At 41.6% G+C, this 72089-nt stretch overlaps 1 protein-coding gene and 1 long non-coding RNA gene across 3 annotated transcripts in view; one reads left to right on the plus strand and one right to left on the minus strand.

The window, feature by feature from the left end:
• The first annotated feature begins 9841 nt into the window (after window positions 1–9841).
• On the plus strand, window positions 9842–34696 carry LOC133386747 (uncharacterized). Its single transcript, XR_009763264.1, has 3 exons — window positions 9842–10019; window positions 12227–12331; window positions 34559–34696. It is a non-coding gene; the product is annotated as an uncharacterized LOC133386747 (long non-coding RNA).
• Window positions 34697–68177: 33481 nt separating this feature from the next.
• Window positions 68178–72089, minus strand: part of PTGER3 (prostaglandin E receptor 3) — a 26732-nt gene continuing 22820 nt past the window's right edge. The window contains exon 2 of one of the 2 annotated variants that reach the window (XM_061633420.1): window positions 68178–69997. In XM_061633420.1, coding sequence (XP_061489404.1) covers window positions 69710–69997 — 288 coding nt within the window. In that variant the 3' untranslated portion in view covers window positions 68178–69709. The remainder of the gene's footprint in view (window positions 69998–72089) is intronic. The other variant, XR_009763576.1, reaches the window with a different exon arrangement.

Here is a 72089-nt window from a genome sequence, read left to right on the forward strand (position 1 = left end):
CCTGCTAACAGCACACACCTTGTTTCTGTTATTTGGGCTGATTACAGGTGTTGCCACCACTCAGAGGCACATGTTACCAAATTCTTCCAAGTTACGCAGAAAGTGGATTGGACTGTGAAAGACCAACCTAAAAGGGTGGGTGGGAAGTGGGAAAGCCCCTTTCCTTTGCAAAAGGAAAACATTGTTGGCAGTATCATTATTTTGGGGGGTTTCTCCCACCTTTTTATTCTACAGCAGACATGTCCAGTCTCACACCCAAAATTAAACCAAAGCTGTACCTGGCCACATCCACACCATACCTTCATTCCACTTTAAACAGTCATTGCTTCCCTCAAAGAATACTGGGAAATGTAGTTTGTGAAGGGTGCTGAGAGTTGTTAGGAGATACCCTATATCCCTCACAGAGCTATAATCCCCAGAAGAGGGGCTGACTGTTAAACCACTCTGGCCACTGGAGTTCTGTCAGGAATGTAGGAGTCTCCTAACAACTCTCAGCACCCTTCACAAACTACACTTCCCAGGATTCTATGAGGGAAGCAATGACTGTTTGAAGTGGAATAAATGTCTGGTGTGGGTGTGGCCCCCTGATTAGCCAAGCAGCTGTTAGTCTGGCTTTTAGAACACCGATAGTTGGTTCTTATTGAGCATGTTTGCGCTATCATAGACTTCAATGTTACATTACTTAAATTAATTAAAAATCAGCTATGCTTTTTTTTTTACTTTTAAACTGCAGAAGATGAAGGTCCAAGTATGGGGCAAGGTTAGTAACAGGATTACAGGTACTCTGTGAACATGGCTGACTTTTAATTAATTTCAACAAACTATAAGACCACTGAGAAAAAAGTCCAACAGGGGTCTGGATTTGTTTTCTCTTGTTTTACACTTTGAACTCTCGATTCTCTGACTGTTTTTTGTATCACCATGAAAATTTAGAGGGTTGTTAATCAAGCGTTCCTGAGTACAGGACTATAAGTTTTGCAAGATTTTGTTTTGAAATGAGCTTATGTATACTATTCTGGCTATAGTATACAGCCACTGTTGTGACTGTAGAATTAAACCACCATAAGCCAGAAAACGTGGTTTATCATTACATGCAAACACAGCCAGTTTGAAATGGATGTTGTTGTGACTATGCCTCTTACTATTATCTCTGATAAATGGATTTTGCAGGTATTATTTGTAGTACTTCCAAAAACTGCAAACTTGTATGGCTAGGGGTGAGAACGGGACAAAAGATGTGCGTACATTGCATGCAAGTATGCTTTTGTCATGTCCACTTTAATAAGATGTTGTTTTCTTTTTCTAGCCATTCATTGCAATCCTATGCATGGTTGTTCAAGGTAAGCCATGCCCTGTTCAGTGGGACCATTCCCAGGTAAGTATGCATAGGATTATAGCCTAACATATCTGTGTTAGATTAATTTTGAAGAAACTAGTTTATTTTATTTTATTTAAAGGGCACAGGAGAAGGATAAAAGATACCCTAAGCGTTGGGATAGAAACAATGGACAGTGGTATGGGTTACCCGATTTTGTTTCAAATATTCTTATTAATATACTACTTTTCCCTTAGACTGGAGTATAAGTGAAGGAGGACAGACACACTCACTGTTCTGCTGGTTCCAGTGTGTCTCCACCTCTCTTTCCTGAAAACGGGGCACACAATGCTAGTCAAACCTTGCCCCTTTTTACTGTAAACTGGGATCAGCTTGAGTGTATTTTTAAAAAATTAGCTTCAAAAATATTTTGAAGCAGATCAACTCATTCCTCCTCCAGGCGTGGCCAGTGGAAATGCTTTGCTGTAGGCGACTAGTGTGCTCACAATCTAAAGTTGACATAACACCATTGCTGTACATTTTGTAATATGAGAGTTGTTGCCACACTAATAAGACATTGCTCAATCCGTGGATAGCTAGGTGGTTTCTTCAGTACAGTTTTTAGCAAATGCATTAAAGTCAACCCATCTGTGGAATATAGCTCCCTAGTGAGGTCCGCATGGCGCCTTCATTGACATAGTTATGGTGCCAGGTAAAGACTTACCTTTTCTCCCAAGTATTTGCTCGACTGATATGATGTTTTGCTTTAATATGCTGCCAAACCTTCCTGTGGCTGCTTCGTGGTGTTATTACTATTGTTTTGTTGTTGTTTGTTGTTTTGTTTTTATAGTGCTTCCATTTGTTTTTGTTTTAACATTGTGTAAGTTGCTTACTACGTACTTTTTTGCCTTCTCATTAACTAGGGCAAGTAATGGTTGCAAGTGGTAGTATGGTGGAGTTTTTTGAAAATTTTGATGTCAAGCTTATCTGCACAGATTTTTTTTTTCTAATTCTCATCTTGATCCTAAATCTCAACAAGAACCAACCCTCCCCAAATTCCATTTAAAATATCATATTATGTGCATCATTATATAAATAATATATTCATATACACACCAGGTTTCTTAAAGAAACCAGCACTTAAACAAATGCATACAACAATGCATGTTATTGAATAAAAATATGTATGTATTAATTTAAAATAATGCTGCAGAAATACAGTACTGCATGGGCTTGACTCTTTCATATATGTATAAAAATATAGGGTTTTTTTTTAAAAAAAAAACACCTGACAATGTATGAGCAGTTTGAACAGAAGTGGCTGCTCACTCCAAGAGGTGGTCTGATGTCACCAAAGCTCAGTTGAGTTGGAATTGCCAAATTCCATGTATAAATCCATTTCTGTCCTCCGTTCCTAGTTGTGACATATAGTGTACTTATACTGAGAGGTTAACAGCAGAAGTTTCTTGGAGTACTAATGACTTTTGAAATGTCCAGTCCGCAAAACACCAAAATTTTGACAGCAGTCTTTTAGTCAGTTAGTACATCTATACAGACTTTTTGTATGAAGCAGAATGGTTCTGAATAATTCAGAAACTATGACAAAATAAATATCATTATCAGAACTCTGGAAATGAAGATATTTCTGAGTAATTCTTGCCTGCAGAGAGCACTGGGGCTCTTCTGCTGTAATTCAAGGTCCAAGAGTGATCATTTGACTGAATATCTAATTATGATCTAATGACATATAAAAAATTGTGCAAAAACTATAAAACCAGTAGAATCTGGCATCAGCATTTGCTCATTTTCTATCCAGATGCAAATTACATTTAAGATAAATAAATCACATTGATAAATACAATTTCTCATCAAGCAGGTTGTTTTATGACTTTATGATTTTGATGATTGCATGGAAGTGATAAAGTGATCCTTTCTGCTAATATGAACTGGTAAGTGCAAATGTCCTTCTTTAATGTCATTTTGGTACAAATGGCCCCCTGGCAACTCCAAGGCTGCTTAGAGTAAATTAGTCTACTATGATGTGCCCAGACTGATATTATTAAATTACATTCAATCTTTGATAAGTTACCATCTCCACTGTGTCTTGAAATGTTAGTCTGATCATATAAACAGAACTTTGTGCCATGAAAAGCCATTAGCAATCTCTTTTGCCAGCATATTAGTCATGCACAAATTAGTTCTCTACATCTGCAAACATTTACCAGTTGTGGTTGCACATAGTGAAGTGACTATGGCAGGTAGTTCTCTGGAGCCTCTGGCAGTTCGATGTGTGAAGTGGTTAGAGTGTTGGACTAGGGTTCATATCCCTACTCAGCCATGAAGCTGATTGGGTGACCTGGGGCCAGCCTCCAACTCTCAGTCTAACTTACCTCACAGGATTGTTGTGAGGAGAATATGGAGAGGGGGGTAGCCATGTCCTTGGAAGAAATGTAGGATATAAATGCAATTTCTAGTTAGGGCCACTCTGGCTTCACAGCCTGGTGACGTGACAAGCTTGAGGGAGCGCCAAAAAAGAGAAGCGAAAGAATAAATGGGGGAGGGATTGATGTCCAAACTGGTTAGCAACACTTTTTAAAGCAGGGATAGGGATCAGATGTTTTTGGACTCCAACTCCCATCAGCCCCAGTCACCATGTCTGATGGTAAGGGATGACAGGAGTTGGAGTCCAACAACATTTGGAGGGCCTTAGGTTCCTCATCTGTTTTAAAATGTTGGTGCTAGCAGGGCAAGATGCCATTTGGACTCTGTTCAGATAGCAAAATATATCGGGCCAGCACTATTCCTACTGGTTTCACAATATCAAAAATACATAGAGGAGAAAGGATGGAATGTTTCCAGAATGACTGTCGTTAACCCAAAAGCTTTTAAGTGGCAACATACCATGGCATTTTGTGTTGCTTTTTACTCTAAACATCCTAGAAAGACAGATTCAGCTATAGTTAAAGAAGCTGTGGAATACTTCTGCACCTCACCCACTATGCCAGGATACTATGGTCCCGATCCAAAGTCACTTGTGCTGGGGCTTTTTATTTTCTTAATTCTTAAATTTAAACTATTTTAATGACACCATTAAGAACATAAGAACATAAGAAGAGCCTGCTGGATCAGGCCAGTGGCCCATCTAGTCCAGCATCCTGTTCTCACAGTGGCCAACCAGGTGCCTGGGGAAAGCCCGCAAGCAGGACCCGAGTGCAAGAACACTCTCCCCTCCTGAGGCTTTCAGAAGCATGCTGCCTCTGACTAGGGTGGCAGAGCACAGCCATCACGGCTAGTAGCCATTGATAGCCCTGTCCTCCATGAATTTGTCTAATCTTCTTTTAAAGCCGTCCAAGCTGGTGGCCATTACTGCATCTTGTGGGAGCAAATTCCATAGTTTAACTATGCGCTGAGTAAAGAAGTACTTCCTTTTGTCTGTCCTGAATCTTCCAACATTCAGCTTCTTTGAATGTCCACGAGTTCTAGTATTATGAGAGAGGGAGAAGAACTTTTCTCTATCCACTTTCTCAATGCCATGCATAATTTTATACACTTCTATCATGTCTCCTCTGACCCGCCTTTTCTCTAAACTAAAAAGCCCCAAATGCTGCAACCTTTCCTCGTAAGGGAATCGCTCCATCCCCTTGATCATTCTGGTTGCCCTCTTCTGAACCTTTTCCAACTCTATAATATCCTTTTTGAGATGAGGCGACCAGAACTGTACACAGTATTCCAAATGCGGCCGCACCATAGATTTATACAACGGCATTATGATATCGGCTGTTTTATTTTCAATACCTTTCCTAATTATCGCTAGCATGAAATTTGCCTTTTTCACAGCTGCCGCACACTGGGTCGGCATTTTCATCGTGCTGTCCACTACAACCCCAAGGTCTCTCTCCTGGTCGGTCACTGCCAGTTCAGACCCCATGAGCGTATATGTGAAATGAAGATTTTTTGCTCCAATATGCATAATTTTACACTTGTTTATATTGAATTGCATTTGCCATTTTTCTGCCCATTCACTCAGTTTGGAGAGGTCTTTTTGGAGCTCTTCGCAATCCCTTTTTGTTTTAACAACCCTGAACAATTTAGTGTCATCAGCAAACTTGGCCACTTCACTGCTCACTCCTAATTCTAGGTCATTAATGAACAAGTTGAAAAGTACAGGTCCCAATACCGATCCTTGAGGGACTCCACTTTCTACAGCCCTCCATTGGGAGAACTGCCCGTTTATTCCTACTCTCTGCTTTCTGCTTCTTAACCAATTTCTTATCCACAAGAGGACCTCTCCTCTTATTCCATGACTGCTAAGCTTCCTCAGAAGCCTTTGGTGAGGTACCTTGTCAAACGCTTTTTGAAAGTCTAAGTACACTATGTCCACTGGATCACCTCTATCTATATGCTTGTTGACACTCTCAAAGAATTCTAATAGGTTACTGAGACAGGACTTTCCCTTGCAGAAGCCATGCTGGCTCTGCTTCAGCAAGGCTTGTTCTTCTATGTGCTTAGTTAATCTAGCTTTAATAATACTTTCTACCAGTTTTCCAGGGACAGAAGTTAAGCTAACTGGCCTGTAATTTCCAGGATCCCCCCTGGATCCCTTTTTGAAGATTGGCGTTACATTTGCCACTTTCCAGTCCTCAGGCACGGAGGAGGACCCAAGGGACAAGTTACATATTTTAGTTAGCAGATCAGCAATTTCACATTTGAGTTCTTTGAGAACTCTCGGGTGGATGCCATCCGGGCCCGGTGATTTGTCAGTTTTTATATTGTCCATTAAGCTTAGAACTTCCTCTCTCGTTACCACTATTTGTCTCAGTTCCTCAGAATCCCTTCCTGCAAATGTTAGTTCAGGTTCAGGGATCTTCCACTGGGAAGACAGATGCAAAGAATTCATTTAGCTTCTCTGCAATCTCCTTATTGTTCTTTAGTACACCTTTGACTCCCTTATCATCCAAGGGTCCAATTGTCTCCCTAGATGGTCTCCTGCTTTGAATGTATTTATAGAATTTTTTGTTGTTGGTTTTTATGTTCTTAGCAATGTGCTCCTCAAATTCTTTTTTAGCATCCCTTATTGTCTTCTTGCATTTCTTTTGCCAGTTTGTGTTCTTTTTTATTTTCTTCATTTGGACAAGACTTCCATTTTTTGAAGGAAGACTTTTTGCCTCTAAGAGCTTCCTTGACTTTGCTCGTTAACCATGCTGGCATCTTCTTGGCCCTGGCGGTACCTTTTCTGATCTGCGGTATGCACTCTAGTTGAGCTTCTAATATAGTGTTTTTAAACAACTTCCAAGCATTTTCGAGTGATGTGACCCTCTGGACTTTGTTTTTCAGCTTTCTTTTTACCAATCCCCTCATTTTTGTGAAGTTTCCTCTTTTGAAGTCAAATGTGACCGTGTTGGATTTTCTTGGCAATTGGCCATTTACATGTATGTTTAATTTAATAGCACTGTGGTCACTGCTCCCAATCGGTTCAACAACACTTACATCTCGCACCAGGTCCCGGTCCCCACTGAGGATTAAGTCCAGGGTTGCCGTCCCTCTGGTCGGTTCCATGACCAACTGGTCTAGGGAATAGTCATTTAGAATATCTAGAAACTTTGCTTCTTTGTCATGACTGGAACACATATGCAGCCAGTCTATGTCCGGGTAGTTGAAGTCACCCATTACTACCACATTTCCTAGTTTGGATGCTTCCTCAATTTCATATCTCATCTCCAGGTCTCCCTGAGCATTTTGATCAGGGGGACGATAGATCGTTCCCAGTATTAAGTCCCTCCTGGGGCACGGTATCACCACCCACAACGATTCTGTGGAGGAGTCTGCCTCTTTTGGGGTTTCGAGCTTGCTGGATTCAATGCCTTCTTTCACGTATAGAGCGACTCCGCCACCAATACGTCCTTCCCTGTCCTTCCGATATAGTTTATATCCAGGGATAACCGTATCCCACTGGTTTTCTCCATTCCACCAGGTCTCCGTTATGCTCACTATATCAATGCTCTCCTCTAAGACCAAGCACTCCAGTTCTCCCATCTTGGTTCGCAGGCTCCTAGCATTAGCGTACAGGCACTTGTAAGCAGTGTCTCTCTTCAAGTGTCTTTGGCACTTGTGGTTAGGCCTGTGGTAATTTTGCTCTTCTGAATTTATATCCTGTGCCCCTGCTCTCACAATGCCTACTTCTAGGCTTACCCCTTTTAAAATTTCATCATTTCTTTGGTTTTTATCCCAGGGGGGAGGTTTATTCCAAACCGGACCTTTCTCAGCTCCTGTCGGGTTTCCCCCCTCAGTCAGTTTAAAAGCTGCTCTGCCACCATTAACGGATAAACTCCTCCCAAGGTGTTGTACAGTCAAAATTAAATGCTGTACAACTATAACAAGAAAATAATTAAAAAGCAAGTAAAAATAAGCCACAAAGTCTCTTCTGTGAGAAGGGGAACTTTGGGTTGGCATTAGGGAATGACCCTACAAATACAGGTTTCTTTACAGATAAAATAGGAAACCCAGCACATTTGGGGCTGCTCCCTCTTTCTCTTGTCTCTTCCTCATCACAGAAGTACTGTATCCATTATAAAAATTCACTGCACAAGAGCAGGATTTCCTAGGTCAAAATGACTGTGTGCTTAATTGTGGGCTAAATCTAGTACACAGAAGGAATTGTGTGGGGCTGGGCTGTAGCTTTGCATGCAGAAGGCCCAGGTTTGATCCCAGGTAGGTCTGGGAATATTCTGTATCTGAAACCCTGGAGAGCCACTGCCAGTCAGCGTAGGCAATACTGAGCTAGATAGTCTGACTCGGTATAAGGCAGGTTCCTAATCATTGAGAGTACCCTGACTGCAGAGAATCCAGAGGCAAAGTGAAAGGCCTTGGAGGTTTGTCAGAGGAGAGAAGCAGGATTTTTATGAGTTGGGAACAAGTCAAAGTGGAGAGCGCTAAAGTGCTTTGTGGCACCTCAGCAATTCAGGCAGTACAAAAATACTGCAGACCAGTGTTTGCTGAAAATAGTAATGTCTCTAAGAGAGAGGGTGCGGAGAAAGAACTCCTTCGGGACTGACAGGTCTAGTTTGTAATCAGAGGATGTGATCTTAATGAGTGCTGTCCAATCCCAGTGCATTGGGTAAGGGAAAAAGTTAACTTTGTAAAAGTTAAAATGTATGTCTTCAAGCTTAAGGAAAATGTCAGAATGGAGAGGAGAGAGGGAGAACTCCTTTGTCATTGAACAGGTCTAGCTTGTAAGTGGAGGGAATGATTTCCTGGAAAAGAAAATCCCTTTTATAACACCCCAAGATCAACTTTAAGGGTCCTAGCACAAAAGCTCCTGGACCTACTTATCTTCAGTTCAGCAGTTTTCTTATTTAGGGGCACCTTTCTCATGGCTGTAATTTTTAAATCAGTTGCCCACTAGGGAAGGTTAAGTTTTCCCCCTTTTGTCCACCCTCACTCTGGACTGTATTTAAGCAAGGCTGCTGAGGTAATAAGATCTGCACAAGCAGGTGGAACTTTATTGGCTGTTAGCTTTCTTGTTGGTTTGTACTTATGTATTTAAGTTTAGATTATTTCTTTTGCAATATTGAGTTTATTCTGTTTGTTAAATTGTTGGTTTTTGTCTTATTTGAATGTATCAGTATTATTTCATAAACTGCTTTCTTCCCCAACCTCTACCCCACAATATTTTGCATTTTGATAAAAAATGGGTGTTTGTTGTAAGCTGCTTTGGGCACAGCTCACTGTGGAAAGGCAGAGTATAAACTAAATCAATCCCAAAACTGACATGGATGTCCTTGCAGGAAAACCGCTGCAGTTATCCTTCTGACATTTAGCAGGATTTATGGCCCCGGAAGCAATGACCTTGCCTGCAATTTTCATCCAATTATTGCCCAAAATAAAAAAAAGGTAGCAATTGTTCCATTTTGGGGGGGAAATAACATTTTAGGGGTATCTAACGCAAACAACTCTGGACTGATTTTGTCTGTCATTTGGCAAGCTGTATCCACTCTGAAAGGGCTACCATGCTTACAAATTTCATCCACTTCTGTCAAAAGTGAAAGGTTACAGCTGCTTTTTTATTTCCCAATAGCGCATGCAAGTAGTGGGAATAAAGAGGGCTTGGATTCCCAAGCCAAATGCCTCCAAATTGTTCCAAGATGAATTGGGTTGTTCTGCGAAGTGCTGAACTGGAGTCTGAACTGAATCTTGTGGTCAGTTTACACCCTTAGTTTTGATATAGATGTTGGACTGAATGTCCACAGACCTTTGCATGATTTCACAATTCTATGCTTCCATTATTATTTCTGCATACATCATACAAATAAGTATGTTTTTGTTACGTTGTGATGCTCTATCATTGTTAGAAAACAAATGATGTCCTTTTGAAATTATTTTCCAACAATCTCATTTTTACAGACATGTGGATGGATTGGTATCCTAATGACAAATATTCTTCTTTCAGCAATAGTACATGATTGTAATCTAGCCTGATATGTCAGACTCCATGAACGATGGCTTCCGTCCAAGGACTGACCCTAACTTACAGGCTCTAAAATCTTCTTTCTATTGCCTCAAGGGATCAGGTCTGTGCTAAAATACCTTTCTAGGATGAGTTATTATGAAATGAAGTGTGGTTTATTTCTTCAACTTGCTTATTCTTCATCCTGTGAAACCTGCACCTGTGAGACTGAACATCTTTATGTTTCTGCTGAAATGCAAGGTAAACAAAATCTTATCCAAATGTTTTGAGTATCAATAATAATATTATAACAAATAACATAATGATGAATAATGAATTCAGTGCTCTTGAAAGATGGTGGTTCTTAGCTCTAAAGAAAAGGTGACTAACTTGTGGTCCTTTCAGAGGTTGCTGAATTATCGGCCCCAACCAGCATGGCCAATAAATGGATGAAGGGAGTTATAATTCAGCAACATCTGGAGAGTGGCAATTAGTCATCCCTTCTCTAAGAAGTGCATTCAGTATAAACGTACTAAATCTTAAATATCCAATCGAGCCAAGGTATCCAAAAGACCAACTTATACTACTGACTGCAACAGTGTGGCATAGTGGTTAGACTGTTGGGCTAGGACCTGGTAGACCAGGGTTCAAATCCTCACTCATCCATGAAGCTTACTAGGGAACCTTGATCCAGTCACTGTCTCTCAATGATCTTGTGAGAATGAAATGGAGAGGGGAAGAACAATGTACACCACATTTTGCTCCTAGTGAGGAAGATGGGATATAATAACAATAATAATAAAGCTGTTCCTATTACTAGCAAGAAGGCTAAGCTGCCTGACTCTACACCTTACTAGAGAAACACCTATCTTGAAGCACTTGTTATCAGGAAAGCCAAGCACAGCATTTCCCTTTGATTCTAACAGTTGAAAGTGTTCCAATGGGATGCCTTCTCCATGTTGCATATCCATCCTATTGCATATCAGACAGGTGGCTTCTCTATTGTCTTTTCAGTGCATGCTAAAGATGTTTCTCTTTCAACAAGCCTTCTAAAACCTTGTATCTGTCTTTGAATTGATTTTATCTGTGCTGTTGTTTTAAACATACATAATTGTTTTCAATTGGTTTTATATATGCAATTGTTTTAACCATTTTAATATATGAAACTGTTTTAGATATGTTGTTATATTATAAATTGCCTCATGGGAAGCAATTCATAAATTATTGTTGTTGTTGTTGTTATATGCTACTTTCATTGCTGCTAATGTAGGGCAGGGAAGATGCTAAAGGGGAGTGGTATCAGCCAGTGGAACAGCATTTAAAAACACCAAGACTGAGGTGTCAACTCTTGCCAGGATGCAGTCTAGGGTTGAGGCAGGAAATGAATAGGGCTAGGAACATCAGACCAAGGAGGCAGACAAACAGATAAGACTGACTGCACTGTACATTTAAAGCAGTATCATACCACTTTAAACAGTCATTTTGGAAAACTTCTTGTCATCTTTTATATCTTGGGATGCAGTAAAAACTATAGTTGTGGAAACTGCAAGATTATGATTGATAACTCCCTTTTCTTCATCTTACAAAAAGCTTAAAGATAACTTGTTTGTAATGGGTAACATTTGTTTTGAGGGATATTGATTATGATGGTTTTGTCACCAAGAGACCCTGCTCTTGGCTGAACAGAAACACATCAGACATATCTTGTGGCAAGGATAGATGTTAGATTGTCACAGAAGATTGGCATAACCATTTGCACTGTGAGCTGAAGGATTGTTGCAACACTTTATTTCTATGGAGGCATTTGAAGTGAAAAGAGCAGGTAGGGTGTACATTCAAGCCCTGCACACAATGCCTCTGTATGTCAGGGGTGGGGAACCTTTGGCTCTCCAGATGTTGCTGAACTGCAATTCCCATCATCTCTGGCCATTGACCATGCTTGTTGGGGCTGATAGGAGTTATAATTTGGCAACTTCTGGAGAGCCAAAAGTTCCCTATCCCTGCTGTATGTACTGGTTCCACTCCAAACCTTCCTGCATTTGTTTGTGGTGGCCATCCTGTCATTATCACAATGACTGATTACATTTTTAAAATAGGTAAAACTGGGACTCCATACACTCAGCCCTCAATTCTGATTAAACATATCATTGCATTGTTCCTATCTTCATTAAATAGTTTCCCACCACCATCTCAAATGTTGACGTGGCCAGAAATTTTTCTTCTTGACTCATCTCAATAATATGTTTCAGATCCATGCATACACACACACCTTGCAAAGAGCAAAATAAGTAGTAGTGGGGATGATTAGAAATACCAAAATCAAAAAAAAAAAAACCAGTACAAATACTCTAAACTGTGGCTTGTCAATAAGTAGCAGGCTGTTCAAAAGGCAATGGGAGGAGGTGAGAGAGAAGTTCAGTGGGCTTAGAACTATATAGGAGGCATGCCCTCATTGTTTGAATCTACAGGGCCAGGTGGAATACACAGCAGGGAAGGACCAACAACCTTAAGAATTACAAATCCAGACACTGGCTGCATTATCAAACAATGACACAGTGGCAATTCGCAAAATGGTAAGTGTATCAACCCTCATATTGCTGAAGAGGCTAGCATAAAATTATAACAAATTACTATACATATATCAGACAGTTGGATAATTAAAACATAGCAGGTCCCTATCCTTGCCCTTTGGGTGTCAAAGAAACCAAATGATGACAGGGAAAAGATTAGAGAGGTAAAAGGAGGCAGATGGTGCTCTTCACTTTAAAGGCCATGGACAACTGAAATGTATTCCAATTTTATAAGTTATTAAAAGTCTGTGGGCAAGACAAGGGGTTTAAAAACTTAGACATATTTGATTACCAATCTGCTAGCTAGAACATGGCACTATTTATTTATTTATTTATTTATTTTATTCGATTTTTATACCGCCCAAAGCCAGAGGCTCTCTGGGCAGTGCACAGCATAGAGTAAATACAATACAATAAATACAATAAAATAACAATAGGACACTAAAAACATACATTTTAAGCATTTAACAGCCTGGTATATATTAACAGCAATAAAATATATTAAAATGCCTGGGAAAATAAAAAGGTTTTAACCTGGCGCCGAAAGGATAGAAGTGTAGGCGCCAGGCGCACCTCGTCGGGAAGACTATTCCATATAACCTTAGATAGCTTTAAAAGGGAATTAGACAAGTTTATGGAGGACAAATAATTACCAGTCATAATGGCTATATATTACCTCCAAGATCCTTCAGAATGCCAGTTGCTGGGGAGCATGAGCCAAAGAATGCTCTTGTGCTAATGTCCTGCTTGTGGGCTTCCCATACACATTTAGGTTGGTCACTGTGGGAATAAGGATTTTGGACTAGAAGGACTTTGTAGTAGTGCCAAAAAAGAGGAAACGTATCACCAAAAAATAAGATAAAAGAGGTCATCCTCTTAGCAAGACTCCTCTGTAGACACGTTTCACATTCTTCAAGTCTTGTGAATTAGGATCTTTAGACATTGGCAATAGTGCGTCTTGGCAGATTTACCCAGTAACTTACACTCACACAGGTCTTAAATATGGGGATATTTATTGAGCATAGACACAAAGAAACAAAATATACACATTTAACACTTCAGTGGGGAATAACTCAGTAACAACACATATCCACTGACATCAATGGGGATAGCTCAGTAACAATATGCATGAGGGAATGAGCTAAATAAACCTAATCATAACCAAATTCACAGAGAGAGAGAGAGAGAGAGAGAGAGAGAGAGAGAGAGAGAGAGAGGAGCAAAAAGGCATAAGAGGAGAAGGGGGTTTGAGTTCAGCACAACTGAGGAAGGCACGCTAGCCTGCCCTTTCTGTATCTGGGCTCACTTTGCAGACTAGGCCTCAGCAGATGTGTTTTGGAGGAGGGATCCAACGGGACCGTTACTTTTTCCGCAGCCGGCCTCCTCCAATCCGCCATCCACTGTCTCACACACACACACCAGGGCGAAGGAGGAGGCAGGAGGGGAGGGGGCTCCCCAGCCAAACCATACAGCAGAGTCTTCTGCAAATTTATTTATTTATTAAATTTATTAGTCACCCATCTGACTGGTTCTCCAGCCACTCTGGGCGACGCACAACATAAAACATACAATTCACATTAAAACCTTAAAATTCCAACAGTAACACTAAAACCTAACCCACCCCAAAGGCCTGCCTGAAGAGCCACGTTTTCAAGGTCTGGCAGAAACTCATTATGGAGGGGGCATGGCGGATGTCATTTGGGAGGGAATTCCAGAGAGTGGGTGCCATGATTGAAAAAGCCCTCTCCCTAGTTCTCACCAGTCTAGCTGATTTAACTGGTGGGACAGAGAGGAGGTCTTTTGAGGCTGATCTTGTTGGGTGGCAACATTGATGATGCTGGAGGTGCTCCTTCAGATAGACTGGGCCGAAACCGTGCAGGGATTTAAAGGTCAAAACCAACACCTTGAATTGGGCCTGGAAAGCAACTGGTAACCAGTGCAACTCCTTCAGCACTGGAGTAATGTGGTCTCGGCGGCGGCTACCCTTAATCAGGCGAGCCGCCGCATTCTGTACCAGTTGCAGCTTCTGGACCGTTTTCACGGGTAACCCCACATAGAGCGCATTTACAGTAGTCTAGGCGAGAGGAGAGCAGGGCATGTACCACCACTAGGAGCAGATGGTTTGGAAGGTAGGGGCGCAGCCTTCGTAACGAATGGAGTTGATACAGCACCACCCGGCTCACAGCCAAGACCTGAGCCTCCATGGACAGCTGGGAGTCAAGACCCTCAGGCTGCGGACTTGGTCTTTCAGGGGCAATTGTACCCCATTAAGCACCAAGTTAACATCCTCCAACCTTCTTCAGGAGCAGTCGGAGGAGGAAAAGAAAGAGAAGGTGCAACACTGTGGATCAAGAGACAGGCTGCTGGCAGAAGCCAGTGAAAAATCTGCTTAATTCTGGTGGAGGGGGTTATGAAATTAAGCAGATACTTGCCCACCCCAGCCTACAGCCTGTCTCTTGACCCACAGTGTGGCTCTTAATCTTCCTTCTCCCTGGGCTAGCACTCCTGGGGAGGATATTGCTGTGGCCTCTGCTGTATGGATGTGCCCGGGTGGGGCTCCTGCCTCCTCTTCCATGGTAGCGGGGTGGTGGTGGTGGCACATCTGTAGTGGCTCAGTGTGAGTGTGCATGTGTATGGGAGGGAGGTGGCGTGAAGGGACTCTGCACTTGAGAAAAGTTTACATGGGAGAATGGTGGTGAGGATGAGGGAGGGTGAGAGAAGGAGTTTACAATGGGGAGGGTGGAAGACAGTTGCGACCCCAGGAATGACTATTTTGACTTCACATCACCCAGCCTAGGAAGGAATTGGATGTTGTGCTTGCTTCTTGGGTTTTTTACCTCCTCCCAGAGGTGATGGATCAGTTCAGGTTTCAAAAGAGTAGGAGGGGCACATTAGTTGCAAAGCATTTGAAAGGGATGAAGAATTGTGCCCTTTCTCTTAAAAAAAAAGAGGTTTTAGAAGTTTGTGAGATCTTCCCTTCCCCCCATGCATCTGCAAGTATTCCTGATGCAAAACATTATAATTTGCAAACGCAGAAGGAAAATGGGTGCTTCTTGCCTCAGTTTGTTGTATGAGCAACAGATTATTCAAAGCAATGTCTTCCCTTCTCTGTCAAAGTCTGCCCAGACAAAATTCTCTCACACTTACCTGGGAGTAAGTTCCATTGAACCCAATGGAGATTACTTCTGAGTAGACAGGTATTGGATTGCAGCCTTAATCTGCTCCCTGTGGGGAATGGATGCCGCTGCTGTAGGAGGAGCTAGCGAGGAAGCCATTTTCTTAGCCAGGAAAGGCAGCAACACCAACATGTTAAAGCTAACTTGGTTTACTTGGGAATAAGCTCCATTGATCACAGTGGGGCTTGCTTATGAGTAAACATGCAAATGATTGGGTTGCATGATACTATGGCAAATTTATCTTGATCAAATAGGTTGTTTCTTTGGCTGGGTTGTATGACAAGATTCGATATAAGAAGAATGATAGTTAAATAATTCATGTGAGTTAAGGTCATTTCAGTATTCTAGGTACATAACCTTGGGGTGGAGAAGGCATGGAAGGGTCTTTCAACAAATGAGCTTATAAAACCACAATATGCTTTTTAAAAAACTCCTTGATGAAAATAGGCTTTAAATGGGAAGGGCCATAGGTCAGTGGCAGAGCATCTGCTTTCCATTCAGAAGATCCTAGGTTGAATTCCTGGCATCTCAAGGTAGGCCTGGAAGAAACTCTTGCCGGAAACCCTGGAGTGTTGCTGCAAGTCAGTGTGACAATACTGAGCAAGATGAACTCAGTATAAGACAGTTTCCTGTCTTCCTATCTATCTTCCTAGACTTGCTTAACGTCTTTCTTTAATATACTGAGAAAGAGTTGTCTCCATAAAAAGAAGTAGTTACCTGTAGTAACATCTCATCTGACAAAAGCAGGCAGGCCTATGAAGTCTGTGACCAAAAAAACTTATCAGCCATGCAGGGTGGTTTGTCAGAGACTTGACAAAACTCCTATTTGCTATCTATACGAAATTACAAAAATGCAGGTTTTGAAGGACTTGCAGGCCACAGTACTTGGCTGGTGAGTGATGTTTCGGGGTGGGGGGGATGATTATCAGTCATGTGCAGCTAGGCAGGGAGGACCAGAGCATGGTTTCTGAAACAGTCACACAAGGAGTCAAAGATGGACAAGAGGGAGCAGGTGTGGAGGCTACAATTTGTAGGGAAAGGATATGAAATGAGGATAGATGAGATATGAAATTGAGGAAGCATCCAAACTAGGAAATGTGGTAGTAATGGGTGACTTCAACTACCCGGACATAGAATGGCCGCATATGTGTTCCAGTCATGACAAAGAAGCAAAGTTTCTAGATATTCTAAATGACTATTCCCTAGACCAGTTGGTCATGGAACCGACCAGAGGGACGGCAACCCTGGACTTAATCCTCAGTGGGGACTGGGACCTGGTGCAAGATGTAAGTGTTGTTGAATCGATTGGGAGCAGTGACCACAGTGCTATTAAATTAAACATACATGTAAATGGCCAATTGCCAAGAAAATCCAACACGGTCACATTTGACTTCAAAAGAGGAAACTTCACAAAAATGAGGGGATTGGTAAAAAGAAAGCTGAAAAACAAAGTCCAGAGGGTCACATCACTCGAAAATGCTTGGAAGTTGTTTAAAAACACTATATTAGAAGCTCAACTGGAGTGCATACCGCAGATCAGAAAAGGTACCGCCAGGGCCAAGAAGATGCCAGCATGGTTAACGAGCAAAGTCAAGGAAGCTCTTAGAGGCAAAAAGTCTTCCTTCAGAAAATGGAAGTCTTGTCCGAATGAAGAAAATAAAAAAGAACACAAACTCTGGCAAAAGAAATGCAAGAAGACAATAAGGGATGCTAAAAAAGAATTTGAGGAGCACATTGCTAAGAACATAAAAAGCTCGTAACCAGCCTGCCAACAATCCTTATGCATAACATTTTATATGCTAATTTATACATGTAAATGCAGATTTAGAAGCAATTAATTTCAATATAAATGCATCTCATCATAGAGGGAAAGATTGTGACCAGGTAACTAGCAGTGACCAGTGGAACAGCAAGGATGGGGCTCTGTTGCTGTCCTGGCTTCCCAACACAGCAGGTCCACCAGCCGCTACTGCCGATAACTGGAGTGCCAGCTCACTACTGTTTAGTGCTGTTGATGGGCACCATCAAGGCTCCTGCTCTCCTTTCTTTAAGGCCTTGTCCTTCCTTCTTCAGACAGAGGACCCCTTCAAATAGTGAACCGTCCTTTGTAAAGTACGACACATGATCACTCTATTTTGTAGTGCCAGCTTCAGGTTTTGGTGGGACCTTGGGCAAATACCTTCAGTGGCCCTCTACTCACCGATGTCACTGCTATCCATTGGTTTGCTCTGTTTTTCTTTTTGTGGGCCCAGTCTATACCATCACACAGAGAGAAAGGTCAAGACAAGTGCAATGAGCTGCTCCTTTTCCCTGCTCCTGCCTGCTGCTCCTTCATTCAGGTGGGTGAACAGGCAAAGGAGGAGCAGCAAGACCAGAAATTCTGGATGTTGGCAGTGGGTCCCTTGCCTGGGGTGTGGGCCTTGGCAGGTGCCCAACAAAACATATCCGTGATGCTTGCCCTCGGCTTTTGGTCTGATCCACAATGGCTCTTCTTATGTTCTTAGCAGTATGTTTTTAGTTGAGCACTAACACACAACTATTGCTTAGTGCTGACAAAAGAACAATTGGCCTGTATAGATGGAGGCACCATAGAAAACTTTAGAAGAGCGTGGAAGAAGGGGCTGCCTAGTGCTGCATTGTATGAGAAGGTGAAAAGCACATAATGATATGAGCCCATAATGGGCACTGTTTCTGTTACCACTACTCTGTGGCTCCTGCCTATACCATTTCCAGTGGCATCCACCATGAAGCAGATGGCCCCTGGTGCTGCTTATCAGGCTTAGCAATGCAGTCTGCCCCCGGCATCCACCACTGCTACTAATAAATGAAGAAGTCTGTCTAACAGCTTATCTGATCCCAAGGATTGTGCATGTGGTATAAAAGCAGTGGTCATTTCCTCATGTGTAAAATGTTGTAGAAGTCAGATGTCATATTTTCCTTGTTTCCCTAAGGGAAATTCTTAGCATTTGCTCCATCTCTGCTTGTATAAAATCATAAGGCTCCCATTCCTTCCACATAGGGAAGTGTGTGCACTGCACACACAGGGCAGGCAATTACAACCTAACAACTTGGGGCTATGGCAGTAAATCAATGTTGTGTGCTGTACAGGGCTGTGGAGTTGGAGTCATGGAGTCGGAGTCGGTAGCAATTTTGGGTGGAGTCGGAGTCGGTAGAAATGTACCGACTCCGACTCCTTCATAAACGGCAAATGTATATTGCGGTCGATGGGTGAAATAATACGCAGACAACAGCAGCTATGGTTGAATAAAGGGCCACTTTATTAAATTCAAACAAAACTTTAAAGCGACCTGCAGAGGTGAAACCTAAGTACGGGAACTAACAATAGGCAATCAGCTTGCCCTACAGCTCTTGGGCAACCAGCCCCTGCTGGAGCCAAGGGCAAGCCCCTTTTGCTTACCCCTGCTCCGGCCACACCTTATAGGTGAGTAGGGAGACCTTCCTACGTCACCCAGCCCCGGGGCCGTAGAACCCTCGGGTGGATGAGGTAAGTTGGCCCCAAAAGCAGCCCATATCCTATGTTCGGGCCGTAAAACCCTAAGACAGGCATCCGGAACCACCCTTCACCTCCAAATGTGCCTAAGGGGGCCACCTAGCTGTTGTTACTAATTTCCCCTCCCGCACTTTACCGAACCCGTGTGCCAAACATGTCCCCATTAATATTTTGATTTGAACCAAATTAGCCAAATTAGCCAAAATAAACCTATTAAGCACGACACCCCCTAACCCATGTTCCTCCATCCCCAAAAGTGTGGAGTAGGCAAAAAAACCTGCCTGCCAACGAGGGTGGTCAGGATAAAAATTCCTACTCGGCCCCGAAGCGACCATGGGCACACTGTAAAAGAGGGAGGGCAGGGTGGGCGTCGCGAGCCAAGAGGAAGTCGGAGGGTGCGGTGTGGGCTTAAATAGGCCCATTGGCTTCCTCCCCCTCCATGCAGCATGTTGCGCGTCATCTCAGCACGATGCGTGACGTTGCCCTTACCTCCCATGGCTTCTGCGGCTTCACCCTGGGCCGCAATTGCGCTGCCGCCTCCCATTGATTTCACAGGTAAGCGGAGCTACATTTAACTAGTAATAACAAATTTACTGTAGTAAAATGGTAGCACAAGGCATTTCATCACCACCACGTGAATCCAGAGCTTGGAAAAGTTACTTTTTTGAACTACAACTCCCACGAGCCCAATCCCTGGAGTTGATGGGAGTTGTAGTTTAAAAAAGTAACTTTTCCAAGCTCTGGATTCACCTGTTTACTAGTTAATATACATTTGCCATTTATGAAGGAGTCAGAGTCGGAGTCAGACAGTAGAAAAATAGAGGAGTCGGAGTCGAAGGTCTGGCGTACCCACTTCACAGCCCTGGTGCTGTAGGTTTTTACCTGTTTTTTTTTTAAATCCATGATACAGTTATCGCCACTCTCACAGGACTGACAAAACAAGAGAAGTAGATCAATAACACAAGTAACTTGCTGTAAATAGGAAGGAACTTCTCAAAAAGTTATTTCTTTGGCAAAGCTTTCTCTGAACAACACTAGCTGATACTTCTGACCAAATTCACCAGTATGGATGAATAACAGTAATTCTGTCAACTCAGAATATTTATCAGAAAATTCTAGCAGACTCATCAGAAATTGAAATGCCTTTACTGATTCCACTGTCCTGCATATCCATAAAATGGTGAGTTTTCCTCATTCAACAGTAATAAACAATTCTGTATCAATTATTTTTTTAAAAAACTTCCATGCCACATGATCTCCTGTGATCTCATAAAATTTCATGCTCTAATCAAATACACCCAAGTTGTTGTTGCATTTATTTGCAAGTTGAAAAATATGATGCAACCCAACAGGGAAAATATACATACCTGCTATGGATAAACACATCCCACAGGACTAGGGAGGAGAAGTGGCCTAGCCAGTTTTGAATAATCTGTGGCATTTTATGTACTGTGTTTTTGCTGACACTGCTTTGATTATTTATAATTTAATGATTCAGTGCAGTTGATTGTCCGTTGCACTGTAATTTGCTGACAGTTGATGTTATCTCATATGTGAAATAGATCATTGATTTTTGTTTGTTTATTTTAGCTATACTTTGAATCATTATAGGATGGCATATTTTATTTTTCAATGGGTTGTAAGTGGTGTTGAGTACAATAATGTAGAAAGGTGGTATACAAATTAAAAATGACCTATGTTCTGACTGACTGATGTCTCCCACAACAAGATATAATGTGTGAACAGCATATACACATGTACATACCTTTAAACAGCCTATATAGGTTTTGGGTAAACATGACTGGCCCATGAATTTGCTTTTGTGAAACAACAATTAAAATGTATTAAACTAAAAAAAACAACACCTTGCAGTATCACTAGTAACAATCCATAATCAGTTCTAGCCATATTATGAACCTCTCTTCTTCATATGGTGACGTTTCTTGTACATGTAGCTCTAAAAGTAAATCAAGATCAATATATTTGGAAGAAAATATTTAAATGAATGTTCATAAACATCTGTTTTCTCCATAGCTAACCTATTCAATTCTTCATGGGTTCAGTTTAGGACCATGTTGCGTCTTGCACATTGAATAACTACAACTACTCTTATACCCACTTACCTAGAGGAGGACTTCACTGTAAGAGCAAAAAGGCAAAAAGTGCTGATTGGATAGTGGTAATAGTTGCTAATACTAAGAGTGTGTTTCATGTGTTCTACAGTACATTTGTTTCTTTAGAAAGTTACACTGTCTTGCAACCAATTCTATGTCCAATGTGTGTACTAAGTGAAGAGAAAAAGAAAGATCCCCTCTCCTTCTTAGAATGTGTCTATCCTTAAGCCACCCTTTCTGTCCCCTAATACACCCTTGTTATGTGTTTTTCTTTTGCCTTCACCCACATGCAGCCAGAAGCTTCTAACAAGATCTCTTCTGAAGGTTTCTGGCTGTAGTCAGCCATTGCCTCCACATTTCCAGTCAGGTAGCTCTTGAAATTACTATGGCCAAGAGGTTTGCTTCCAAAGTATTTTTCTGTCTGTGATATTGTGTGAGGTGTGATCACTTGAATCTAAGTCACTTTCTCCAATTTGAACGCTAGTAAACTAGCTCCAGAGCATAAACCCAACATGAATAACAACAAGATTCCCCCTCCCCCACATTTCTTTTGGTTTGAAATAAATTTTACTGCCCTGTTATTTGCCTACATCAGGGACAGATTCAGACCTATGAGAAGGAACTGCTGCTTTCAACACAGCTTCTAGATTGTTAAAAACATCACATACCCTGTGGAATTCCCTACCTTTAAATATTAGACAGGCACCATCTTTGTTATCTTTCGGCGCCTGTTGAAGACCTTCCTCTTTCAACAAGCCTTGTAAGTTGAGACTTTATCCCAGTCTGCGTCTGTGATGGAATTGCTTTTTAATACGTTTTTAAACCTTTTCTTTAAAAAAAATTTTTAACCTTTTTTAAAGATGTCTTCAAAGCTTTTAAAAATGTTTTTAAAGATGTTTTGTTTAAATGTATTTTAAAGTCTGTTTTTATGATGTTTTATAGTGTTTTTAGTGCTTTTGTTTGCTGCCCTGGGCTCCTGTTGGGTGGCAGGGTGGGATATAAATAAAATAATAATAAATAATAAAAATCTCATTTAAAATGAGTTTTTGAATACTGGGTTGATAGCGTCTCCTCAACCAAGATTTAGTTGACAGAAGAATCGGTATTCCATTCTGAGGAACTGCATAAAGAGGCATTTCAACCATTGACCTATAATTGTTATATGGATCCACATGTCTTTGCTAATAGTCCCAGATCTACTTTAGCCATGATCTGGTTGCTGAAATCCGACAAGGATAAGCCAGACATTCGCAGTTCAAAAGATACATTTGCCTTTCAGGTCTGTAAAGCCATTAATCAGTCACAGAAAGATGTTGCTATACCTGTGAAAAATCAGTGTCTGAAACAGCCTGTCAGAACCCACATGCTATTATATCTCTTGGGAAAAATATAGCTATTTAATTCAGCAACATTTGTTGTGTAGTGATTGGAAGACAATTTTCTTAAAACACCATCAATGTCCCTACCATTTTTCTTTTGAATAGAGAATTTCCACCTTGGTGGCAAGCCCACAGGGCTCCGGCAGCAGCAGGGCTTTGTGGCTGCATCAGGAGAAGTTCTGACATGGCTTCAAAGCCCCTTGCGTGGCCAGGTATGTGCACACACAGTGCCACCTTGGGATGAGGCAGAGCAAGGTCTCTTTCCAACCTTGTGCAGCACCCACCCACCCACCATCCCTCCCTCCCTCCCTCGCTCAGAGCTGTGCAGGTTTTTACTAGTTGCCAGGTGGAGCTGGGTAGGAATTTTTAGCTTGTTGGCCTTCGTTTGCTGACATGGCTTTTTGCCTACTCTTCTCTTAATTCAGCTGATTGGCTTCTTCTCATTTGTTTAATTTGGATTTGACTGATTGGTTGCCCCTTACCAAGTAGTTTAAAACTGTAAATAGGTTAATTTGGTCATGTTGTGTTGATATGTGTAGGAATTTCACAGGGTAGGGCTTGGTGAACACCCTTAGGCACCATTTAAGGTAAAAGGGTTGGTGAGGCCTATTGGCAGGGTAAGGTTCACCTTTGGGGCTAACTTATAACAGCCACTCATAGTTGTGAGGCCCTAGGAGGGGGTGGATGAGAAAAGACTCCCTAACCACCCTGTGTGGTTGGGGCTGGTGGAAGGATTGTGGGCTTGGACCATCCTCTCTCATGTGACAGGGTGTCTTTGCCTGATTGCTTAAGAGTTAGGTTTCACACAAGCACTCTGCAGATCATTTTCAGTAATAATTTCCATAATTGGCTTTATCTAAATAAAGTGGCCCTTGTTTTACCCACACTTCACCTTGTCACACCTCTTCATTTCCTGACGCAATTGCCAATCCCAGTGATGTTACCACAAGCCTAATATGCAAAACAATAGTAAGATAAAGCCTTAAGACAGTGGTTCCCAAACTTTTTTCCTCAGAGATCCCTTGAAAATTTCTGAGGGTCATAGCAGACCACGTAATCATTTTTCTGTCTGTTGTAGCAATTAAAATGTGCTGTGCTAGATGCTGCATTTTTAAACTGTATTTTAATTGCTTCTTTATATGTAGAAATAAATCATACAAACACAATACAATAAAATACAATATAAGAAGCAATAAAAATAAAACTAAAAATCAATATGAATATTCAGTGCAGACATGCAGCAGGCCACCTGAATGAAGCTCACAGACCACAGTTTGGGAACTCCTGCCTTACAGTATCACACAACCACAAACAAATCACTAATAAATGCAAGCTGAATTAAAACCACCTTATCAGAAATTTCCTCAACCAAAATGCCACATTTAGGAAAATATTAATGTGACCTTTCTCTCCCCGCCCCCCCCCCCAAAAAAAACACCCTTTGGCTGTGACAAAGTTTTTCTGTTAGCTAAAGCAAGAAACCTTTGTCTCTCGTAAAACCATTATTAGACAAATCAGGTCCTGCTCACATAAGGAGAATTAAACATAATTTGCTGTCCTTTAAAGAGACCATTCAAGGGGGTCAAACTGCTAGGTTGGTGCTACCTCTAAATCAAGTCATTAGATACAGGGTATTGACGTAATTATGTGCACTCACTTGAAACTGAGTATTATATGCTGTCATGCTTCTGTGGTTTTAGGTTCTTGCCAAGGTTGCGAAACCTGTCACCATCTTATATTATTGGATTCAAACTCCCACCAGCCCCAGCCAAGATGGCCAATGGTCATGTATTATGCAAGTCGTAGTCCAGCAACATTTGTAGAGACACGGATTCTCCAGTCCTGGTTTATGTCCTAATATACTTATCTACTATAATGTTCTAATTTATTGCAGTGTTGTGCTCATGGCATCTTTTTCAGTGTTTCCATTTTACCAGCTCAAATGACATAATGTATCACACAGGCTAATGTGCTTAATTATGTGGCTACAGTCGTCAGTACTTATCTAACTGCTAGATTTAAAGCACTAAAATAATTGAAATGTCATGCTGATCTACAGGATAATGAGTACCATTATTTGCAAAAAGTATATTGTGCTGCCTGTATCTAGACATTCCTTTAAGCCATTTGATAAAAGTTGGTGGTACTGCAAAGTAAGGATGAATTTGATTTCATTCCAAGCAGAAAATATTTTTGCTTTTAAAGAAGTGTTTAACCCTTCATTTCCCCCATTATTTATTTTCAGTGTTGGATATCAAAGCAAGATAATTCTTATCAGCTTTATGGGAACCTGAGCTATAAAATGCATGTAAAGTAAAAGAAATATTGATTAGTCTTTGGAAATAATAGGCTCATCTGCATGCAGTCTCTGTATATTTCTTGTTTGGTGTTGCACTCTGTAGAAAAAGCAAGTACAAGACACTATCAGTCTTGCAAATGTTTTAGAGCGTTGGCCTTCAGATGATAAAGCAAGTGATTTGCTGTCTGAGCTTAGGTAGATCCCACTAGCAACATTACATTTTCTTTCTTTCTTTCTTCCTTTCTTTCTTCCTTTCTTTCTTTCTTTCTTTCTTTCTTTCTTTCTTTCTTTCTTTCTTTCTTTCTTTATTTCTTTCTTTGGAGAAAAAATATGAAAAGTAGGCAAGAAGGAGAAAGACAGAGGGAAACAAAAAGTGGTTAAACATGATTCATGAGTCAGAAAGGCTTGAAAACTAATGGTACAAAGTACAGTACATTTGTCCTGCACATCTATAGTGTAAAATGTGCTTGAAACCAATTATGGACACAAGGCAATATCTGCAAATACCTCCTAAAGGAGTCACAAAGAACTTGTACTCTCCTTTCAGAGAGGAGCCAAAGTCGTAGAGGAAAAGAGAATGGGAGATACATGATAGGACTTTTGTGGGCCAATGTGGATCCGAGTTGCACCATGGGGAAGCAATGTGGGTTAACCCTTTCACTCCTCCACCATTTCCACAATTGAAATCACTCACACACACCCCAAAGAGGGGGAAAACAGGTACCAAGAGTAAGCCAGAAGGGGATTCATAACAGAGAGTGCACCATTATCTTCAATATTTATTTGATTTATTATTTGTAAAATATCACTTAACATTACAAAAATCTTTGCATAAAAACAATAAAAATAGAGCAACTTTCAGCATTCCCTAAAAATAAGATAAAAACAAAATGTCAATGTATATCGCACATAAAACTGAGCAGTAAAAATATAAAATACAAAATAAAAATTAGGAGTCAGAATCCAGGAAAACATGGGTAAGCAAACATACATTTTAAAGAGGCACACAATAGTTATTACAGTCTCCATCTCAGGAATTACCTGAGGGAGGGCATTCCATAGATGGGTGCTATCACTGAGAAGGCCCACTTCTGTTGTCACAAAGTGATGATTTGCTTGACTAGGTCTGTACTCAGGGAAGCGGTCTGCTAGGTATCTTGGTCCCAAGTTGTTTAGGGCTTTACATGTCAACAACAAAACCTTGAACCTTGGTAGCTAACAGGCAGCCAGTACAGATTTTTCAGTTCTGGCGTAATATGTATTAAGCAAGGTGTTCCTCTAGCACCCTAGCAGCTGCAACTTCTGACAACAGTTGCCTCCCCATGCTGCAATTTACAATAGTATAACCATGAGGTTACCAATGTATGGACCCCCACAATGAGGCTACGTCTGTTCAGGAATGATCATAGCTGGTATACAAACCACAGTTGATAATGGCTACTCCGAGCCACTGAGGTCATCTGGCTCTCTCGTGACGGTTATTCATCTGGGAGTACCCAAAATTATGCACCTGCTCCTTCAAAGGAAGTGCAACACCGTCCAGAACTGGTATACAACCCAGTTCCCAAACTTGGGAATTACCCATCCATAGGCTCATCCATCTTGCCTGGTCACAGTTTATTAGACCTCAACCAGCCCATGACTGCATCCAGCCACCCACCAGTTTAAGGACATGAGTGTACTAACCTGATACAGCTGTTACAGAAAACTAGAGCTAGGTATAATCAGGATACTGGTGACACTTTGTCTCCAATTTGCTAATAACCACCCCCAGTGGCTTTATATATTTATTAAATAGGATTGAGGGCAAAATCTGGTTCTGTGGAATCCTGCAGATCAACTGTCACAGGACTAAGGCACAATCATCCAATACTACTCTCTGGAACCAACCCTGCAAGTAGGAGTGAAACCACTGTAAAATGGTGCTTCCAACTCATGGAGGTGGTCCAGGAGGATACAGTTCTCAATGGTATTAAATGCTGCTGAAAGATCCAGAAGAATCATCAGGGCCTCAATCCCCCCCCCCCCCGTTGCCCTCCCAAAGAAGATCATCCACTGGTGTGACCAAGACCAACTCTCTCCTAAAATTATGCCTGAATGCAGACTGGATTAGGTCAAGATATTCAGTTTCATCAAAGAGTGTTTGCAGCTGAATTTCCATCATCCTCTTGATCATCTTAATAACAACAAAAAGTGTATTAGTGACTGGGTGGTACTTGGCATAATCTTATGGGTTTGTTTCAGGAGAGGGTACACAGCTGCTTCCTTCAAGGCAGCGGAGACCTTCCTCTCATGCAATGAAGCACACACTACACCCTGGATCCACTCATTCAGCCCTCCATGGCTGGCACATACCAGCTAAGCTGGGCATAGGTTGAGAGAACATGTAGTAGGGTGCATAACTGCAAACATCTTGTCCACATCATCAGGCATCAATAATTGAAACTGATCCCACAAATTGGATAGGATGGCATATCAGATTCCTCAACAGACACTGTATCAAGGGTGATACTCAAATTTGCATGGAGGTGAGAGATTTTGTTCCCCATTTGCCTGGCAAAAATGTCACAGTGAGCTTTCGAGGCCTCCAAGCCTGGGTTAACCGGGGTACATGAAAGCAACCCTTGTACCATTTGGAAAAGCTCAACTGAACAAACTATTCAAGGACGCATGGAGGTTGCAAAGCAGGCCTTCTTTGCAACCTTCACCGCCATGCACCATGTACAGTTATGTACTCTTATGCACGTTCAGTTGCCCTCACAATGAGACTTGCACCACTTCTGCTACAGCTGTTTCTGGAACTGTTTCATTGTCTGGAGCTCCCCTATAAACCAGGGAGCTGCTTGAGCTCTACAATGCCAGAGAGACACTCAGGTGCAAGTGTGTAGATGGCCTGCTGTGCCATGCCACTCTATACCAAGACTAGTTCCTTGGCAGAACTGAATACTGAAAAAAACCCTCCAGATTCTTTCAGAGGTCTCCCATCCCTGCAGGGGAAGGGGGATTGGTTCCATCAGACCAAACTTCCCCAGGCAGTGGTCTGACCATGGCAACATGGTCCTAATATTCAGACTATCCTCCTTCTTCAACCCATTTGGTTACTCCTCACTTTTGTGAGGTCTTGCTGAGATCAGATGAAAGCCTACAACAGTACAGTTTTATTTACTCTAAGCTTTGTTTTGAGTATTTCCCAAAGGTAATAGCAGACTTGGCTAGTATCAGTTCTGTTTGCTTCCGAAATGGAGAGCTGTGACGTTCTACTTACCAGACAGTCCAGCAGTTGCATTCAGATATGGGTACAACGTCTTCATTCTCATTGGCACTCATTCTTTAATAACAGATGTGTTAAAGAAAATGTTTTTTTTCCTTGGATGAATTAGTGGAGAATAATCTGCACTTCTTTAGGGGACCTGGAAAAAGCGAGAAGCTTTTTTAATTAAAACAAAACAATTAGTGTGATGAACTACAAAATCTTCCCCTGCCATATTCCAGAATCAAATAATCAGGATTCTGATAATGCAAAAGGTATGTGTATTACTGACAACAATAGTAGAAATAAATAAAATCCCCATTATAAATCATTATCAACTAGTTATCTGGTATTTGTCATGCAAAAATATAGTCTGAAAGCTGAGATACAACATTTACCTGATATTCTCTACTACATTGTATTTGTTTTTTCTAGACATTATAGTATCAAACAAGATCCAAAACAGATGAATTTTATTTTGCATTTATTTTCATAGCTAGTATTGACTGATGCAATTGACTTGTGACTGAAAAACCTAGGCTCAGATTGATTCAGGGATGGATACACTGAACTAAGAGAAATCTTAGTCTCCATCTGTAAAATTGGATGAATTCTGTTGAGAACAGATGTACAGGTAAGGTCCCAGGCATCATACAAGTGCATAAGATTCATCCACCTTACTGAAAGTTAAGCAGGTCTATATCTGGTCAACGTTTGGTTGGGAAACTGCTTGGAAACCCCAATTACTCCACCTTGAGTTCCATGAAGGACAGCATATAAATGTCCCTAATACTTTCCCCCTCCACTTTTTAAAAAGCAGTCGATATAATTTGTTGATCTCATTAGGCAGCTGTACAAATAAATATTTCACTGAGCCTTGGCAATCCTGTGAGATGGCAGAAGTGTTATTATTGATCAATAAAGGAAAATAGATTTCATATACTTGAACCTAACAAGCCTGTGTATATTGATAACTTTGCTGTTACAACTCAGTCCAGTATGATAGGTTTGTAAGTGGCAGGAAAGAGCTGAATAGAGCAAACACAGGAGGTTTTCTCTTCCACCCACCGGCACAATGTAACCTGTGAGGCTATGCTTCTTGATTCCTGCTGAACTATCAGTCTCATGTGCACACTTCACCAGATTGACTTTGAAATACACTTTTAAATAATTACATATATCTAGGAGAGGGCTCTTTCCCACATTCCTAATATAATTACACTTTGGCCCTGAGCTCATTTTATTCCATCAGGCTCTGCACCAATTTGACATATGGTCCACTAATACAGGAAAACTAATAAAATCAAACTGAGTGAAGTGCGAAGATAACATTTCTTCAGTATGGGTCTTATTGCTGATGCAGTGTAAACTCAACTTATCTGATTCAACTGAAAATATCTGCAAGCAAAATGTTCTAACTTCTGTACTTTTTACAGTGTTCTCATAGACTAGTCTTAACTGAAAGTACATGGTCTTCGGTTTTTCAGTTCTTATTATCAAATCGCGTACAATTTTTAATATAAATTTATTTCAGTCACGTCAGACACTGTACTTTTTCTGTGCATATGAGCAACCTGTCTTTGGGCTCTTGTGAAGAAATACACTGTATGACTCAGGCAATCACATTGGGAGGGAGAATCCAAAGGGTCTTGTCAGGAGATTCATTGTCTCTCATTAGGCTTATGAGCCTCACTCCTCTCCCTATTTTATTTATATAAAATATTTATAAGTCACCCTTTATCTGAAGATCTCAGGGTGGGGAACAATAAAATAGCACATCCTACTGCATTATCCACAGCATGCATGGAATCTCTGTTTATAGATCCTGACCCCAAACTAGAACAATCTTGGGTTTTCAAGATAATCAGCTTTTGGGATTTAAGAATGGCTGGATTCATGTGGTAATTTTGGCAACTTCCAGAAGTGAGATGCTCCAAAACATACAGGTTTGGAAATAATAAATTATTAGGATCCAAGCCCAAATTCCTTTAATTTCTAGCTCAACTCAAATTAAATATGCCCTCATGGGGAATTGCTTCCTTCTGCTTTCCCCAAAACATAACTTCTAGGAGTAGTAAGAGTGTGTGTGTAGCATGAATAGGAGAACTGTTCTTTGAACCTTCATCAGGCCCAAAATCCTTACAAATAAGAACTTTCCACTTCCCGGTATACAGATTTCTGGAAGTTGTAGGTTGCTTCCACACTAGAATTGTCAGCGTTTATTCACTTTTTACAAAGAATCCAGCCTCTTGCATTCCAGTATATTCAGTGTTGTCCTCCTGCCTTTCATCAGACTTGATTTGTGATTATTTTTAAAATAATTTAAATTGCAGTTCAAGCACCAGTCTGTTCCTGTTTGGACTGGCAAAATGCTGTGGAGACTTTCTAGGGCAACTGTGCCTTTGACTATTACCTGCCTGCTTGCAGCTTCAGACACATTATTCCTTCCTGTGCACCATGGTAGCAGCATTATTGATTAAAGCATCTTATTTGCCTCTGAACGTCTTTTCCTGTTCCTGCGAGAATCCATCATCATCATCAATACATAGTAGCAGGAACTGCAAGGGAGAAGTTACTAATGAATGTTCTAGAGAACTATTGGCTAATGGGACTTTCTTCTGACCAACATTATAGAAATATCTTAGCCAAGGGGGTGGGCATTGCTGGATAAAATTGTGCTGTACTGAGTGCCATGTGGAACCATTTCCACATATAGCTGATTTCAGAAAAACAGTATTTCAACAGTGCAAAAGGGCAGTACAGTTGAAGCAGCCATTGTTTGCCAGGGTGTAGGGCCCCTTAATTTATGTATTTATTTATTTATTTTTAAAACTTATATACCGCCCGACTAGCAATAGCTCTCTGGGCGGTGAACATAGATACAATAAAATACAATATAATACAAAAACATCAGTCTAAAATCAAATTTCACAATCTAAAAACAGCAAAGGCTAAAATCAAATTACAAACATTACAATCATTAACAAAAAAATTAAAATGCCTCGGAATAGAGAAAGGTTTTAACCTGGCGCCGAAAGGATGATAGTGTCGGCGCCAGGCGAACCTCCTCGGGGAGACTATTCCATAGTTCGGGGGCCACCACTGAGAAGGCCCTTGATCTTGTCACTGCCCTCCGGGCCTCCCTATGAGTCGGGACCCGGAGGAAGGCCTTCGTAGCAGACCGTAGTGTACAAGCCGGTTCATAGCGGGAGAGGCGTTCCGACAGATATCGAGGTCCTGCGCCGTATAAGGCTTTATAGGTTAATACCAACACTTTGAATTTGGCCCGGAAGCGTATTGGAAGCCAGTGCAAGCGGGCCAAAACAGGTGTTATATGGTCAGACCGCTTCGTTCTTGTTAGCAGTCTGGCCGCCGCATTTTGCACCAGCTGTAGCTTCCAAACCGTCTTCAGAGGAAGCCCTACGTAGAGCGCATTACAGTAATCCAAACGTGAGGTTACCAGAGCATGTACTACTGATGTAAGATCCTCCTTACTCAGGTAGGGACATAGCTGGGCTACCAATCGAAGTTGGTAGAACGCATTCCGTGCCACCGAGGCTACATGAGCCTCAAGTGACAGGGAAGAGTCTAGAACGACTCCCAGACTATGAACCTGTTCCTTTAGGGGGAGTGTAACCCCATCCAGGACAGGATATGTATCCACCATCTGATTGGAAAAACCATCCACCAACAGCATCTCAGTCTTATCAGGATTGAGTCTCAGTTTGTTAGTTCTCATCCAGTCCATTGTCGCGTCCAGGCAACGGTTCAGCACATTGACCGCCTCACCTGAGGAAGATGAAAAGGAGAAGTAGAGCTGTGTGTCATCAGCGTACTGGTGACAACGCACTCCAAAACTCCTGATGACCGCACCCAACGGCTTCATATAGATGTTAAAAAGCATGGGAGACAAAACCGAACCCTGTGGGACCCCACATTGGAGTACCCACGGTTTTGAGCAATGTTCCCCAAGCACTATCTTCTGGAGACGGCCTGTCAAGTAGGAGCAGAACCACTGCCACGCAGTGCCTCCAACTCCCAACTCCGCAAGCCTCTCCAGAAGGATACCATGGTCGATGGTATCAAAAGCCGCTGAGAGATCAAGGAGAATCAACAGAGTTACACTCCCTCTGTCTCTCTCCCGACATAGATCATCAAACAGGGCGACCAAGGCAGTCTCAGTGCCGAAACCGGGCCTGAAACCCGATTGAAATGGATCTAGATAATCAGTTTCATCCAATAGCGCCTGGAGCTGGTCAGCAACCACTCGTTCCAAGATCTTGCTGAGATATGGAACATTTGCCACTGGTCTGTAGCTGCTGAAATCCTCTGGGTCCAGGGAAGGCTTTTTCAGGAGTGGTCTCACTGCTGCCTCCTTCAGACAGCCAGGGACCACTCCCTCTCGCAAGGAGGCATTTATCACTTCCCTGGCCCAGCCAACTGTTCCCTCCTTGCCAGTTTTTATTAGCCAAGAGGGGCAAGGATCTAGTACCGAAGTAGTTGCACGTACCTGTCCAAGCACCTTGTCCACGTCCTCGAACTGAACCGACTGAAACTCATCCAACAAAACATGATAAGACTGTGCACCAGACACCTCACTAGGGTTAACTGCTATAAAATGAGAGTCTAGGTCCCGACGAATGCGTAAGAACTTATGCTGGAAGTGCTCAGCAAACTCATTGCAGCGGGCCACCGAAGTATCTACAGTGTCCTGAAGGCCTAGATGGAGTAGCCCTCGGACAACTCTAAAAAACTCTGCTGGGCGGGAGAGAGATGCCTTAATAGTGGCGGTGAAATATTGTTTTTTTGCCGCCCTCACCGCTCCTATATACCGCTTGGTGACCTGGAAGGCCTGGCACATTACAATTCCGGGGGAATTTCCTGTTGCTAAGGCTTTAGGTCCTTCTCTTTGTTCAAACCCCTTTTCCACTGCTGCTGATGGAATGTACTTTTTGGGGAATGAGAAGTGAGGAGCTCACAAGGAAGGCTGAAAAGGCCACCAGGGAAAGGGATGGTGCGGGTGACTATTCCCTGCAGCTGTTTTTTTTCAATGATCCCTTCCATGGTAAGTGTGAGAAAGTAGGGAGGGGAAAAGCCAGTTGTAGGGAAGACCAGAGAGAAGAGGGTTGGTGAGGAATATTTTTTGGAATGGGGAAGGCCTTTCTGAGCTGTCAGAGAGCTGTCTGGGAAGGAAAATGTTAGCTTTGAAAATCATCTGGAAAACCTCAGAAAGAATAAGCCTACAATGAATTATTTATATATTTTTGGCTCTTTAGATTTACATCTTCCTGAGGATTATCAATATTCTCAGATGTGTTAAAAGCAATAATCAGGTCAATGTTGGCCAGAACTTAAGACAAAGATCTACTCTACTGGAGGATTTGCAATAGATCAGTAATTGGTTTTGACTTATAATTCTTTACAAAGGGCAGCATCAAGAATGCTTCCCCTCCCTTCTTTTTATATTAGACTGTTAGAAGTTCTGATCGTATTAATTAATGCATAGTGTGCAGCTATGACTCCTTTTTTCTTTACTTAATTACAGGTGGGGGGAGGCTGATTGTTAATGGAACTGCAGCATGTGTGGAGGCAAGGTTGTTCTAAACCTCTCCTTTCCCTTCCTTTCCCAATCCCAGTTTTTTAAGAAAAAGCATTTTTAATATTTTGTTAGGGAAACAAGTGATTATTTATTTATTTATTTATTTATTGCATTTATGTACCGCCTCATAGCCGAAGCTGTCTGGGCAGTTTACAACAATTAAAACATTTTAAAAAGTATACAACTTTAAACCATACCAAATTAAAACCCATAAAAACCAATAGGCAAGTTAAAAAACATACTATTCAAATTCTGTTTAAAAAAATGCCCGGGAGAAGAGGAAAGTCTTGTCCTGGTGCCGAAAAGATAACAGTGTTGGTGCCAGGTGCACCTCGTCAAGGAGATCATTCCATAATTATGGAGTCATGATTAGGAAAGAAGCAGCTCCAATAGCTGAACTCTGCCACTGCACTCTCAACCAAAAGTCAGAGAATGACAACCCACATGAAAAGCAACTCTGCCAACTGCAACATTTCTTCCCCAAATCACTGTGATTGGAGTGGCCTCAGAAAATAATTCATTGTGATTAAAAGGTAGACCTGTCTGTGTAAATGAAAGGCCCCCTCCCTCTCCACCCTGTTCCCTCTTCTCTCCTCTGCCCCCTCTCAAGCTCTAGGCATTGCACTTAGTTTTATTTCTCAGAAAAGAAAACAAGGTCGCTGGAAGATGCCTTATTAATTGCATGATGTGATTCAGGAATGAGAGATCATGACCATATTGTTCAAGGTACACATAGAGCCAATGCACACCCCTCGTAACCTCCTGGGAACCAAATGTATGCTGCCTTAGATGCCATGACAGTAGAAAGAAGGAATATAAAATGTTAGAAATGTATGTGTGAGTGTGCTCCCTGTTGAATCCTTATATCTGTAGACCATTCCTGGTTTGTTTTTCCTTCATAGGGCCTTGGTAGAATGGAGGAAGAGGAGGTCAGAAAGAGGGGGAAATTAAAAAATGGGCAGAATGGTGCTGGAGAGAAACTGCAAGAAACAGAATGTGAATAAAGAAGCACCCAAGTATTCTGAAAGCGTGGTCTGGATCAAGGAATGGATCTGCCATAGACATTGCATGTGCTGGATCCACTTTAACTGTGCAAGCTGAACTTGCCAATATGTGATTGAATTCCACCAACAAAATAGCAATAGTCTGGAAGCGGCCATGGAACTGAATTTGTATATATGAGTCATCACAATGTATGCTTCATGGGAAGCAGTAGGTACATTCTGCATACTTAAGGGAAGATCCAGAAGGCTGATCCCTGAATCTACACGGAAATGTGGACAAGAACATCTATATTTTGTATCTAGTATCTTCCCAAACTATTCATAACTATCAGCAGAAGAGCAGTAAAAAAATGTACTTCAATAATATGTAGTGAGCATAATTTCCAGGAAGCTCATGCTAATGTTTGATGCCAATTTTTTGTTTACTGTTACCAATATTTCATCTTGCTACTGGAATGCCACAAGGGAAGATCATGCTTACAGTGATTATTACTTGCACTTGAATTTATCTCTAGAATGTAAAGTAATGATACACCCACCTGCAGACATTTTTTAAAACACTTTTAAAAGTTCTTGTGGTTCACTACAATGAAAGCGGTGAATATCTTGGCTATGATCCAACAATGGAAAGGCAATTCACTACCTATTAGGTAGTGAATTTAGATGCTTTTAGATGTTGTTAATCATGGACAACAACAGAAAGAACATTAGTCCAGTCAGCGGCACTTCCATTGAATAAATTAATAGCGAACTCATTCACCAAGTGTGGATCCTTTTGTATCCCAAATGGCATCATCCATGAACAAGAGAGAGGCATCAACAGGCTTAAGGAAAACCAAAGGTGCAAAAATATATTAAGAAAAAAACACTAAGGGGTAAAAAAAAAAACCTGAAAAACAGCCCAATTACGTGTGAGCATGGACAGTGAACACTGAATATTGACGGAAGGTTGAGAGGGGGAGTGGAAAACTAGGGGAAGAGTAAATGGAATGGAGTACCCTAGCAGAGGGATGACTGGAACCCTGAACAGGAGCACTCCACACTAGTTGCAAGCCCCACTGTTGACTTTCTAATTAGCGTAGGAATGGCTGGGCTTTGGCCCTCTAGATGCTGCTGGACTGCAATTTTCACCATCCCTGACCATTGGGCATGCTGACTGCTACTGATGGGAGTTGGAGTCCGAAACATCTGGAGGGCCAAAGGCTAGCCACTCCTGCTCTAATAGCCAAAGTAGACAGTAGTAAAATGCATGAATGCCTTTAACATGTCTGTTTTTGTTAATTAAATAGCAGGGAGGATCAGAATTGGGACTATGGAGAGAGGGTGAAACATTTCCCCCCAAAAGCAGCTCTTCATCCTGGGACTGTGGCATGCGGGGGGGGGGAAGAGGAGGATTAACCTCCATTCCAATTAGGTGGTCCCATTCCTGATTTCCCCCCTCTGGCTGTTATTTAAATATAGAAGAGCATGTCAGCTGCTATCAGGTTACTATTCAGATAACTTGCTAAGAGCAGCTTTCCTGGATTGTCATACTCAGAGATTTTTTAATGCATACAGTACATATATATATGTACAGGGACCAGGATAATAATAACAAAAGAAAAAAGCCAACTGCCTTTTACCTGCTTTGTCTGGTATGCCAACTACTTCTGTATTTGGATTGGGATAGCCTGGCCACTGGACCATTGGTAACCTCGTGTCTGGATTACTGCCATGTGCTTTGTATAGGGCTGTCCTTGAACCTGGTCCAGAAGCTCCAGCTTGTGAAGAATACAGCAGTCAGACCTGCTGAGGGGGGCAAGGCAGCCAACAGCATGTGGCACCTTTGCTAAAACATCTGCACTGGCTGTCCATATACTATCAGACCAGGTTCAAACTTCTTGTATTCATACACAAAGCCCCCAACAATTTGGGCCCAGAATACCTTAAGTACTGCCTAAGCCAGCCTTTCCCAACCAGTGTGCCTCCAGATGTTGTTGGACCACAACTCCCATCTTTCCTGACCATTGGCAATGCTGGCTGATGGGAGTTGTGGTCCAACAACATCTGGAGGCACACTGGTTGAAAAAGGCTGGCCTAAGCCCTTATATCTCAGCTCAGTCACTAAGATCTTTTGGAGGAGTGCTGATGGCCGTTCTCTGTGTTACAGAGGCCCAACTAGCTAAGTTTCACCTAAGTCAGGCATTTAGTGGCACTGACTAGTCCCATGCTGTGGAACACTCTTCCAGCAGAGATTTGGCAGACATCAACACTGCTAACGTTTAGGTGTCTCTTAAAGACCTTTTTAGACCAAAAGGCCTATTCAGTTGTTTAAATTTTCTTAAGACAAGCCAGTCACTTTTGTTATTATTTTGGATTGTTTTATGGTTATTTTATGTTTTATTTTACCTGTATATATTGTTGTACGTAGCCTTGAGTGGATGTACATCTCCTTGAGTTCATAAATATTTTTATAAATAAATAAAACATAGTATCAAGTCACTGTCAGTAGAAGTACACACGTGAGAAGGGAGGGAGGCAAAAAGGAACAACTTAATAACATTTAGTACCATGGGGAGCTGGGACTGAGGTTCAAGTTAATGAGTACCTGGGGACAAATACCATAAACAGATTATTCTTGCCCCACCGTGAAAAGTTGCTGTTAAATTGTATGATGATATTTAATAGTGCCTTAATGTGAATTTTGATGCAATTTGGCAATCATTTTCTGATGGAAAAGGTGAGGAGAAACCACAGTGATTTTGGCCCCTGTGGCAATATATAATAGTCAAATTGCCAATGTTCTGAGCTGCACTGCAGATACAATATTTTCCCATTAGCAATGGTTTTTGAGATCAGAGTGATTCAGTGTTAGTTTGTACAATCACACATATCATTTCAAAAAAAGTGTACTTCCACAGTCACTTCAGCAGGAAAACTTTTCAGCTTTATACCAGCTTGCACTGCCATTTCAGAGACAATTTAACTACTGCTCTTCTTCTATGCCTTCACTGAACGCCATAAAGAACTTAATGACACATAAACCCTTGCATTAATTGAGGGGTGAACGTTTCCATGGAGAACACATTATATGTACCTTTTTTGTATCCAGGAACCACTCTTATCTTTAACAATCCCTCTACTCCATTGGATTAAACTACATTACTCTGGTATTTTTAATTCTATGCTACCACTGGTTAGCTTTTTAGCAGTCAGGACACTTCCCATGGCAGTAACAGTAAACCAAAAACAAAAGGATTTGCATTCAGGGGAGCTACGCAGAAGTCCCTTCAAGAGTAACAGCCCAAAGTCTTTTGAGCTCTCCCTTTCTTACATCAAAATAAGCAGAACCATTACAGTGGAGCTATTGCCAGATGCCTCTGGGAAGCCCACAAACTGGGCATGAAAGTAACAACACTCCCCTGCACTTGCATTCCAGTCCCCTGAGATGGTGAGGCTCATTTAACATTGTGTTCTGGTGTGTGCACTAGCGCACTGATGCAATAACACAAGAGGTGGGACAGCAGGGCCTCTCTAAGCCAACACTGGCTGCATGGGGGGTATTGGTGCCAAGGGCCCACTCATGCATGGTGCTGGCCTTGTGTATATGTGACATTGGGTATTAAAATACCTCAGTATTATTATTATTTTTCTAAAAACCAAACATAGGCAAATTAATATTCCCCCCCAAGGCAGCAGAGGGTTAATGAGGAGTGATTATGGAGAGGGAGAAGGGGGAAACCTCCTTTGCATAAAGGTAAAGTATTGGTCTTTTACTACAAAATATTATCTTGAGGTAAGGCAGGAGGACCCATCTGGAACCCTGGAAAGCTGCTGCTGACCACTTTACACAATACTGAGCTAGATAGGCCATCGGTCTGAGTCAGTGAAAGGCAACTTCCTGGAGGATTCAGTGTTTTTATTATATGCTACGCAGTTGTTGTTTTTTTAAAAAAAAAATACCTTCTTTCTGTTACTGCAAAACAAAAATAAAAATAATCCCCAAATATATTTTTGAAATGCCAAAACAGCTGTGCTTTTAACTAATTTTTCTAAGTTCTGAAATTAAGTTTTTGAGATGATGATAATGATGATTTTGCTTTTTAATTCATGTATTTACTGGTGGTGGATAGGCAGGCTAGTAAAATTTTTGCTAGGCTAGTAAATGCATCTGCAAGGCTGTATTCACTCCATGTTTTTTTAAAAAACATTTGAATCACTTTTGCCTCTACTGTAGGGCCCCGCTTATACGGCGGGTTAGGGACCAGGCCCCCGCCGTAAAGTGGAAATCGGTGTAAAGCGAAACCCATTGACTATAATGGGTCACGTCGCGCAAAAATGATGCAAACATGACGCAAAATGCCGCAAAAGTGCAAATTCATCTTTAAAACTGGGAATTTCCCCAAATTGAAAGCCGCCACATCAGCGGAACACTGTAAAACGGAACGCCGTAAAGCGGGGCCCTACTGTATTCAAATGTCAGGGCTTGTACACAATAGAGAAGTTTCCACATGTAAGCTATTTGAATGAAAAAAATAAGACACCTACTAATAGTTCCTTTAAAAATGCTGTGGGAGTGGATCACTGCTCAGCTGCTCTGCCTGACCCCATGAAATTAAATCTATAACTATCATTTCCCCCTCTAATTAATGTGTTTTCATCATCACCCAAGTATCAAAACCTCCTAGCAGGCCTAGTAGCGTAAATGCTAACCAACTTAAAAAATTCTCATTAAGATTGCAGTGCAATACCTTTAGGCTTTTGTCTGCTAAAGGACAGTTATATTTATCTCACTTCAGTCAAAATAAATCAAACAAGCTTACTCTTTACTGTAGCGTAGCTCTCCTTTTTAATTTGATGTTGGTATGTATGAGGTCACCATAAAAATACAAAATACGGTCCAATGAAAAGAATGCTGGATTTGGGCCAAAGAAAGTAGGATTCAGATCCCAGCTCATGAACCCACTGGGTGCCCTCAGTTAAATCAACCCACATGGTGAGCGATTGCTGCATAATGTACACCAGTACTGTCCACAGCAAACACACATCTGGGAAACATGGACAGGTTCTCCTATGACATACCTGTATGTTGTTTTCCATGTTCTGTGTTTTTGCTGTGAAAACACATTTTATCATGTAAATTATAGAGCAGGCTTGAATTGTGTATCTGTAAAATGGTTATATTAACCACACACTTAACAGGGTTGTTTGGGTGATGAAGCAAGTAAGGCTTTCCATGCACTTTGCACATAAAAAATGATAGCAATATCAGTTGCACTTCAGCAGTGCTCAGGGAAATCCTTGTGTGGAAGGATTTTTTTCCATTATCTTCTACGAACAGAGGAATGATCTGTGCATACAATGGAAAATTCCTGTTTGTAGATATGGAATACGCATAGAAAGAGTGGGAAGGCTTTGAATTCACAGTTATCTCAATTTCGCCAGTTATAGGTTACGATAACATTATGAACTAAATGTACTTGTTTTACAAGTACATACATTCTAAGAGAATGTCTGCACTGTACAAACAGAGCACTTTAATTGCTGTAGATTTCTCCCCTAGGAGCCTTGAGAATTGTATTTTGCCTTTATAGTAGGTCGGTGGGAGCTATGTATCTCTAAAAGAGAGAATGATCTGCTGCACTATGTTACTTGTGGTTCCGTTGGGGAAGAGTGCCGCAGCTGAGTTGCCTTCTTAATTAAGGCTATTATAGTTGTCCCACACCAAGCCATATGACTCAGACTAAGATTGTCAACTTGATTACTTTTTGCATCTTTCCATCCCTTTTGTTTCTTGATCTTCTATATGCATCATAGTGTCCTGGTGGACACATCAACTCGGTATTTAAGTTTTATACATCATGGGGTACTAGAGCAATCCTGGGGCTTGTATTCCCTTCCTTGAGTGTACTATTTATTTTATTATTATCATTTATTTTTATGTCTAGACTGTCCTTCACCAGGGTCATGATTCCTGGGCGGCTTATAACAAAAAGCATTAATTCTATCAAAACAATAAAATTCACATAAAGTCATTAAAACATCAGATAGAAATAAAGTCACATAAAGTCATTAAAACATCAGATAGAAATATGCACTGTCATATACCCTCCAAAAGAATACTTTTTGGAGGATGACTAGCTGTTCACTGGACCCACCCACCCCATGTTTAGCCTTTGGACACTGCTTCTATTGCTGTCCCCCTGTTGAATGTTGACTGCTGTCAGATTATGATTCTCATACTGGTCCTTGACAGCTCTCATCTGCTCTGCCTGTGCATTACCTAGAGCAGGATGTACACTATCGCAACAAGGTTGGAACCTTTGCCAACCTGGTGCCCTCCAAACATTTTGGACTATAACTCCCATAAGAATCTGGAAGGCATCACGTTGGCAAAACTGTAATAAATCACTGTGTCCATGAGTGTAGAACCTTCAGCGCAAACCTGGACATGTACATGTCTAGACATCATGCATTAGACTAGCATGTACACTCAACAGATGGATCATATGGCTGAGGCCTGCTCAGGTATACTGACATGCACAAATATTCTTTATATAGTACAGGAAGTAAACTTGTGAACCTATACACCTTGTCTCTATCTCAGCCCTGCTGATCTCAGCCCTGTCTGTTTCCTGCTACATCTGTGACATGTGTGATAATAATGATAGGCTATGATAAACTTGGGCAATAAAATCCACATATTATTTTTCATTAGTAAAAAAGACCAAACGCAAGTACCATTAGCTGAAGTGCTGGTGGGTGTAGCCATATAGAATAAAATTAAAGCATAATCTTCAGTGTTTGTTTTCTATTGATCAGAAGCTCTCTCTGGGTGTGCTTTTAAATTTATTATTTATCAAGAGGTCAGTAAAAAGAATTTTATGTTTTTGATAGGAGGAAATGATTGCGAGTGCGTTTCTTTTTATAAATGCTAACGTAGCAATAGAGAGAGCAAGAGTGATTTGGTACACTACCACATATATAATGTATGTACACAATCCTTAAGACTGACCAAGAGCATGGTGTTCATCATTCTGTCTGCATAATAAGTCATATAGCAGAAGCAATCTCAAAAACTGCTCATATCTGCTGGGAGGGCTGTAGTGGATGGGGATGAGTTGGGAGTTCATTAGAATTTTCATCTTGGATTCTGGAATGGTGCTTGGGATCAGGAGGAAATTTTAAAAGCATCCAAATAGCATGAAAGCTGCTTTCATTCTACTGGCTCCCCAGGAAATCAGTCCTGAGAAATTTTAGATAGACTGGACAAAGTCTTCCTATTTTAAAGGTGATTGAAAAGTTGCACAAACAGCCTAACTGTTATCTAAACCTAATAGAGCTTTCCACATATCAGTTTCATTGTTCTCTCTTTTAGGGCTCATCCAGACGGAGCGGGATAATCCAGGTTTTCCATACCCGCTCTGTCAGCTGAGAGTCCTCACTTGCCCCTTTTCCCGCTCCTTTCCCGCTTTTTGCTGATATTAAAAACACGCTTTTTTACCGGCCGCACACGCAGCCCGAACATGCGGCATCTTCTCGCTTTTTTCCTATCCATGCCCACGACACATCCAATTTGTTGGGAAAATATGACGTCTGCTCCCCTCTCCCCTTCCACTGCTATCAGTTCTGCGCATGCGTGCTTGAACGCGGAAGCGCGAAAGTTTGAATTTCCTGTGGGCGCAATGGAGTTAGCGGAGGTGAGGGGGCTCCCGTTTGCATAAGCTGGCGGTCATGGCCCAAACCGAATTTGGAGGACAGGCCACGAGTCCTCCCGTAGCCTGTGGGGCCCTGGGCAAAATCATAGGTGGCTGATGAAAGGGCGGCGGGCAGCACAAAGAACCCACTCAGGCAGGGGATTCGCACCTTCCCCCTAAAAGCCGTGAGCACGCCTGCTTCACAGCTGATGAGCCGGAATCGGGCAGCACAAGGAATTCACTCAGGGGATTCAAACCTCCCGCCAAAGTACCTCACACAAACCCGATTCACAGCTGATGAGCAGAGAGGGGGGAAGGTGTCCAGCCACTCATCTGGGGATGGGGGATGCCCCAAGAGCAGGAAGCGGCTTACGAGGCTACACACCACAAAGGAGAAAAACACGCCACAGCCCACCCAGCTTCTCATCGCACACAAACAACACCTATGGTTACGGTGTCCCCCACTTTACAACACCATGGCTGCTTGGCAAGTCTTGCAGAACTGCACATTCGTGGTAAACCAGAATAGTTATTCCATTTGGCAAGCGAGTTCTTGGATATTTCCTGTTTCAGCTTGCCAAACACTCCCTCTGGTTACAGTTAGCCATAAGTCAGGATCGCAGCTAATTCTGTTGCTATGGGCGAAAGGCTATAGCTCTGTGACAGAGCACCTATAGCAGCATATCTGCTTGGCAAGTCTCGCAGAAATGCGCATTTGTGGTAAAGCAGAAAAGTTACTCCATTTAGCAAGCGGCTTCTTGGATATTTCCCTTTTCGGCTTCCCAAACACTCCCTATTGCAGCCATTTATAGGCTCCAGCAAGTACATCATAATTGGGGCGCAAAAGTGATTTGTGTTTCCCCTTCCAGTTTCCCCTTCCTTCTGCTGCTTTCACAAATATGCTTTCTTGCATTTCTGCAATCACGTTAATCCAAAACGGTTAAACAGCCCTGTTACACTCCTTTTTATATACACGAACGTCTCAATTCCCATATACTTTGGAAAGTAATGCAGCAGTGGTTCCCTTCACGTGTGACTTCCTGCTTCTGCGCAAACCTGCATTTCCGCACCTGCGCAGTATATCCAACAGCACTGATTGGCCACGTTTTCCCGGGCGACGTTTCCACACAAGCACAAACGTGCAAAGGACGGGATTGGCTGGAAAAGAGGAGGGGGACTGGGGAACCGCCCCAGGACTGCCCATGCAACAGAGTCATCTCTTAAATCCACGGTATTGCGTCCGAGCGGCCGAAGGAACCGCGGATGATTCACGCTTTTAAAAAGTGTATCGCATTTTCCGCGGTTGTGTGAAAGCGGATTTAACCGCGCGAAAACGCGCTTTTGCACTCAGCGTCATCAGGACGACCGAAAAATAATGAGAACACAAAGCGGTCATGTCACACATTTTGCAGTCGTCTGGATGAGCCCTTAGTCTCTGCCTGTGACGTTTATTTATAATTTATTTATTTATGCGATTTATATCCTGCCCTTCCAGTAGGAGCCCAGGACAGCAACTGTGTACAGTGTATTCAGTGTATTTATATCAGCTGTACACAGTGTATTCTTCAGTGCACAACAGTTTAAAATGAAAATAATAAATGAACAAATTTCATTTTCATTCATTGGAATTCCCATTCATTTTTAGTATAAAAACATGTGAAAGAAGGGGGAGCTCCTTTCTGAGTTTTTTTTTTTGTTCTGAAATGATTGTAGGCCCCTGTTTTGTTCGGTTGGGGATGCTGAGCTGGAAAACCTTGTTCTGTACACATGTATTGCATTTGTGTGTGGTGTGTGTGTGTGGTATTTTCCTGTAGTCAATTGATCCATCATGCTTGGTTTTTCTCATAAAAAGTCATCGAAAATAATAGGAGCTTGATTAGGTGGCTTCCCCTCTTTCATTTCCTGAGCCCATTTACAAATGGCCTTTATGTGATGCAGGAAAGAGATCAGCAAGGGACTGATATCTAATCACTGTAGTAACAATGGGTGGCATGACCTCAGGCCAGACAACAACTCAGATTTCTACCTGGGACTCTTCCCTGATTGTTCTGCCTTGTACTTGACACAGAGAAGTCAGGGAACAATTTGTACAAAGCAGGCAAAAGATTGTGTTCCATCTTTCAGATCAAATTGCTGAGGGACCAAAGATGGAGACACTCTGCTTTTTCTTTGTCATGGAATCAAAGGTGCAGAGAGTAATTGAGCCTGCATCGGTTCTTATTAGTAGCCTCTATTCCATGTGAAACGTGTGCAAGCAATAATATCTTTGTATGTGTAGTGGTGTGATTAGAAGAGGAATTGCTAACACAAAGTTGCAGCATAGAGTGTTTCTATGCTGTCTTGTGTAGTGCTTTGAAAGGAGCTTCTGAAGATTTGACAATCAGGTGAAGCATGTAATAGCTGGGAGATCATTTTGGCTTGAACTATCTTTCAGGCAGGAGTTAACATCCATCCACCCTTTGTGAAAAAAAAAACAGCCTTCAATATCATTCCACTCAGCTGCTTGGACTTACAATACTTGATTCCCTGTGCATTTTCCAAGATAAATTTTCTCAAATACCTAGATATCTGTACATGTGAACATGTTCTATTGTATGTCCATCTAATTGCCATTTATATTTCTATGGAAGATGACCAAATATTATTTTAGATTTGGAGTAGTTTATCCTAAGTGTTTATTCTTTACAATATGTTATAAAGCTTTGAAGAAGTTTCTTTAAGCCTAAGAGAATAAAAGATGTTAATACTGTCATCTGCACACATTAAGATCCATTTTTTAAAGGAACATTCATCCTGATTTGCTTGCACAAAGTTTGCAGTAAGGTTATGTGATGTCCGCTGGTATTGACTTTCATTTTGATTTGTTTGAGGATTATATATCACATCAAGCAATTATTACCCCACACTTTCTAGTGCATTCCCCCATCACTTCCCTTACTGCAAAAAGTCCAGTTGTGGGGTGGGGGTGAAGCAGGTTTGTTGTGTAAGACCACCAAATACACTTTGATTGTGCAACTTGAATAGTGATAATCTGGAAGTGGCCTTAGTTTTTTTGCAGATGACAGTTTTATATGTAGCAGACCTCCTCCTTACCAGTGATTCAGAGACCGCTAGCCTAATATGGAGAAGTATCTAGGTTTAAACTATATAAAATCAGAGATTTTACCAGTAAACATAACTGCGAGTGAATGAGAAAATATTAACGCCCAGTTTAGTTATAGAGGGTTAAGGAAGTGTGGAAAGATTTAGGCATTTACATTACAGTTAATTTTCAGAAGCCATGTCAAATTGATTGGCTCATTAAAGAGGATTTGAAAGAAAGGGAAAAATAACTTTGTCAAGGTTATGAGAATGCAAGCATTGAATTATTGTTCTTTCTAAAATATTGTTTTACTTATGAACAATTCTGGTAAATATAATCCCCAAGAAAATGATCTGTGAATGGCAAGAACTATTTGATAAATGTAACAATAAAATAGCAAGGTTGGCACCTGTTACAATTAATAATGGAGCTTTAAACAGACCTGATCTCCTACTTTTTTGTATGAAGCAAAACCATTGTGCTTCACATTTGTTGTGACTGAGTTATCAAGCCAAAATAAATAGTGTGGCTGTGGGTTATACTTTGCAGGAGATAATATGGATTGACAAATTTAGATTGCAAAATGTTAACAAAACCCAACAGTATCTGAGTTTGACATTGCTTGTATGGCAGCCGGTTGGGGAGCCTCAAGCCTGGGGGTTGAATGTGGCACTTCAGTCTTCTTTCTCTGGCCCGGGGGATTTTCCTTAGGTCATGTTTTCTTTCCCCCAGGTGTCATCCTCTTTGGCCCTGCTCTGTGTAGGGATGTAAGAAGGCATAGTCTTTCATTCCACTCTGGAACATGCAGCACTGTTTCTGTTCCCCTGCAGCTCGTCTTCTGCCAAAAATGATGTTATTTGTCTTGCTGTCTGCTGTGGCAAAATTATGTAACTTATATAATGTATGTAATTAATTATGTAAATTACAAAAATTACATTGCCATTATGTTATTCCATCCCATTCATTTGAATGCAAAGGAAACACAATGCAAATGGGAGGGGGAACAAATCAATTATGTATTGTTTGCAGACTGATTGATTTCCATTCCAGACATGAAACAAATAAGCAAACACTGGCGATTTCTGCTTCCATTTCCATTTCCATCTGAATTCTCCAACATCCCTACTTGAGTGCTTTTGCTTGGCTGGACTATGTCCCTGAAATTGGATAATGCCTGCAGCTTGCTTGGATGGAGAGGTGTGTGTGTGTAAAACCTCTTGACTTTTGCTTGGCTGGAATGTAGCCTGCTGTATAGTGGTTAAAGTCACATCCATTGCTCTGTCCACTTTTACCTCTGGCCCTTGCCATCACTGGCATGTGGCCCCCAAAAGGTTGCCCATGAAGGAATGTTGCCTCAGGCTGAAAAAGTTTTCCCATGTCTGTGATATGGTATAAATGAATAAATTTTCTTACTGTAGGTATTTTCCTTGTCTCAACTTTTCTAGCATAGGCTTCTTTCCCAAATGGAGGAAATGTTAAAGCTCACAGATTCAGTGAGGTGTCAATGGGGAAAGTTTTGTTGTTAAAAAAAAATAGTTAAATTCTATTCCCTGGTACCAGTAGCTGGCATTTGTGATATCTTATCAGGAAAAGGGAAATTATTGCCTAGGTCTGCAAGAGACTTATGAGTTTGAGAGTTTAATAGTTAGCAGATATATTTACTTCAGATGTGCTGTCTCATTTCTAAACACTCTTCTGGGCTCACTCTATTGGGATAAGCAACCATCATAATAATGAAATGGAGGGAAAGGAAGGAAGGAAGGAGTGGGGGATCAGGAATGATAAAGATTTAGAATGATTATCTCCTTTCTTCACCATCTGCCAGTATCAGGGAATAGCAATTAAAGGATTGACAGGATGCAATCACACCCCAGTAACAAGAAATATTTTAAAAGATGTTGGAAGAGGCATGGCAACATAGGAACCTAAGAACATATTTAGTTCATGCCAAAAGTAAGTCCATTACTACGTAAATTCAGTAGCCCCTAATGATCTGCCAATCGATATTCCTGAATGGGACCCGGTTAACTCCAATGAAATTGCTGAACTTATAGCCAAACTAAAAATCAATAAGGCACCAGGTTCAGATAGTATACCAGCAGAAGTGTTTAAAGCCAATGTTCAATGGTGGGCCCCTCTACTGGCGGCATTATTTACACATATTGATCATTCAATGCAAATACCCAGGGAGTGGGGAACAGCTATAATCATCCCAATCCATAAAAAGGGCCCGCTTCATGATCCAGCCAATTTTAGATCCATTAGTTTACTGAATATTGTCAGTAAACTTTACTCAGCGCATCTTTATGAGAAATTAAGCTCTTGGGTGGAACAAAATGATATTCTAGCCCCCGAGCAAGCTGGTTTTTGTGCGGGTCGATCAACTTTGGACCATGCATTGGTGCTCCAGCATTTAGTTGATAAGTATAAGGGCAGATCTGGGAGTCCGTTGTATACTGCATTTATTGACCTGAAAACAGCTTTCGATACCATCTCGAGAGAAAGACTATGGCATAAACTTGCTGGTACTAATACTGACAGGCGTTTACTATCATTAATTCGGGGTTTATATAATAACACGTACTTACGTGTTCGATGCAACCATATGGGTCAATTAACAAACCCCATTCCCACTTATAAGGGGGTAAAACAGGGTTGCATTCTGGCCTCATTATTGTTTAATATCTATATCAATTCGGTTGTTTCCCAGATACACCCAATTGTTTCACACTCCCCCAAATTGGCAGACGTCCCGAGACCCATTCTCTTATATGCCGATGACATTTTGCTTATCTCTCGAACACCGGTAGGATTGAGGAGATTGTTGGCTGAGGTGGCTTCCTTTTGTTCTGCTGAATTTCTATCAATAAACTACGAGAAATCCAAGATAATGATTTTTTCCAACAAAAGGGTTAGACATGTGTGGAGAATCAACGGTTACACCGTTGATCAGGTTAAAGCATTTAAATATTTAGGGCTGACTTTTCAAACTAGCGGTTCATGGTCGTTACATATGAAGTCGGCCATTCTAAACGCAAAAAGAACCACTAAAGCGTTACTATCTTTTTATTATAACAAAGGGGGTCAACTTCCTACTCCAGCCATTACTATTTTTAGAGTTAAAATTATCCCTCAACTACTCTATGGCTCTCAAGTCACAACCTGCACGAATTTTGAACGACTGGAAGCTGTTCAAAATGCTTTTCTCAGAGCAATCTTTGCAGTTCCTACCTGTGTGCCTAGTTTTATTTTGTGTATGGAAGCGGGTTTATCCTCCGTGGAGGCTCAAATTTGGTGCCTTAGAATCAGTACTTGGCTTAAGCTGATATTCAGCCTTATAGGCCTTGCACCTTATATCTTGCAGGATTGATTCCACTCATCATGGGAATTGATGATTAATAACAAAATAACATCTTTAGGATTTTCAATCCCGGCTATTCTAGTTATGGGCTTCTCAAAAGCCAAAGAACTGATTCTCCAGAGAGTTAAAGATGTAGATCTTCAACAGCACTTTGCTTTGATTAGGAAACACATTTTTAACATCAACCCCCAGTTTCCAATGTCGTATCTTTCTAACCTAAACATACCTAAATATAGGAAGGCATTCAGGTGGGCAAGGTTAAACTGCATACCAAACGCTTTTTTGATGGGCAGATTCAATAAAATACCTTACAGTGATCGAATATTCCCTTGTAATGCTGGGAAACCTGAAACGTTAATCCATGTCTTTCTGCACTGTCCCTTTTATCATAAGTCCAGAAATAGTTTGATTAAGCCTTTAATTGCCTCTCTACCAGGAAGAAGTGAGAATTTTTATGTTAAATACCTCCTTGCTGACAAATCTGCCAACATCACTCAATCTGTAGCAAAATTTTGTGCTACATTGATTTCTATTAGAAAAAATTTAACCATGTCCTCCTAAAAGGGATGTAATCTGAATAGTTGTTCTTTAACAGTAATTGTATAGGGTAATTAAATTTTGCAATTTTATATTATGTTATATGAATTTTTAACCCTCTATTTTAATAATGTTTTAATTGTCTTTTATGTATGTATGTTTTGTAATTGTATTATTGGTCTAAGACTGTAATAAATTACTACTACTACTACTAAGTCCATTACTGGGTATACAATCCACTTCAACTTGCTCACCTTTTGGGTGGTGGTGGTTATAATTTCAATGAATTTGATTTCTGGTAACTCTAAATACAGACTATGCAAGTGAAAATTGGTGGCCAGATTGGAAATGCTTAATAAAGTGTTGGTTAATGTATTGCTCTTTTTGGACGTGAAAAATCTGTAAATAAAGTATTTAAAAATGTTTAGGAGCCAATGTTTGTCCCAATGTTAATATAGACTAAGTTCAAGCAACTTATCCATGCTTTGGAACACAGGAAGCTGTCTTACACTGAGTCAGACCATCAGTCTATCTAACTCAGTAGTGTCTACACTGATCGGCAGCAGCTTTCCAGAGTTTCAGACAGATTCTTTCCCAGCCCTACCTGGAGATGTCAGGGATTGAGAATGTTCACCATCTTTCATGAATACTCCATGTAATCATATAATGGTCTAATTTGCCTTTAGGTGGAGAAAACACAACTGCACATGTTACTTTACATGTGTGGTGAAGAAGCGTAGATCTGCTCTTTCACAGTCCAAATGGATTGTTGCTCAGTGCCTCAACTGGGCTGCAGTGTTCATGCATGACACTAAAAGTGAGCCTCTATTGTGTAATTTGTTGGCACGTGTGAATGTTACTAGTGGGGAAAATCAGCCTTTCTATACTAAATTCACAAACACATTCTTACCAATATAAGTTTTATAACGTATTGCTAAAATAAGTTTATTCTCGCCAATTTATTAATTGGCATTATTAATGCCACAGACAGGGATTAATGCTGAAGTTGTTCAAGTTTCATCAAAACACTGTGGACTTAACACTAAACCATAGTTTAGCATTATAAGAACAAGCTGAACCTCTAATGCAGCTAGGGCTGCACCTCCATGGCCTCACAGCTCAAAGGACTACCAAATGACTCAAAGGTGATGGGGACAACAACAAACTGGCTCCACATCAGCACCTGGACCAGCATGGGCATGTTGGGAACCATCAGATCTGATGCTGGTTGACACAGCATCCTTTTTCCTTATTTATTTTTAAAAAACATTTTATAGTCAGAAGATGGTCGGCTAGTCAGCCAGGCATATACATAGTTACAGAAGCACAATTTATTACTTTTACTTATAATATATATTATCCTTTTCTACAGCAAAATGGTGCTTATCCCCAAGTAAATGTGTTTACCATCAGGGCAGAAGAAACAAACTCCATTTTATTCCTATAATCAAAATACTGCTATGATGATTTTAAGTGAGCTTAAAATGCAACATTGCACATAATCAGAGTATCTCTCCCTTTCTCTCTTTCCCTCTGTTTTTCTTCTTTTTTTTTTTTAGGGGATCAGGGTTTGATGACTGTTTTTTGTTTGGCTTTTGTTCTCACATATCAGAAATGCAGATGCAGTTGTAAAGCATGGAATGACAGTGTGGGTATTGTGGAATAAGATAAATGTAAATGGTGTGCTTCACAACTGAAATAATAAACATGGTTGACTAAAGAGGAGCCCTAAGATTATTAAATAAAGGGTCTAAAATTATCTAGCTGAATAATTGCTAGCCTCCTTCCAAATCTGCACACTCCACTCTATCCTTTCTTGTCCAACATGGCTTCAAGGAAGAGTTTGAGAGTGTTTGCTTCCAGCTTTAATTAACCACAGCTTACTATGTCATCTAAATCTTGACAAACTGTGGTTAATTTAACTGGTTGGTGGAAGCAAGCCAACTTGAAACCATAGTTTGTGAAGCTGGCCTGTTTTCCCTAACCATGTTAAAGATTATCCATATTTTAGGGTTTGGACAACACACTAAACTTTATTTAATATAACACAGAAGCAGAAGCTCCTCCTTTCCCATCTGTCATAAGAAAAGGGAAGGAAGTGTGTGAGACTGAAGAAGGCTAATCCTGTTGTCATAACATAGCCTCAAAACCTGAATCAACATTTCACCTTTTCCTTTTCCTAATTGGAAAAAGCTGCTCTAATATAGCCAAAACAAAGACACAACCCTGTCTTTTTGTTTTCTTTTGGCTCACAAATCTTGTTCTCCCTCAGTAAACTTGAGAGAACATGCTTTCTTGTTTGAACATGTTTCTTGTTAGATAGTATTCACTTGAAAGGTCACTATGACATGTTACAAAAGCTATGCAACTAAATAAATAAGACAAAGCTCCTGCACATTAGGAGAATGACTAATCCTTAAACTGAAAAACATTTTAATGTGTAATCCTATACAATCCTTCATTCAGGTCCACCTGAATGAAGCTTGCAGACTACTGGTGGTGCATGGACCACAGTTTGGGAACACCTGACCTAATTATCACCATCTGTTATTTTTATATTTTGTTTTGCTCTGAGACTACTTTTCTCTATTCCACCTTCACCAAATGTGTCTATGTATACCAATTTACGGTATTACTCCTCCTCCTCCTCCTCCTCCTCCTCCTCCTCCTCACAACATCAATACAACAGCAAAAATATTGCTAGCCACTAAGAGACATGCTCTGTTAAAGGTTCCGAACAATCTACAACAGAAGCCTTGCAGTCCTGTTTGGGCCCTGATGGTGGGAGTGAGAAGGGGAAAAGGACACCTTTATTCTTTCCCATCATTTCAGGTCATTCCCCGCTGTGCTAATGTGGCGTGCAAACATACAGAGCCACTGCAATTACAATAGACCAGTTACCCCCAAACTGGTGCCTTGTAGATATTTTGAACTACAATTCCCATCATCCCTAACCTTTGGCACACTGGTTGGGATTGATGGGAGTTGAAGTCCAAAGCAGGTTGGGGAAGACTGGAGTAGACAATACAGAGCTAGAAGGACAAATAATCTGACATATCATGAAGCAGTTTTTGGTGTTCCTATATTGCTGGAAAACTCAGGTTTTATACTTGAGTAGTGAGGGATGGGTGGGTTCTAGAATGAGAAAGGGAAAAGCTGTCCTTTCCCCTTCCTTTTTTTCTGAGACTTTCCTGTATACTACAGGGAAGGGAGTTTTTTAACCTCATCACACACATTCCTTCCAACCCTAATGCCCCCATGGGTACTTACTGTAAAGGACCTGAGCAGGCTAATTTCCTCTTCTTTCTCCCCATCACTCTCCTTCTCAGCACTCCATTTCTCCCGGCATCTCACAGGTATTTGCCATCTCATTTTGGGGGTTTATAAATACAGTTTTTATTTTAATTTACAATCCTAGTATATACTTCTGCATGCCTAGGGAGTCTCTGAAGGATGTAGAAATTAATGCCTTGCTTTGGGGTGGTCACATTTCACTGCCCAACTGATAGCCACCCCACCACTGAAGTTCACTATTAGAGACAGTAATGAATTACATTTTGATTGGTAGATGTAGTTTTACCTTCAGTCTTAAGTATGGATTCCATGTTTATCTGGGCTGTTTCCCAAGGCTGGTGTGCAATTTCATGTAACTTAACAGCTGCAGTATTGTGTACATTTTGGGTGGAGTAAGTCTTATTAAACTCAGTGGGACTTATCTCTGAGGAAATGTGTGTAGGATTGGGCTGCCTTAATCTGCCTTGTACGCAGACTGGGATAAGGTCTCTACTTAAAAGGCTTGTTGAAAGAGGAAGGTCTTTAGTAGTTGCTGAAAAGGTAACAGAGATGGTGCCTGTCTAATATTTAAGGGGAGGGAATTCTTCTGGGAGGAAGTGTGGGATATAAAGCTAATAAACAAACAAACAAACAAATAAATAAATAAAAATTCTAAAGGGTAGGTGCCACAATACTAAAGGCCACTTCCTGTGTTGTGTGGAATGGACCTCCTGATAAGATGGTATCTGCTGAAGGCCCTCACTTGTCTACCTTTTGTTTCTTAAATAATATAATGAACCTCTTGATTGCTAGGGGTGTTATAGCTAGCAGTAGATGCTTTTGCATACCTCCTTTACATTCGATTTCCCTCTTTTTAGCAGCAGTTTCAGGGAATCATAAAAGGAACATCTGTTCCTAAGACATCATAAATTAAAAGGGAAAGATAGTAATGGATGCCAAGGTTACCAGGAAGGACATGAAATACATACAGATAGATAGGTAGGTAGATAGTGATATTCTTAGGAAAAAAGTTTTAGTATGTACAAAGAGGGCTTTGGGACGATATAAATGCCATTAAAATTATTGCTTTTAAAATGTTAAGCAGCAATTTTCTTTTTTCATTCCAGTATGTCTGCCAATAAAATCAATCAAATCCTTTATTTGCATTAGCCACAAGCCATTGCAATTGGAATATATAAAAACAATAAAAAGCAGATTATCCTACTAACATTCTAGCATTTATGTAGGATACTGACCGATAAAATTGATATATCCATCATCGTAAGAGAAATAGACAAGTAAAACTATCAACTAAAAAAACCTGTAAATGTAAAATTATAAATAAATTACCGGTAGCTAAACTACAGCTAAAGCTGAGCCAAATACAGCAGCATAGTCCAGAAAATATAGGGGAACAGCTGGTTTTCAAGCTACTCATGCTAAAGTCATCTCACCTAAATGCATGGTTAAAAAAGAAGTTAACCCTGGGAAATTCAGACTTATAGATGCAGATTTGCAAACACAACCTTCTTTGGAATACGGTTCAGTCAGACACAAGCTAGACAGCGTGACTTCTAATCATTGGTTGAGTTATCGAGCTCCATCAGTTAGGTAATCCTCCGTTAGAAACTGGAAATGGCATAGATACCTTGGAAAGGAAAGTTCCTATTATAAAGAATGATGTGTTGTTTTAGACTAGACAGAATTTCTGAGCAAGGTGGAGCAGCTGGAGGTCAAGCCTTAAATGATCCAGGATTAAAACTGTTGTAATAGAATATAGCAGGATGGCATTCAAAACAGCATGACAAACAATGTTTGGATTTTATAAACTGTTTTGATGTTATAGTTTTACAAGAAACATGGTATAATGAAACTATATTGCTTAATGGTTACAGATGTTACTGCAGCGCATAGCCGGGAAATGGAGAGACAAGACAAGGTGAAGTGTGGGTAAATCAAGCGCCACGTTTATTGGAATAAAGCCAATTACATACTTGATTGCATAATAAAATGATCTGCAGAGACAAGTGCGGAACCTAACTCATACCCAATTAGGCAAGGACACCCTGCCATGGGAAAGGAGGTGGTCCAAGCCCAATCCCCTTCTCCAGGCCCCATCCCCACAGGGTGATTAGGCAGGCCTTCCTGCTTCACCCCCCTCAGGGCTGCACAACTGTAACACCCACTCAGAGCTGTGCAGCCCTGAGGGGGGTGAAGCAGGAAGGCCTCCCTAACCACCCTGTGAGGATGGGGCCTGGAGAAGGGGATTGGGCTTGGACCACCTCCTAACCTGTGTTAGCCCCAAAGGTGAGCCTTATCCTGCCAACAGGCTGCACAACCTGGAAGGCAGGCCTCAGAACCCACCGATCACCTTAAAGGGTGCCTAAGGGTGATCACCAAACCCTACCTTGTGAAATTCCGCACATATCCGCCACAGAAGAGGGCAAGCCTTAGCTTAGTCCCTCTTCCCCCACCTGCTGCAAATTATTTCATGCAGGGCACTCTGCAGATCAGATAGAAACAGTTTATTACCCAGGTCAGACATATGAACACCGTCTGGCTGGTAAAGATCAGCCCTGCCACACTTCACCTATGTATTATCTTGCCCTGCTTATCAGCAAGGGCGAGCCAGACTTCTCTATTTACCTCTCAGCTAACCTTGTTCAGGCTCCTGGGGACAATCCCACCCCACTAAATCCTCCTGTGGAGGATATCGGACAAAGCAGTCATGGTCCCAGGTCACCCTCTACAGGCAAACCTGAATGATAAGGGCTTTTCCCCTTCAACACTCCCAGGTCATTGCCTCCCTAATGGATAACCTGTGGAGGGTGCTGCACTAATGATGCATCAGCATTGGTAGGAGGCATTCCCACAGCATGCCTCATCTACCCAGCCACTGGACCAAAGTGCAATAGCTGAGCCCCAACTGGGTTTCGTGCCTGGTCTGCGATGCCCTCCTCTTGGCCCAGAACTCCATCTGTGGCCATGCATGAGTACCTTGACTCTCTCCAGCACCCTCCAACCTGTTAAAACAGAAACAACAATTAACAGTACGCTCTTTAGCGCAATGGTCCATGTGGGCCCTCGATTGGCCTGACACAAGCCTGGGAAGCACCCAATTGCCAGCTCTCCACTGCCTGCATGGCTGTGCTCCCAAACTCAACATAGCTGCTGTGGAAGCCACACCAATTTTGAAAGAGTGCGTACTGAACTGGTTGGGATCCAACCCCAAATATGACAGTAATTAAATCTGTGGTCAGCCTCTCAAAGGCAGAGAGCAGTCACTCCACTGTATTGTAATGTGAATAGTAGTTTCCATAACATCCTATACTGGGTAATCTGCTACTTTATTATCAGAGCCGCTTTTACTGGTTCAGTATAACATTAAAGCAGTTGAATTAGATATGGTATATTCCAAAGGTAGAGTAAATATCCTGCCTTTCTTTCGTCAAGAAACCCAAAGCAGCCTACATGTGGTTCCCAGGCAGTCCCCATCCCAGCACTGACCAGACCCAGACCTGCTTAGCATCAGCAACATGATGGCCCTCATGTGCCTTCAGGACTATGCCTTTTTTAAAATGACGAAATGATCACTAAGAAAGCATGGCCACCACAGTCTTGGACACAATGCACCATGTGTGAAGTCCACCCGTTGTCCTTCTCATGGGTGTTTGCTACTCCTGATACCAGTCTGGAAGATGGCCATCCCTGTCAACTCCCTAATGATGCCAGCTTCTGCCCATGCCACATGCCATGCCTCAGCACACCATCTATCCCAGAATACAACCCCAAAGCCTAAAGCCCCAGAGGCATCTCTGAGTGAACTTGCAACTCCATCTCCAACAGCAAATCCCTACGCCAAAATGAAACCCCATTAAACTGCTCCACAAAATGCGACCAAACTAGCAAATCCTTCCTCATGTCCCTAGTAACTGTAACCTGATGACGAGGCCTGCTTAGGCCCTTCGTCAGGTCACAAATGCTGTGCAGAAACGCTCTGCCAGGTGCTATGCCTCTGCATGCAAAGTTCAAATGCCCTACCAACTCCTGAAGCTCGGTGAGTGTAACCTTCCTTGCTTCCCGCATGCTATCAACCCTGCACTTCAAAGCCCGTAGTTTAACTGCTGGTAAATGACAAGCCTGTGCCATCGAGTCATGTTCAATACCCAAAAAGGTGAGCACAGGTGACGGGCCCTCAGTTTTTTCCTTGGCCAAGGGCACACCTAACTCCTCTGCCAATTGCCCAAACGTCCCCATCAGCTGGCTGCACTGCTGTAAACCAGCAGGACCAGCAAACAGAAAATCATCTAAATAATGCACTACTGCATCGCAGCCAGCTCGCCTCCTGAGAACCCACTCAAGAAATGCACTAAAGCGTTCACAAGCTGAACATGAAAGAGAACACCCCATGGGTAAAGCTCAATCCACATAAAACAAACCCTTGAAAGAAAATCCCAAGAGATCGAAGTCCAAAGGGTGGACTGGCAAAGGCAAAATGATGACTTAATATCACACTTATCCATGAGAGCGCCCTGGCCAAAACGCTGGACCATCAAAACTGGACTGTCAAAGGAAGCGTAACGCACTGAACACAAATGTTTGGGAATAGCATCATTCACGGACTGCCCCCTAGGGTAAGACAGGTGATGAATGAGCCTAAACTGTCCAGGATCTATTTTAGGAATTATGCCCAAGGGGGAAACCCTTAGCGTGGGCATGGGGTGTGTGTGATCAAATGGGCCCAAGACCTGCCCCCTCAGCCACCTCCTAGTTAATTTTCTCCTGCACCACTAACTCCATTCCCACAACAGACTTAAGATTCCCTGACATGTAAGGCCTATGCTCCCCAACAACTGGAATCCTGAAACCAGAACAAAAAGCTTCCTCCAAATAAGCTGCGTCTGCCCTTTTAGGATAATACCAGAGCAAATGTATAAGCTGAGGAATTTTAATCGGTGTGGGGGCCCTTTCCTAAAGGCTGTCCTCCAGCCCCAGGTTTTTTCCCCTTCTGAAAACCCTTAAATCCCCAAGCCCTAGGGCAACTGGTGAAGGGGTGGGAGCCAGCGCAAATGGAACACTCGTGCCTAAATTTACACGGGTTCCTGTTACAAAAGCCCTTAGCGCTGAACTCCCAACAGAGCAGATGGGGTTGAACCCCCTGCCCCGTGGACTCGCGGGTAGGAGCCACACTGGCAGACTTACCAAGCAAATGCCCACTATCTGCCCTGTCACCCTGCACGGGTCGAGCTGCAGTCATAAACTGCAACCACAACTGTGGGTCCTTCCTGTCCCACTGCAGGTGAACATCCACTGCCACCCTCATCCTGAAAAATTCATCATAGGCCAGCCATGCTTATCCCATGAATTCCGCATGTGCTTTAAAAAATATATCAAGTACTTCAACAAGGCCGCTGCCCTCACAGGCTGGTGCTGGATCACTACCCCCATATAGATAAAAAACCCTGCCAACCAATTGCCTCACATCCTATCCACCTTTTTCTTTTAAAATTTCTCATTATCCCTTTCCTCCTGCCTATCCTTCTGTTTGGGCTCTCGGTATAATAAAGCAAACACATCAACGTATTCCCCTTTCCATATATGCTCCTTTGTTGCTAACAACAAATGAGCTCCAGGGGAGTGGACATCTCCCCAAATGGCAAGGCGCCAGCCCGAACATAAGCCAAAGGACCAGCAGGCATCTGAGCCGGCCCCATGGTAGGACCACCCATAGAAGTCCAAACCTGCCTGCAAGCCTCACTTGCAGGCTGCTGTTGGAATGGAGGAGACATCCCCCTTCCATACCCAGAAGGCACCGCACCTGCATAAGGAGAATAAGGCCACTCCTGAGCCGTTCCCCAAGGCGTGCCCCCAGGCCCCATCCCAGGCCACCCAGGCATTCCCCACACATTACCTGAAGCTGTAGACTCACCATAACCCGGATGGGCCACAGCCTTCTCCACCACAGGACTCCCAAGAGCCACAGCCTCCACCTCAGGCGCCAAACAAGGAGGTGCAAACCGACCTGAGCAGCCCTCCAGCGCAGCCAATTGTCTTAAAACAGAATCCCAATCAGCGCCATACCAACTGTTTTATTCTGAGGACCTTAGCTGCCTTAACCAGGGCCGGTTCTAAAGGGTGGCCAGGTGGGGCCCTGACTGAGGGCCCCTGGGGCTACAGGGGCCCCTGGGGGCCCCCTCCGCTCCCCTTCCATGATCTGCGGCAGGATTGCTGCCATGGATCGCAGGGCAGGAGCTTCCGCCTGCCTGCCATTCCCTCACCCCACCTATCTGTCTCCTGCCTTTTAGCATTGCCCTTAATGAAGATGGCGGCCGAGGTTTCCCTAAGGTGCTGAAGCCCTTGCTGCCATCTTGGTTGATGGCAGAGATATGCTTGTGTAGCACGCATGCGTGCCATCAACCACAATGGCGGCGGAGGCTTCATCCCCTTCGGGAAACCATGGCTGCCATCTTGGTTTATGGCAATGCTAAAAGACAGGAGACAGGTAGGTGGGGGCGCGCACGGGGGGCAGAGGTATGCGTGCGTGCGTGCACACACACTGGGGCCCAGGGCAAGATGAAGCCCAAGGACCCTGGCATGCCTGGGGCTGGCCTTGGGCTTAACCCTTGCCCCACTAGCCTCCTGAGGCTGCCTAGTCCACCTCTCTAGTGACTCAATGCGGGCTAACACTGAGGCCATATCAGGCTCCTCATCCTCAGAGGATGAGGACTCCTGAGGTGGAGGAGGCGGCCCCTGGGCCAGCCACTTCACAGCCTTACCTTTTGAACCCCTGGCACCCTTCTTGGGAGGCATAATAGCACCCACTAGGCAGCCCTTCCAGAAAAACCTAAATAGCTAGGTCAAAAGCATCCAAGAAGGCTGCTCAAAATGGCCACCGACACCCACAAAGGACCAAAACGTGCTCCAAAATGGCTGCTCCAAAATGGCCACCGGACACAAGACAGCAAAATGTGCCCAAAATGGCCACTGTCCCAAAATAGCTACCCCCCCCCGGAGTAGTAAAACTCCTCTCCTAAAAAATGGCGGGAACCAGCTGCATGGCCAACATAGCCACCTGCCATCCACGCAGGAGCAGAATACCACCCCTGAAATGGCAGGAAACCAAAGGCCAGTAGCCAAGCCCCAGCCAGCCGTCCCTGCCCCCCTGAGGAATAGAACTAGGCTGTCACCCCCCTAAGCAGCCCCTGGGAATAGGCCCGCTGCCCCCACTCAAACCAGCCACGCCCAAAGCCAGCCAGGAGTCCTGTGCCGAATCTCCGCTGCCTCTCTGATCTCAGCCGCCACCGCCGCTCTGCGCGCTCCAGCTGATCACCCCTGCAGCTGCTGTGCTGCTGCTGCTGTGCTGCCGCTACGCCTCATCGAGGTGCAAATGAAGCTCCTTGCACGGAGTTTGTGCTGCCGCGCTACTGTGCCACCGCCAATCAGCTTCGCCTCCCTGTGCTCCAGGTTATCACCGCTGAGCCGCTCAGCTTCCCTCTGACACCTCCACGCTCCAATGGAACAAGTCGCAATCCAAAGGTAGGTCGCGACCTGCTCTGCTGTTGCCGGAAAGAGGCCAAGGGCAGATGGAGCTGGGTTTAAATAGCCACCCTGCTCCAACCCCTACACACAGGCGCATGTGGCTACATCACGCTTGAGGGAAAGGGGTTTTTGAAGCCATGCCAGGTCTTCCCCGGCATGGCTGCAAAGGCCCACCATCGCCAGAGCCCCTTGGGTCCAACGATGGTGGGAATTCTCTGGCAGCTTCTCCTTCTGTTGTGGGTGGGAGAGCCAGTGGAGGGTTAGCTGGTTTTATTTCAGCTAACATGAAGGTATCAATCACAGCTTTAACTCCATGTAATCCCTTTGCAGCTGCAGTTCTTATGGTACTTTCTGAAATCTGCCTAATACTGGTTAATATTTATATACCACCCTGCTCAAAAAAATTCTGCATTTGGGAAAAATTAGACAATTATATAGATTCTTTTGAATCCCTACATCCTACCACAGTATTCATCATTGCAGGAGATTTCAGTGCATGAATGAGAGATTATGTAAATGTATATACCTACTATAATCAGATATTGGAATCAGATGCCAGTATGTCTGCTTTTAAGCTCTTATATTCAGCTCAAGAAGCCTTGGGATTGGAAAGGAATTTGATTTCATCACCCCATTGGCTACCCAAATCTTTGTAAAACTAAAATCTGCACAGTCCAGGCATAATGCAATCATTTATGTCACAAAAATAACAAAGACCACACTTTGGCAGTGTGATCTGAGGATTTGTATATAGGCAAGGGTTTAATGATGTCAATGCAACAAGAATAGCACAGCTTCTGTTAATGCTCCAGTGTGCATTGGAATTAGGAACAATGCCATGTGAAATATTTTATCCAGATTAGGGCACAATGATGTAACTACTGTGATTATTCATAACCTAATTGTGCAATTGCCTTATTGAGAAAGCCACCAAGCAACTATTATTACAGGCCTACAAGCATATAACAGGCATCAGAACAAGAGCAAGACATTTTCCCACTTTCCCACAAAAAAATAGGTTTCCCCAGGTGTCCCTAAAAATACTGATGCTGTCTGCTAGAAACAGCTTGTTTCTTTCTGCAGATGAGTAGTCAGAATTGATCAAGAGAATTCCAAGTCAGAGGAGAATCAGCAAAATCTTGTTCCTCTGGCTGCAGATAAGAAACCTGTTGCTTTCCTAACTTATAGCTGAAAATGAAAGCTTTTAGGTTACAGACCAGGCTACTAAATTCATTCCTCTACAGGTCCTCAGACTTTGGAATATTATCTTGTTGCACTCATGAGACTGATATTACAGGGTAAGTAAACCCAAAATATGTTTTAATGCGATTGTGGAGGTTGCTGCCTTATACCAAGTTGGAGACTATCTGTCTGTCCTACCTGGCATCAGAGTCTCAGAAATCTTTCACATTCTTTGCTATCCAATACCTTTAAGAAAACAACCTGGAGATGCCAGGGACTAAACCTAGGATCTTCTGTAAGCAAAGCATGTGCTCTGACGAACTGAGCAATACTTTTCTTCAAATTACTTTTTCTAGTTATTGAGCTACAACATGAGTATTGTTAGCTTTCTTGTGGATGCCATAATGAATCTCAAGAAAAAAAGTAGTCTAGAGAGAATGATGAACTTCCTCCATCTGGAAAACTTGTATTGATTTATGAAATACTATTTTTTTTCACTGATTCATACAGCTTTTAAAAACATATTTGGGGTGAACCACAAGCTGATCCTACTTTTCACTGTATTTTGCTGCATTGAACTGAGCTTCTGAAAGTGTCAATAACATGCTTGTTGTAGGCCAGCCTTTGCCAACTGGTGCTCTTCAGATATTTTGGACTATAACTCCCATAAGTCCTAGCCAATGGGTAGAGCTTCTGGGAAGTATAGTTCAAAACCTCTAAAGAGCTTCAGGTGGACAAAGGTTGTTGTAATCCACGACTTAGTCAAATTTTGGCATAACTCACTTAAATGACAGTGTTTCTAGTGTGCTGAACTACAGCTGGTGACTTCCCATCTGGACTATTGTTTTTTTTTTTCATTAATTTTATTCAAATTTTCAAACACAAAACAAAACAAAACAAAAAAGAAACAGATTAAACAATAAAATAAAATGTTGACTTCCGATTTGTCGCAGATCAGTTATAGGTCTATGATATATAACAAACCTGTCTCTTAATATATTACAAAATCACTTTCCTCCAGTAGTTATCTTAATTAATCATCAAATCTCATTAACATCACTTTATTCTTTCCGCAAAAAGTCAAAGAGAGGTTTCCACTCCTTGAGAAATATATCCATCGATTTTTCTCCAAATAAACATGTCAATTAATCCATCTCATCAAGTCTGCTAGGTCCAGTAATTTTAATAGCCATTTTCCCATTATCAGTGTTAATTCCATCTTCCAACTTCCATCCTTGCACCCATAATAATCTTGCTGTCATAGTCATAGTCATATAGTAAGAGTCTGATGGGAATTTCCTTCATCACAAATATTTCCTTGCCGTCAATTCTGAATGTGTTGCTGAAATATTGTTGTAAAGTCATATCTCTGTTCCTCTTTTTTACGAAATGCACTAGCACATCTCTTGAGAGTTTTTCCATTGTCACATCTCTGGAATTAATTCTATACATTTTCTCTTTTTCAAGTTCCATCAAATCATTCCAGTCCAGAAATTCCATCGAAGCATTGATAACTTTATCTCTGATATCTTCATCAATTTCTCCAGGGACAACGCCGAATTCCAAACAGTAATCTTTATCTCCAGGATCCAAAAACTCCAAATATTTTCCAGTTCCACACTTGAGATATCTGTTCCGATCTCCAGGACTTGCATCCTCCCTTTAATTTTTGCCATAAAGTCCAAATCTTTTTCCAATTCCACATTTGATATATCTGATCCAATCTCCAGAATTTGCTCCTTCCCTTTAATTTCTTTTTCATCTTCTATTGCTTGTCCATCTGCTCCTTTTCTCATATAATCCTTTATTTCTTTCAACTCCTGTTTCACTTTACCAAATTCAGTTGCCATCTCTTGTCTACTCTGTCCCAGTTCTTGTTTCGTTATCTTAATCTCATCCATTATCTTCTGAAACATATCCAGAGGGGAAAACCCTTCCAGGGATACATCCAGGGTCTCTGCCACTTCTTTGATTGTCATTCTTAAAGCCGAAGAAAAAACCTTTCAAATTTCCAATATAGCCACAATTCCCAAGCAAAGAGTAATTTGCTTCTTTTTCCAGCAATAAGGGGGTTAATATTCCAGGCCTGTTGACATCATCTGGCCAGCACAGTTCTTATCTCCCGCACGTCCAAGAATGCAAAACAAATTTGGTTCACAACGCCGAACAATTAGTAACATACACAAACAGCAGATTCGTCTAAAGAAAGTAGTCCAAGAAAAAGTAGTCCCAGACATATATCAATCAAATAATCATCTAGATCAGATTTTCTCTTCGGGTAAATTGCCCCACATCCGTTTTAATCTTTATAGTTTCCAAATTCAGGCCAGCTTTTTGCCATAAAAAATAAGATAAGCTTTTTAAATTTTCTTTCCTCCTCCTTAATTCCTTGTATAAAAGAGAGAAGTGTAACTCACCCAGGTATCTTGATTTCTGATTCTTAAACAAATCTCTTTTACTGTAGTAATTTAAGCCAAATGATAAGATTAGACAGAAGAAAGCTCGCCCGTTGTGGATCGTTTAAAAGAAAAAACGTCTCGCTTTTTTCAGCCCAGCTTGCTGGAAGTCCTAACTCCGTCCTCGGCTGCTAGGTATGCCTTCCTTTCCCAGGGAATTCCTGATCGATTCCAGCCACTGACAGCCTAACGAAGTTTCTGTGGATAATCTTCGGTTCACCCTTGCCTGGGAGAACATTTATACCAGTCAAAGTTCCCTTTTGACTGATTTTAAACTGAAAAAAGCTTCCTCTGAGACAGAGCTCATCTCAGAGGCAGCCACAGGCGGAGCAATCTTCCGGGAAGTCCCCATCTGGACTATTGTAATGCCCTGTATGTGGAGTTGCCATTGAAGACATTCTGGAGACTGCAGGTAGTGTAGAACACAGCTGCTAGGCTGGGGCAGCTTGTCAGGACCATTTGTCACCAGTTCTGAAAGCACTGCACTGCTGCAAGTGAGCTACCAGGCCCAATTCAAGATGTTAGTAATAGCATATAAAGCCCTAAATGGCTTGGAACCCAGGTATCTAAAAGAGTACCTTCCTGACAGGGCATTTCCAGTGATGGCTCCCTGTTTGTGGAATGCCCTCTCTACTAACGTACATCTCTTTCCATTACCTTTGACTTTCAGGAGGAATTTGAAAGTATTCCTGTTAATGGCTGTTTCTGACAACTCAAAGATCACTAATGAAAGAATGTTTTAACTGCCTTTTTAGAATGTTTTTAATTGTAATTGCATTTTGGAATGTTTTTAACCGTTTTTAGTATGTTTTTCCTTTTCTTGTTAAATTGTTTTATGTTCGTTGCCCTGGGCTCCTTTGGAAGGAGGTGCAGGATATAAATTAAAATAAAAAGAAGAAGAATTTAAAAAGTTGTTGATGTACTCCCAAGACTGGTATGCAATGCCAAAATATACAGATAAGAATATTTAGCAGACCAGATATTTGTGTAAAATCAGTACATGGATAGTAGAAGAGGGATTGTCCGTCCGGTTCTTTGTACTCTCCACACTTTGATCCAGAATCTTGCACAGTCTCCTCATATGTAGCTTGAACACACTTTGGCACTACACAAACGTTTGAATAAAAGCATGGAAGTTGTGGGTACAGTCAGTGGCCACAATTCCATTCTCTCTCAGTCCATGTGCACCCAGTGTTTAGGGTAACTCAGGATGGTTTTGACTTGGTTTATATTTTGTCAGTGCAGCTTTAAGAGAGGATTTTGGCTGTTCCATCAGCGTTTTACATATCAAGTAAAAAAGCTAGTTTCTTTGTGCTTCTAGCTTGCCAATATCTTTTTCAAGTCAGAGCGGGCTGTCTTATAACAATGATCTGACCTACCATTTTTTGATTATCAAAGCTGCCCTTACCATAAAGTAGCAGGGCCAGCCCTACCATTAGGCAGAATTAGGCTGTTGCCTCAGGTAGCTGATTTTGCATGTCACGAAAGGGCAGCAAATTGCTAGTTATTTAATGTATTATTATTGTATTTTATTGACGGAGAGTGGGTGAGTTGGGAAGGGTCATAGTAGCTGAGTACATGGGTGGTAGTCTGTGCTAGTTCTACTCAGAGTAGATCGATTGAAGTCCATAGGCATGACATTAATTTCAGTGGAATACAATTCATGCTCTGCAAAAGGTTCCAGGTTCAGTCCCTGGTGTCTCCAGGTAGGGCAGGGAAAGACTCATTCTTGAAACTCTGAAGAGCCATTGCCAATCAGCGTCACCAAGCAAGGTGGTCAAATAATTGGTATAAGGCAGCCTTTCCCAGCTAGTGGGCCACCAGATGTTGTTGGACCACAACCCCCATCAGCCTCAGCCAGCATTGCCAATGGTCAGGGAAGATGGGAATTGTGGTCCAACAACATGTGGTGGTCCACCAGTTGGGAAAGGCTGGTATAAGGCAATTTCCTATGTTCCACCGGTGGGGTTTTATGCCTAAATTGCTGAAATAACTTGACCGGCTTTAGGTGCTATGCACCTTGACTTCAGAGGGTGGACAGGGATCCCATTGGGTGTTTCATTTTCAGTATCAAGCCAGCCAGGTTAAAATGGAGCATTCAATTTTGTGGCAGCAGATTCCAGGGGAACAGATATTTTCCTGCTTCATCTCTGCATCCTGCATGCTGTTGAACAGAATGAGCATTACTCTAAAGCAGGGATGATTATCATGCCCTTTTAAAGTTTTGTCTAAAAATATAAACTGTCTAAGCTAGCATTGTTCTAACAGTCCTTTCTCTCATCCTTATAGAACTACAGTTAAAAGCAGGAACACATTTCTGATTTAATTACAAAAGTCTCTATAACTAGAGTAATAGAAAGAGATAGCTTTCTGAGGGAAAAGTTTCCCTTCTGTTTGTGGACTGAATAATGATAGTTCTTTATTGTCTCCTCAGTCTAAACTGAGAAGCACCTCAGTCTGGAAGCCAAGGCTCATAAAAAAAGTAGTTCATAAAAACTTGAAGTGTCACTGTGGTTATTTGCACTATCACTTAAATTAACAATAAGATGCCAGAACAATGAGGTTACATATTCACCATAAAAGCTTTGATGTACAATGGCTGCTGATGATATCTATTAAGTTTTCTCTTTCATCTCTCACATAATGATCAGGGATCTTAAAAGCAAAACCTTATTCATGTTTATTTGGAATTAGGTACCACTGTGTTTCATGGAATGTACTCTTTTGTAAATGTATTGAGGCTTGCAGCATAGACACACACAAGTTACTTGTTCGTCCCCAAATGGTTTCTACTTAGATTTTTGTTTCTAATGGCATTTCCCTTTAACTAAAAAAAACAGTAGTTATGCAATTGTGATTGGTTTCGGGCTGGGCCGGGGGAAAGTGTGATCTTCCAGATGTTGTTTGACTACAACTCCAATCATCACATGTTGGCTGGGGCCGATGAGAGAGGGAGATGGAGAGATGGTTCACATGGCAACTTACTGTGAGATAGGTGCTGTTTGCATCCTCATTTAATTTGGATGGTTCACATGATGTTGAAGGCAATAAACAGGCAATCAGCAGCTATCATAGTTTCCCTGTATCAAATCAATCCATTTATAATCTGAAAAGGGAAGGAAAAAGTGTCTCCAGTTCATATCTCTAGGGCTTGCAGATGCTTTGCTCCAATGCATTCAGGTGGGTGTGCCAATCATTCCCCTCTCCACACCCACTCCCGTCTCCCCCCGCCCTTTGTTCATGTCATTTCCTGCTTGCTCCTGTTCTGCAAGCCTTCTGCAAACAGTGCTTTATTTTTCTTTCCCCCTTAACTTGTGTAAAAAAGCATAAGACTGTTCAAACAAATATTTATATTTCAGTTGGATTGTGAAAATACAAATAACTGCACTTCAGGATTTTTTCTTTTTTTTTATGAAACTTACTCTGGAACAAACCAAGCATGGTTGGTTGCCAAGGTAACCAGGGGAAGTGGTAGTTTGACCTTAAGAGGGTATAGTCATTAAGAAGCTGTGTAATTGATCCTTTCCCTTCAGCGTGAATAGAAAACAGCGGATTGGAAGGTAGGAGTGTGAACGTTGCAAATCTAGCGTGAAGGCAACAGCTTCTCTTTAATACAGAGTTTAGTTCCTGTGTGAATGAGCTTGGAGTCTAAAAATGTCTGGAGGGCCAAAGGTTCCCCTCACCTGGTCGAAAGATCCCTGAATGAATGGATGGTCCTAGCCAATACATAACTAGGACAGGGCTTGGGAATCTTACATATATCACACTGAGCTCACTAGAGGAAGAAAAGTATAACAATTCAACAAACAAACTGGTAGATAACACCTTGGGACTTCATCAACTATTGATCAAAATTTCTGCCCGTAAAGTTTGGACTTACAATTACAGTTACACCATTTCTGATAAATCTCTTATTTGCTTCCCTTGCATAATAACGTGCCTTTAGATGTACAATTAACATACACACACACACATTCACAATTAAGAGGGTGGACACAGAACCTTTCCCTAGCTCCAAGGATGGGCATTGGAAACCTGCAGCCATCCAGATGTTACTGGATTACAACTCCCATCATCCTTGACCATTGGCAATGCTGGCTGGGGCTGATGGGTGTTTTAGTCAAAGATTGTAGGTTGGGCCACAGGTTCTCCCTGCCTGCCTTAGGGAATGCATGTTGACTCAAATATCCCTATTTATATTAAATGTTTCATCCCAGTCTAAAAGTTTTCTATAATCTAGTGTCTAGGTCAAAAAGTTTTGTTTTTGAAAAGCATTCTTTCTTGGCTTAGATTTCAACTTGTTACTCATAATGAATCATGAAGTAGATGCTGAATAACATCAACATACTGAAAGTCACTTGAAAAGGAAAGTTTTTCTTTTATGGTGCAACTTCTCAATTACTGTTGAAGGTCATTTGTAAATAGAAAACTTTATTATTTAAGCCTTCAAGTTAGAAGAAACAGCCCAACACTTGTACAATGGGAAATAGCTGTTAAAAAGTGTTGCTGAAGCAATTTCACAGATATAAGCTTACGTAACATTTTAAAAAAAGAAAAGCAATAATTGTCTTTTGAAAAATAAAATAAACTGTCTATGTTTGACATTCCCATAACACTTATTGCACCCTGAGCAGGTTATTTCCAGCACATTCAAAGTTAACAAGAGAAATTGTCCATAAAACTGCCCAGCATGGTCACAATAATCACTGGGATGTTTTGCCAGTTAGCCAAGGCATAGGATGTAATTTCTAATAACAGTTTGTTACAAGGCTACAATTTAAATAGATACATAACCTCACATTGTGCAGAAAGAAGTCTGTTTTCTTGCTGTTATAATAAGTATGTGAATTACGTGTATCAATTTATATCCAATTGTAACATGTGGACAAAACCCATGCATTCATGGAGAGGGATCTCCATAGAGCTCTATTAATTCCTGTTCCTCTCTCCTCCCTCCCCAGGAGGGGGAGCCCTAGACTGGGAGGACATACTGTCAAAACGTGGCAATGCAAGTACAAGTAGCATGTGAGCATGGCTCCAGTGAAGAAGAAGACAGCCAGATGACTGAAGGAAATGGCAGTGTCTGTTACTGGGTGCCCAACACTACGCACTCCCAGATGAGTAGAGGAAGGGAGGGTTCTACTGAGATTCCACTAAACCCTGTGAGTGTCTTCTTCCATGTTCATAAACGATCTAGAGTTAGGGGTGAGCACTGAAGTGGCCAAATTTGCTGATGATACACATGCATCCTCTTGAACAACCAAATTACAAGAGCAATTTGCATGAACAAATGAGAATATACAAGTAACAAATTATCATTTGGAAAAGACCTTTAGTGTTTATTGAAGATGAATGAATAATTATTGTGGTTACTCCATGCATTTTACAGGTCTCTTGCTACCTTCACAACTTTAAGGAAAGCAGCCAAACCATTAATACACGATAGCATTTTTGATTCTTCAATCCCCACCCCATCCCTCACTTCTGGAATCAACATGAAAAGTGATAATTGTTCCTTTTCCGTTAAACTGGTATGTAAAAAAGAAGGCTGGAAACAAAAGGAAATATCAGGCAATAATTTTAGAGTCAAACTAATGTACAGTCTTCAATAACTTATTTACCATTGAATCAACATTCACAGTTTCAATTTTTGCAGTTGCAATCCCTAGGGTGTCTTTGGCATACACACAAAAAGTTGCATTCTTAACTATGAATTTTAAAAGACACTGGACTTGTATGTTTCTTAGTTATAGCACTTTAATTTCATTATAAATTAACAGTTTCTGGCAGACAATGAAAATATAACAATCAGCCATTTAAAGTCCACTGAATATATTACTTCCTTGCAATTAAATTACAGAGGGAAATGGGCATAACTTGTATGCCCAAATTCACAGTAAGTTAAAAGATGCTGCAAGGAAAGCTGTTGACATGCAAGCTGCTTCAAGCTGTTGTGTGTCTGATTTTGTCTGATAACATGATGTGCCGCCCTTTCCACCCTTCCTGAGAGCGGCAGGAGATGGCATTTGCTACCTGGCAAAACTTTCGCAGGAGGATCTTCCTAAGCAGCAGGTAAACCCATGGGTCCAAGATCTGATTCAGTGATGCCAAGCGGATAGCGGTTAAGAAGAAATTACACTCTGTCTGCAGTTCTGTGCTTTGGGTTGGGTTGCAGGATTCTCTGCAATGATCCACAGATGTGTGGTTGAACGTCACCTTTAACATCATAATCTAAGAAAACAAGAGGGAAAAATTAGTGCAACAGAGAGAGAATTAATCATTGAGAGATATTCCTTTACATAAAACCATAGCCAATAATATTAAAGTAACTTGATCACATTCCCTGAAGTTACTGTGGCTTAGCTTGCTCCACTACTTGCTTGAGCTGGTCTGTATGTTCCAGTCCTCATTCCTGAAGTTTGCATTTATGGACCCAAAACTGTTACCTGTGCATTTAATTTTATTTATGTCAAGATGTCTCCTAAGGAAGATATAGTTTCCTCCATGCCTTTCCATCACAATTCTTGAGACACACGGCATTTTTTAAAGAGAGTTGACGGGATTATGACAGAAGCATTGTTTTCCCCAATGTAAACATGCCTATTTTTTTGTCCCGTCGTCATCTCTGTTAGAAGCTGAGATTTCTCTGTAAGTTTTTGCAGGTTTCTGAAGCACTACAGAAACAGGCAAACATAAGACAGTCATGGGATGAGTGTGCACACCCTTTCTCTGTCATATTACCATCAACTCTGAAATACATATCTGTTTCCAGCATGAACCAAAACAAGATTTTTTTCCTGACAAGTTGGCAGCGTTACCTTTGAAACCAAGCTGAATTAATGAGCAACAACTTTGCTGTATTTCAGGGATTGTAGATCCACTAAAATTAATGGACCTAAATTGGCAATGCCCCTTTGTTTGACTGAGTCTACTTTGAGTAGGAGTAACATTGGATACTGTAATTTTCCATCACTTCTAAGTCATAAGCGACTGAAGAATGAACAAAACCACCATTCTGTGCCTCTGTTGTACGTCTATTTCCTCACATAATAACCATAAAATGTTATCAACATTTACAACAACTCAGCAATTCGACTCTATTTTATACCACTCAGACAAACATGGGGTACTTTCTGATGAAAGGCAACAAGATATTTATTTTTCCCTGGATTAGCTGGCATTCTTTTTCTGTTTTCCCCCTTGCTAATCTCTCTCTATAAAAACATAGCTGCCTTATATTTTGGTGTCATTTAAAAGGTACTTGATAATTTGCCAGTTTTAAGGTCCATCAGGTTCTGTAACAAAGTATTTTCTATAATTAAATAGTAAAATAAAAACAATATTTCAAGAGCTCATATAGAGTATCTAAAATTCACTTGTAGTTCAATGGTTATGCCCCCAAAGCAGTATATTTTTACAATGAACATATTAAATCTGAATTTTAACTAACATGGGATGAAAACCACTTGGATTCACTAAAAAAAATTGGAATGACCACTCTGCAAACAACACTGAGGTTGTGGGCATGCTAATCGCTTCAAAAGCAGCAAGAATTGTTTTTCTGGCAGCGTTATGAATTGACTCTGCCCTTTGATGGACACACCTCCCTTCCCCACTGCTGACTTCAGACCTTTCAGGACCACCCAGAGCAAAGTGTTGGGCCAATCACTGTCGTTGCTTCAGCATACAGCAAAGCATTCCATTGGCCACACCTGCAGGGCAACGGGTGCATCTACCAATCAATTGCAAAATCTGCCTGAACCTAAATTTTAAAAACCAGGTTTTAGAGTAAAAAGGGGCAGAGTTTTAAGAGTAAAAAGGGGCAGAGCTTGACTAGCTTTGTGTGTCCCCATTTTCAGAAGAGAGAGGTGGAGATGCACTGGAACTGGCACAACAGTAAGTGTCTCTACCTTGAGTCTGGCTGAAAATTATGAAGATTATTTCTATTAAAAGATCTCTCTAGAGACCCAGCTGATATTAGCCTTATTGTTTGGCTGTTCTGCACTATATCATTCCATTGTACAGAGTGTGAGAGCACAGCCATGCCCATTGGCTTCACCCTCACTGTCAACCCATTGGAAAAGGGGAGGATACTCTATATGCAAAGGTTCTCCCGCCCCCAAGTTAGTGGAAATGGCCCCTTTATTCAAAATGATACGTTACTTAGATAGCCAGATCTCATCAGACCATCTACTAAACAATTTGAATATGAGACAGTAAATGAATTATGGTTAGATCTTCAACTAAACCCAATCATTTTGGGATGTATATCTATCCTAAAATTAATCTGTTAATGAAATAGGTCAGTTCAAAGCAACTCACT

The sequence above is a fragment of the Rhineura floridana genome, chromosome 6 (assembly GCF_030035675.1).
Source record: "Rhineura floridana isolate rRhiFlo1 chromosome 6, rRhiFlo1.hap2, whole genome shotgun sequence".
Taxonomy (NCBI): domain Eukaryota; kingdom Metazoa; phylum Chordata; class Lepidosauria; order Squamata; family Rhineuridae; genus Rhineura; species Rhineura floridana.